This window comes from Capra hircus, chromosome 13 (genome assembly GCF_001704415.2).
Source record: "Capra hircus breed San Clemente chromosome 13, ASM170441v1, whole genome shotgun sequence".
Classification (NCBI taxonomy): domain Eukaryota; kingdom Metazoa; phylum Chordata; class Mammalia; order Artiodactyla; family Bovidae; genus Capra; species Capra hircus.
The window spans coordinates 60,315,873-60,387,961 of NC_030820.1; the positions used below are offsets into that span (position 1 = coordinate 60,315,873).

The 72,089-nt window shown below is 43.4% G+C and overlaps 2 protein-coding genes and 1 long non-coding RNA gene across 3 annotated transcripts in view; 2 read left to right on the top strand and 1 right to left on the bottom strand.

The window, feature by feature from the left end:
- Window positions 20,172-24,697, bottom strand: LOC106502768. The gene is made up of 2 exons (XR_001296416.2): window positions 24,537-24,697; window positions 20,172-20,408 (listed from the first exon to the last, which is right to left on the bottom strand). It is a non-coding gene; the product is annotated as an uncharacterized LOC106502768 (long non-coding RNA).
- Window positions 30,905-43,440, top strand: DEFB123 (defensin beta 123). Its single transcript, XM_005688345.3, has 2 exons — window positions 30,905-31,048; window positions 43,001-43,440. The coding sequence occupies exons 1-2, from the start codon at window positions 30,991-30,993 to the stop codon at window positions 43,144-43,146; spliced, it is 204 nt and encodes a 67-aa protein (XP_005688402.1). The 5' UTR covers window positions 30,905-30,990; the 3' UTR covers window positions 43,147-43,440.
- The window catches only part of REM1 (RRAD and GEM like GTPase 1), a 9,099-nt gene continuing 3,371 nt past the window's right edge, over window positions 66,362-72,089 (top strand). Inside the window, exons 1-3 of the mRNA XM_018057673.1 lie at window positions 66,362-66,481; window positions 67,544-67,917; window positions 69,001-69,083. Coding sequence (XP_017913162.1) covers window positions 67,578-67,917; window positions 69,001-69,083 — 423 coding nt within the window. The 5' untranslated portion in view covers window positions 66,362-66,481; window positions 67,544-67,577. The remainder of the gene's footprint in view (window positions 66,482-67,543; window positions 67,918-69,000; window positions 69,084-72,089) is intronic.

Below are 72,089 nucleotides of genomic sequence, written 5' to 3' on the forward strand. Positions count from 1 at the left end.
GAAAGGACTGCAGAAAAGAAACCTGAGGTGCCATTTGAGTTTCAAGACCGAAGGGCACAACTTCCTCCATTCTTGAGAAAGGAAATGTTTCCAGTTAGAAGAGTAGGACACTCGGCTAAGAGTCTTGAAGGACTGGAGACTGAGAAGCGGGGAAACTCACAGGGGCACCATTCTTACAGAAATTTAAAGGACTTCCTTTGTACATCCAAAGAACCCTTAGTGACACAGAGTTTCTCTTAGTATTGCACTCTTGTTTTGAGATCTACTTCTCCTTCAGTAAAGAACTCCATCATAGCCCTGCATGTTTATTCTTCTGATTGTTGATTAGCAGAATAAGGTAGCCTAATGAAGAGATGACCTGAATCCATTATGTGCATTATCTAACAGGTTTTCATCAATAGAGGAGACTCTCATAACAAATCCTTTCCCATCTGGCACAAGCTACTATAAAACAAAATGCCCTGGTTACTTCACAAGCTAACAAGGGATCCCCCCACACCTGAGCTATATTCATCTCCATCTCTGGGGTATCCAGCATTCTTCAGCTTAGACATCTCCACTTCCTCATTTCTACTGATAGCCAATTATTTTGCCATGACTTTCATTCAAAGCTCTCCAAGAAAAATAATCTGACTGGCTAAAAAGAATCTGATTCATTAGCTAATAGACATAAACTATTGTAAAAGGACAGAAAACAATAGAACCACCTCTCTTACTGATATCTACAAATCTGAGCTTTTCTCTATTGTCAAGCATGAAGTCATAGGCACCTGATGAGTGGGGTGAATGCCTGTCAGTAAGAAAAGGAACAAAGAAAACTGTGGAAGCAGAGCAAAAAAAAAGAGAGAGAAATGAATGAAGATTAGAGGTAATCTTTGTGAGAATATGTGCTTTCCAGACACATCTAGAAAGAAAGAATCCAGAGAATTCCCTGGTGGTCCAGTGGTTAGGACCAATTCACTGTCAAGGGCCTGAATTCAATCCCTGGTTGAGTAATTAAAATCTCACAGGCTATACGACAAAGCCAAAAAATGAAAAAAAGGAGTCTATAAGTCTATTAATGGTCCATTGAGAATATTAGCTGAGAGTGTGAAAAAATAGGAGGCATTCAGCAGGAAGGGGTTCACCCTGATGAGTGGACTTTGCTGTGAAATGTTCAGGAGCTTAAAGTCCCCATCCTGAAGGTGTGGTCAGAAACCCAGCCCTGAGGCCAACTACATGTGCTTGACCTCTTTAAATAGGTTCCTGCGCTGCTGTGGTCCTTTACTCAACACCAGTTACCTCTTTCTGAGCCTGAAGTGGGTACCATTGCCATCTCTGGCCTGGTGCAAGATAGGGTGGTGTCTGAGATTCAGAAAACTCTGCATCTCTTCTCTGCCTGACCATTGACTTTTACTGTATAGTCCAGGCCAGAATACTGGAGTAGCCCGTTTTTTCTAGGGGCTTCCCAACCCAGGGATCGAACCCAGTGGTCCAGTGTAAACCAAAGCCTCTCTCATTGGAGAGTGCCTAGCCTAGAAAGTGAACTTTAAAAAGAATACATTTGAATCAGTTCTAATGAGATGGATGAAACTGGAGCCTATTATACAGAGTGAAGTAAGCCAGAAAGAAAAACACCAATACAGTATACTAACACATATATATGGAATTTAGAAAGATGGTAATGATAACCCACTATGCGAGACAGCAAAAGAGACTCAGATGTATAGAACGGACTTTTAGACTCTGTGGGAGAGGGAGAGGGTGGGATGATTTGGGAGAATGGCATTGAAACATGTATACTATCAGGTAAGATACGAATCGCCAGTCTATGTTTGATACAGGATACAGGATGCATGGGGCTGGTGCACGGGGATGATCCAGAGAGATGATATGGGGTGGGAGGTGGGAGGGGGGTTCAGGATTGGGAACTCATGTACACCCGTGGCTGATTCATGTCAATGTATGGCAAAACCAATACAGTATTGTAAAGCAAAATAAAGTAAAAATAAAAATTTAAAATAAATAAATAAAAACAGAGATAAAGGGCACAATAAATGTAGTGCACTTGACAAAAAAAAGAAAGAAAATGAACTTTCTTATGTTTCCAGGGGACTTATCACATCTTTCCTGGGACCCTTCCACAACTTTCTCAGATTTCAGCCACCAGCCTCTGGTTTTTCCCTGTTTCTATCACTGCATCAAAAGAAAGTAAAATCCTACATTTCATTTCTTTATAGTTTTTAGGGGTGGGAGATATTGGAGGAAAGTGGGGGAAAAAGATGAAACTAGCTAGCTCAAATAAGGCTTGGAAATTTGCTGTCTTTTATTACAGTCCTACTCTGACTCCTCCTGGTGCTAAACGCAGTTAGCAATGGCAATAGATATACAGGTGTGTTTTTTTTTTTTCCAAATTACTTGAAATGATATTTGACAATCTTAACACCAATGTCTGTGTGGGGTAATGAAAATAATATGAGCTTTGGAGACAGACAAATCTAGGTTCAAATTCTCACTTTTCCACTTATTAGCCATGTGACTTTGAATAAGCCAATTAATGTATCTGAACCTCATCACTGACCTCAGGAGCTTTGCTGTGAAGAGTAAATGAGGAAATGCCAATAAAGCCCATAGAAAGTACCTGGCATATAGGAAGCCCCCAGTGCTATTTTCTATGAATTTTCAACTTTCTTGATTTCTTGGAGCGTTTGACTTGACTTCTTTCCTCCCTGTAAGCTCCCTTCGTTCTCCTTCCTTGTCAACATAGTCAATATTCAGTAAAAGGGACAAGAATTTTCAGTGATTCAGAGACCACTATATTCACCATGCTTTTTAAAATCAAGACTGGAACTGTTGAAACTTTGGGTCTCAAATCTAAGACCCAGAGCACTTAGTCAGAATCCAACCTCAAGGACACATCTCTCCTCTAGTCTGGAGTGTATACAATGTAACTCTGAGCTGTAGTGAAAAATGATAAGGAAGGTTCCCAGCATTTTATCAGAGAGTGTTTCCAAGCTTATCCCTGTTCCTAGCTCTCCTTGTTTCTCCCAGGATGTCTCCCCTGGTTTCTTATTTTTATCATTGCCTAAACTTTTCTAAAAGTTGTTCTTTCCCTAAATACTTCATTTCATTGTCTTCTTTCCCAGGAACCAACTACTGATCTCTCCATATCAGGTCATGTTTTTATCCCTCGTAGAATGTCCTTCTTTAACATCACCCAGTCCAAACTACCTAGGCTATTTAGAGTTTCTTATAGACTGCAGGCTAAAGTGCTAGGGAGTGATGGAAGACCTGTCTAAGAGGGTTCCTGTCCTTAAAAAGCTTACACCTTCTTTAGGAAAAGGAAAGTAGGCAATTTTCAATGACCTCCATATCCTTTCAAAAACATTCAAGAATAATTTGCCAAATAAATTGAATCTCGCTTAAGTATATACAATATATAGGGTCCTCTGTTGAATACCAGAAATACAGAACGCTATAGAATACTGTTCTTTATTATCCAATCTATTAAGATAAACTAGGTTATGATGCAGCAATCAAAAATTAAATCTTATAAGAACAAAGGTTTAATTTTCACTCATGCTGAATATCCATTGCAGCTTTGCTAGGGTCACTTCTCCATATCTTCTCATTCTGGAACCCTGACTGATTGAATAGCCACTCAGTTGTTGCTGATCACCATGGAGAGGGAAAGAGAGTTCTGGAGGGCCTTGAACAGGCCATTGTACACCTTGACCTTGGAAGTGATGTTCATAGCTCACTGCCTATGACAGTGACATGGCCCCATACAACCACAAGAGGGCCAAGAAGTGAATCCTGCCATGAACATAAAATGCTGAAAGCCAGAAATGTTTGATGAACAGCTTTAATGACCTTCAAATATATCCTCACTGTAGTCAGGCAGAACTGCTACATGACTAGAAACAATACAAAGTAACCTGTGCTGAGTCAAATCAAAAAACACATTATAGTAGGATAGAACATGGAGACAATCAACAAAGGGGAGTATTTTAGGGAAGTCTTCCTGAAACTCCTTCAAGTCTTGAAGGAAGATAGATTTCACAGAAATGGTGAAGAAGAAGAGAGGCATGAGAGGATACTCCAGATAGGGGAGTTATATGATCAGAGGAAAGGTGGCTTGTAAGCCATTTGGAAACAATTAAAATACTTCATGGCTATCGCCAGGAGTTCAGGCACCAAATAAATCAGAGAATTGCATAGTGATAAGATTTTAAAATCCTTGACTGTAAATCTAAAATACTTAGACTGGGTTCTCAAGGCAAAATCAGGGAATTGAGATGCTAAGAAGGTAGGGCTCTGGTCCCTTCCTTCTCAATTCTTGCTTTAAGCTGAGCAGATTCATTCCAATCTGTTTGATACCTTGAGTTCCAAGTTTTTGTTTTTGAAGTTTTCTGCTAGTTGCTAAGAGAAAAATCTTAACAGTCATCATCAAAATGCACAGGGAAATATCTCTGATGAATAAAGATGCAAAAATATGAACAAAATATTGGCAAACTGAATTCAACAATATATAAAAAGAATCATGCACCATGATAAACTGGAATTTATTCCAGGGATGCAGGGATGGTTCGAAAGCCAAAAATCAATCAATGTGACATACCACATTAACAAAACAAAGAGTAAAATCACATGATCATCTCAATAAATGCAGAAAAACCATTTAACACAATTCAACATCCATTCATGATAAAAACTCTCATCAAATTTGGTATAGATGGGGACTTCCCTGGTGGTTCATTGGTTAAGAATCCACCTGCCAATGCAGGGGACATAGGTTCAGTCCTTGCCCCAGGAACTAGGATCCCACATGCCACAGAGCAACTAAGCCTAAGGGCTACAACTACTGAGCGCTCGAGCTACAGCTACTGAAGCCTTCACAACTTAGAGCTTCTGCTCTGCAACGAGAAGCCACTGCAGCGAGAAGCCCATGCACTACAATTAGGTGTTTTAAGTGTATTTTCTTTTTCATAGCCCACAAATACATTTCTAAACAATTTGCCAAAATGATTTTATCAATTCATATTTCTATCAACCCTGCAAGGAGAGTTGGTATACCTTCTCACCAACACTTGACATTATTTCTGATTATACATTTTTAATAAATTGTTTTTCTTTAAATCAGCCAAAATTTGTTTATTTGTTAAATAAAGTGGTTAATTATTGGTTAAATAATTGTTGGTTGAAACTCAGAACCACGTTTGATGCCAAAGGGGAGGCATAAAGATACATGGTCAAGGAAACGTGAGCAGGAAGCATGACAGGAAAGGGAACACCAAAAATAAAAGTTAGTTTGGGTAAATAAAGTCTCAGAAAATGTGGGTACAGAGTCTCAGGGTGACAATATGGGAGCAAAGACACAAGAGAAATGATTGGAGAAGACATGAAAATGTAAAGGGAAAGTAAAAAATGGAACATTTTCATATAAAGATTACAAAATGATAAAATTTTTAAACACTCAGAGTAACAAATTAAAAGTACCTAAAATTTTTACGTGAAATTCACTTGTTATGTATAAGTGTAAACCACATATGGGACGTTTTGTTGTTGTTGTTTGGTTGCTGTTTTCTTACTCTTTGCGATCCCGTGGACGGCAGCACACCAGGCTTTCCAGTCCTTCACTGTCTTGCGGAGTTTGCTCAGACTCATGTCCATTGAGTCGGTGATGCCATCCAGCCATCTCATCCTCTGTTGCCCTCTTCTCCTCCTGATCTTTCCCAGCATCAGGGTCTTTTCCAAAGAGTTGGCTCTTCATACCAGGCTGCCAAAATATTGGAGCTTCAGCTTCAGGATCAGTCCTTCCAGTGAATATTCAGAGTTGATTTCCTTTAGGATTGATTGGTTTAATCTCTCAAGAGTCTTCTCAAGCACCGCAATTCAAAATCATCAGTTGTTCAATGCTCAGTATTCACTATGGTCCAACTCACACATCTATACATGACTACTGGAAAACTCATAGCTTTGCCTATATGGACCTTGGTCGGCAAAGAGATGTCTGTGCTTTTAATATGCTGTCTAGGTTTGTCTTAGCTTTTCTTCCAAGAAGAAGGTGTCTTTTTTTTGCCTCTTTATTTTTTAAATTGAAGGATAATTGCTTAACAGAATTTTGTGGTTTTCTGTCAAACATCAACAAGAATCAGCCATAGGTACACCCATGTCCCCTCCCTCCCGAACCTCCCTCTCAGCTCCCTTCTCATCCCCCCTTCTAGATTGTCACAGAGCCCCTGTTTGAGTTCCCTGAGTTATACAGCAAATTCCCATTGGCTATCTATTTTACAAATGGTATTGTAAGTTTCCATGTTACTCTCCATACATCTCATCCTCTCCCTCCTCCCCTCCCTCCATGTCCATTAGTCTGTTCTCTATGTCTGGTTCTCCATTGCTGCCCTGAAAATAAATACATCAGCACCATCTTTCAGATTCCATATACATGTGTCAGTGTGCAATATTTATATTTCTCTTTCTGACTTACTTCACTTTGTATAATAGGCTCTAGGTTTGTCTACCTCATTGGAACTGACTCAAATGCATTCCTTTTTATGGATGAGTAATATTCCATTGTATATATTTACCACAGCTTCTTTATCCATTCCTGTGTCAGTGGACATCTAGGTTGCTTCCATGCTCTAGTTATTGTAAATAGTGCTGTAGTGAACATTGGGAAACGTGTGTCTTTTTCAATTTTGGTTTCCTTGGGGTATATGCCTAGTAATGGGATCACTGGCTCATACGGTGATTTTATTCCTATTTTTTTAAGGACTCTGCATACCATCTTCCATAGGGGCTGTATCAATTTACATGGCTACAGTCACTGTCCACAGTGATTTTGGAGCCCAAGAAAATAAAATCTGTCACTGCTTCCACTTTCTCCCCATCAATTTGCCATGAAGTGATAGAATCGGATGCCATGATCTTCGTTTTTTGAATGCTGGGTTTTAAGTCAGCTTTTTCACTCTCCTCTTTCACCTTCATCAAGAGGCTCTTTAGTTCCCCTTCACTTCCTGCCTGGGCTTCACAATCAGGTAGGCCACGGTTGTGGCCACTGTTGGGCAAGGTTGCTGGCCAGCTTTCTGGCCAGGAGGGGCCTATAGATGTATCCCACTGTTGGATGGGTCTGAAGACAATGCTCTATGACTGATGGGGTTGCAGGCTATGCTCCATGATTGGGTGGTGTCACTGGCTGGATTCTCTGCCTGGGTAGGGCCACAAGCTGTGTTTAACACTTAGATAAGGCCATAGGCTGGGCTGAACTACAGGGCAGAACTGTAGGCTAGACTCAGTCTTGGGTTGAATTCTAAGGCTGCCCAGGATCACTGTTCAGGCTCTCTGGCTATGAAGGCCCAGAGGCAAAAGGTAACAGTTGGACAGAGCTGATGGCTTGGCTCCCTGCCCAAGTGTGGCTGTAGAATGAGCTCCGTGGGTTCCCAGGACTCTGGTCAAGCTTCCTGATCAGAGGGAAGTTGAAGCTAGTTGAAGCTATACTCAGCACTTGGACAGGGCTGTGAACTGGCTTTCCTGCCTGGGTGGTAATAGAATGGGCTCCACGACTGGTATGGCTAACTGGCTGGGAACCAAAACCAGACAGAAAGGCCAACTGAGCTTGGCTCTGCAGATGAGCAGAGCTGCTGGTCAGGATTCCTGCCCAGGCTCTACTGCAAGCAAGAACATAACCACCAAGATCTGAGCCCTGGTTGCTATAAGCCCTGGCTCCCTTTTCCGTCTCTGTCTGATCCCTCTAGGCAAGCTCTGTAGCCTCCCTCAGTGATGCCCATGACCATCCCTCTGCTATCTCAGCAGAAAACTAGAGCCTTACTGTCTGAGGAGGTTAATACAAACAGTGTCTGGTTCAAGGGGCAAGGGATACTATGCCAGTTGAAAGCAAGGGTATCATATTGAACCCAGGAGAGTCAAGAAAACTTTTACATATTTAAAGTTAAGACCCAGGACTTTCCTGGTGGCACAGTGGATAGAAATCCATCTACTAATGCAGGGGACATGGGTTCAATCCTTGGTCTGGGAAGATTCCACGGGCCACAGGCAACTAAACCCTGTGCACCACAGCTACTGAGCCTGGGCTCTAGGGCCCACCAGTCACGACTAATGAGGCCCTGTGCCACAGCTATTGAAGCTTGCATCCTAGAACCCACAGGCCACAAATACTGAGCCCGTGTGCTACAACCACTGAAGCCCGTGAGCCTAGAGCGTGTGCTCTGCAACAAGGGAAACCCCCACAACGAGAAGCCTGTACCCATGTGCAGCAACGAAGACCCAGTGCAACCAAAAGTAAATAATAAAGTAAAAACTCAGTTTCTCTCCCATCTCTGCCTTGAGAAAAGTGACAAACTTATACCTTCTAAGCAGGACTGTGAAGGATCCTTCCCAGGGAAATTGGCCCAATATCAGAGGAAAAACCTGAAGACATAGACACCATGTATCTTAATCTGTTCAGCCTACTATAATGAACTACCACAGACTGGGTGGTTCAAACAATAAACATTTATTTCCCATAGATCTGGAGTCTGGGAAGTCCAAAATTAGTGCACCAGCAGATTCAGCTTCTGGTTCAGAGATGGCCTTCTCATTGTGTCTTCACTTGGTAGAAGGTGCAAGAGAGCTCTCCGGGATTTTTTTTTCAGAAGGGGCACTAACCTCATTCATAAGGGATCTACTTTTACGACCAAATCACCTCTCGAAAGGCTCTGCCCCTTAATACCATCATATTGGGGCTTGGGACTTTAATATATGAATTTAGAGGGGAACGCATTCAGTCTGGGGCTTCCCAGGTGGCTCATTGGTAAAGAATCTGTCAGCCATTGCAGGAGACGACAGTTCGATTCCTGGGTGGGAAGATCCCCTGGGAGGAGAAATGGCAATCCACTCCAGTATTCTTGCCTGGAAAAGCCCCTGGGCAGAGAGGCCTGGCGAGCTACTGTCGCAAAGAGTCAGACACCACTGAAGCAACTTAGCATGCACGCACGCGTGCGAGCTAACATGTAATCTCAACACCTCCTCATGTTAGCTATGTAACTGGAGTTGGGTGAATCACTTCAAAACAGCCTGAGCTTCCCCAACCAAAAAAGTGATGACAGTATCTACCTCTTAGGTTACTTGAAAGGAATGGGTGAGGTAGTAAGTGCCTACCTAGCACATAGCAGTTCCAGGTTCCTCTCCAACGTTTACCTCCTTACCCACTTTTTCTCCTGGAATTTGGTCAGGTATACTAAGAGACACACACAGAAGTCAGCCAAAAGCGTTTTAATAAAACTCAGGAATCTGCTGAAGTCAGGCTCAGGGCAACGTTGTCTTCATTTTTGTGCCCATGGGCTTCAATATTTAGTTAACTTTGGTAAGCCATGCGGTTGGTATTTGGGCTTCACACAGCACAGTTTACCACTCAGGCACAAAACATAGACTTTTTCATTCTTGTAACAGCTGTCACGGCAGTTACCATGAAGATTCCAGCAGTCTTCAGGGCTGTCTGATACAGAGAGAAAAAAAGAAGGAAGCCAGGATCAGTCCTGTGGGGAAATAGATCCTAGTTTGAACTGAACTTGAGAGAACAGCCATGCTGGAAAAAGGGGACCATTGGAAATGGAAAAGTCACCTCTAGACTTACATAGTGGTGGTATAGTCGCAGGGGCTTCCCTGTTGGCTCAATTGGTAAAGAATTCCGATGCAATGAAGAAGACCCTGGTTCGATCCCTGAGTCAGGAAGATCCCCTGGAGAAAGAAATGGCAACCCACTCCAATATTCTTGCCTGGGAAATCCCATGGGAAGAGGATCCTTGCAGAGCACAGTCCATGGAGTTGCAATGTTGGACACCACTTGGAGACTAAACCACCACCACCGTAGTCTCACATTCTCTTTGAACACCCCATTCCAATTCCAGCCTGCCCCTAATGGTCCTTCTCTTAGAGTCAGTGGGTTATAATGATTAGGAGCATAGACTCTTGGAACTCATACAGCTGGATTTGAAATCTGTCTACAACACAAGCCAAACCAGAAGACCTCAAGTAGGTCATTTCACTTCTCAGATCATCCATTTCCTCTATTTTTTCCCCCCTGAGGAAATTCTTTTTTTTTAATTTTTTTTATTTTTATTTTTACCTTATTTTACTTTATAATACTGTATTGGTTTTGCCATACATTGACATGAATCCACCACGGGTGTACATGAGTTCCCAAACATGAACCTGCCTCCCACCTCCCACCCCAGATCATCTCTCTGGATCATCCCCGTGCACCAGCCCCAAGCATCCTGTACCCTGCATCAAACATAGACTGGAGAATCATTTCTTTCATGATATGATACATGTTTCAATGCCATTCTCCCAAATCATCCCACCCTCTCCCTCTCCCTCAGAGTCCAAAAGTCCGCTCTACACATCTGTGTCTCTTTTGCTGTCTCACATACAGGGTCATCATTACATTTCCTCTATTTTAGAAAGAAAGTAGGGCACCTGTCACAAAGAATTGTTGCTGAGAGTAAGTGAAATTGTGCATAAAAATACAAGCATTAAATAAATTCAGGTATAACATTACAGGACCTCAGAAAGAGTTACAAATTTTAAAAATTATTTCATAAGTTAAGATTAAACTAGAAGGCCCCCAAAATATAAGATGACATAAAGGAAAGAAAATTAAACTGTACTTGGACTTTCTGGCAGTGATGCTTTACCCCTGAAAAAAATGGTGTCACATTTTTAAGATATTCAAGGAAAAAAACCAAGTTATATCCAGCAAAACTGACTTCTAAATACAAAGGACAAAAACAAGTATCAACATATTGAAACTCAGGAGATATTGCTCCCATGTGCCCTTCCTAAGAAATCTAACAGGGAAAGAGCTAAACAACCAAATGAGAGAGGCCATGCACAGGACTAGTAATAAACATTAAATATAGTTACTCATTGAATTATAATTAGAGTTTAAGAAGAGAGAGCAGAGTACGTAATGGATACATGTTCTGACAATATAGAAATAGCACAGTACAAAAATGGGAGAATAATAGTGAAAGCCTGGGCAAAAACTTTGACTACTTTGAGTAATCATGTTATACTGGTAGTGTTGGTTTTATTATACTGAAACTATTGTATATGTGATGATAGAGAAATCACATGATTAATTTTGGGATATTCTAATTCTATAATCTTCTGTGACCTTAGGGAAAAAAATTTTGGTTTCAAAAGATATGAATGGATAAAGAAGATGTGATATATACAAATAATGGAATAGTACTCAGCTATTAAAAAAGAGTAACATTTTGCCATTTGCAACAGTATGGAATGACTTGGAGGACATTATGCTAAGCAAAATAATAAACCCAAAATGTAAAACCAACTAGTGAATGTATAAAAAAGAAACTGACTCACAAATAGAGAACAACCTACCCATGGGAAGAGGGACCTGGGGAGGGCAACATAGAGGTAAGTGATTAAAAGGCACAAACTACTATGTATATAAAAATACAAGCTACAAAATTATATTGTATATCACAGGGAATATAATCAACATTTTACAATAATTTTAAAAGGCATGTAAGCTTTAAAAGTTGTGAATCAGTATGTTACACCCTTGAAATTTTTATAATATTGTAGATCAACTATACTCCAAGTTTTAAAATTTCTTATGTGGTATAGATTGTTCTGAAATGATGCTTTGTATTTGAATTGGAAATACCAGTATAAACCCACAAGTATTTTGTTTCTAAATAGGTGGATGGATGGATGGATGGATGGATGGATAGAAAATTTTCCACTTCTAATCATTGAAAAAAAGGCTAGAAATATTGACCAACCAAAAGAAATAAGTATTCCTAGTACCCATATTGTAGTCTAAAAATATCATTGCCAACTAAAATAAAAGAAACCAATACCTTGGCTACATGGTTTTTTCCAGTTCCTGGGTAAAAAACTGTAAGATGAGCCTAAAAATATTCTGTCACACCCAGAGCTAAATGGAAGAGATTCCCATTGGTCAAAAATAGGAAATTTTGTGCTTTAATTGGAATAATTGCAATAGATTGGACTTGGGACTTAGAACCATGAATTCAAAATAATACTTATGAAAAACCAATTGATCAACCTCAGAGGTACAGAATATGAATTCATTAACTTGCAAACTGATAAGGAAAGATAGAGTCAAGCCATTTGCCCTTCCTCTCCTCTCTGAACTCTTTAAACCACAAGGTAACCAAATAGTAGATGAAGGGAAGCATCTCTTTTACAAGTAGTTCAGCTATTAAATGAATGTTCTTCCCAGCATATCTGCATGGCTCACGCCCTCACTTCCTTCATGTTTTTATTCTAATTAATTTCAGTGGGGCATTCCTTTACATCCTTTCTTCTTAAATTGCACGTCCACTTCCCCTGATGCTTGCTATCCATTTCCTTGCTTACTCTGTTCATTGCCACCACTGGTTGGTTTTTGACTGATTGATGGGTTCACTGCCCTATGTCCAGCATCTACTACAATGCTTGACACCTGGGATGAATGCTACAATATTTACTGAATAACTGAATTCTTTAACCAAATTATAACATAGCTGTGTTATGCTCTGCTTAGACGCTCAGTTGTATCCAACCCTTTGCAACCCTATGGACTGTAGCCTGCAAGGACCTTCTGTCCCTGGGATTTTCCAGACGAGCATACGGGAGTGGGTTGCCATTTCTTTCTCCCCACCCAGGAATCAAGCCAGCATCTCCTGCATTGGCAGGTGGGTCCTTTACCACTGAGCCATCAGGGAAGCTCAAAGTGACTTAGTTGGAACTCAGAGAAGCCAAGTGGCTTGCTGGGGTTCACAGAACTAACAAATGATGAAGCCAGTTCTAACTAACCCAGGATTTGGAGATTCTCCTCTCATCGTCAGGTGAGACTGTTTACTGTATATGTCTACCATGAGCAGACATGGGTGTGGGTCCAGACTGCTCTCAAGCAATCCCCCCACATCCTGACACTGTGGAAGTTTAAAGAGATATCTGGAGGGCAGTGGGGGTAGAAACTTAAGTCATTTTAAAGGGAGGGTTTGGACAAGTTTGAAGCGACCTTGTCTCTGCTTAAAACCTTTCCATGGCTCCAGCGTCGGGGCTGGCACAGACAGGCAACAGTAATCATGAGATTTAACCTCACTTAAGGCAGGTGTGATTAGTGCAAATCCAAGTGGTTTCAGGGACACTATGAGAAAAGATCACTATTGGCTTCCTTCTTTCCTGCTTCCCATGTCTTTCCCCACCGCTCCTCACACATCTGACCCCCTGCCCTTGACCCTTGGAGCTGACCAAAGAGAAGGGATTTGGGGGCAAAGAGAAGGGGAAATTCTGGAGGTTACAGTTGCTGCCTAAGACCTGGCACCTCTCACTGGCAAAGATGAGCATTTGGGTGCCAGATCCCCTCTTATATGGGTTTAGAAAATTAGAAAGCTCCATTTCCTGCACATCAAACATTTAGTGTGATTAATATTGATCCCTCAACCTCATTATTTCAAATGGATAAATAAGTACATTGAAACTCAGAGAAGCCAAGTAGTATGCTACTAAATGGTGGGGTGGGGTCTCACCCAGGAATTGGGGGCTTTTTCCTCTTCCCCCAGATCAATGGTGTTTCACATTTCTGCCTGCCAGCCCATCCTCCCAAGTCCTGGAGTGTCCCAACCAAGATCCACTCTCCACCCCTCCATCTCTCCACAGAAAAGGCCTAGGTTACCTGGAATGACCTGGGATGAGAGGAGCAGTATAGCCAGAGTTAGCAAAACAGTCTTCATGACTTCAGGGAGCCCAGGGAGTAGTCTCAGTTCTGGCAAAGAGACACCAAATGAAGAAGAGCTCTGGACTCTCTGCTCCTTCTAATCAACTGAAACACGTGTCACAGACATGCTCTCAGCTGCCCACGGGTACATTTGGCCCTGGAACATCCTGCCTCCCTCAGGATTCTCCTTGCTATCCAATGCCCATGCATCCACCTTCGGACCACACACCCCTGAGCTGATATGCCTCCCTTATCTACTTCTACCTTTCAAGGGACAGCAGAGGGAAGTCATACAAGCCAGAGGGATTTTTAAACATAGATCTGAGCCCTTGTTAGAACTCAATCTAAAATTCTCCAAGACTGTATGTTACACATTGAAAAAAAAAGTGTAGTCTTTATTAAGTTCTATAAAGTACCTCATTATCTGTCCTAGAGATCCACTATTATCATGTTTTAGTGTAAGCTGAGCAAACTCGTTTCTTCAAATGTAATTTTTCAGTTTGGTAGTGGAGGAGTAGAGAAGGGAAAGCACTTGTTCAGACTTTAGGAAGACTACGTTTATATAATTACTTTCTGAGAGTAGACCCCGCTACTTGAAATGCTCAATTTGGAAAGGATTTTTGGCATTGCGGGTGAGAGAAAGAAGAGTTGAAAATACTCAGCAACATGTACTGGCTCTGCCACTTGCTTGCTATGTGACTTTAGGAGAGTCACCTTTCCTCTTGGACTTTAATCTCACCAATGCGCAGATTGGAATAGATGGGCCACAGAGATCAACTCAGTCCTGATAGGCTGTGGTTCTGCTGCTGCTGCTCAGTTGCTTCAGTCATGTCTGATCTCTTGCGATCCTATGGACTCTAGCCCACCAGGCTCCTCTATCCATGGGATACTCCTAGCAAGAATACTGGAGTGGGTTGCCATGCACTCCACTTGGGGATCTTCCCAACCCAAGGATCGAACCAGTGTCTCAGACATTACAGCCAGATTCTTTACCCCTGAGTCAAAGGGAGGCCCATGCTATGGTTCTCTGGGTGCTAAAAAGGCACAGAAAATGAAATGCTGCAGAACACCACCAACACAGGCCATGCTGATTGAGTTTACACCTAAGGATCCCTAGGGCTACCTCATCAGATTCCAACTCTCTTTATACATTGGGATCAGAGGCCTCTTCCCTTGGTACATACATCTTCTATGTTATTTGGCACTTACAAACCACAGTCCCACTTTGTGCCTGCTCCTTATAGAGTCAATGCACAAATACTTGCTCTGGTTACTGTAAAGGCTCAAGTTCTCTCTAGGATCCTTGAATGGGTCTCACCACATCAGGTTGTTTTAGGAGTAAGATCCATGGGATACTAATAAAGGAACATAGGAGACCCTGTTCTTACATGTTAAGACGCTATTTCCACTGAAGTCACATTGTCAGGTACTTGGGTTAGGATTTGAGCCCATGGAATTCTCCAGGCCAGAATACTAGAGTGGGTAGCCTTTCCCTTCTTCAGGGGATCTTCCCAACCCAGGAACTGAACCAGGGTCTCCTGCATTGCAGGCAGATTCGTTACCAACTGAGCTATCAGGGAAGCCCATATTTGGAAGAGGGGATACAATTCAACCCACAACAGATGATTATGATTTATATTCTGAAAACCATGAGACATTGATGAAAGAAACTGAAGATGACTCAAACAAATGGAAAGATATATCATGCTCACAAATTGGAAAAATTAATATTGTTGAAATGACCATATGACCCAAGAAAATATACAAGTTTAATGCAATTGCTGTCAAAACATCAATGTCATGTTTCACAGAATAACCACAAATAATTCTAAAATTTCTATGGAAGGACAAAAGATCCCAAATAGCCAAAGCAATCTTGAGAGTGAAGAACAAAACTAGAGGTATCATGCCCTCTGATTTCAAACTATACTACAAAGTTACAGTAATCAAAAGAGGGTGATATTGGGACAAAAAAGGCACATAGATCAATGGAACAGAACAGAGAACAAAGAAATAAACTCATGTTTATATGGCCAATTAATCTTTGACAAATGAAGCAAGAATATATAATAGGGAAATGATAGTTTCTTCAATAAATAATGTTGGGAAAACTGGACAGTTATATGCAAAATAAGCCAACCATGTTCTCCCACCACACACAATTAGAAATTAAAATATGATAGCATAAAATGAAAAGGTAATATTAATTAAAAAGCTAGAAAATAAACATGTTTAAAATTTCTCAGAAACTGATGGGGAAATTTTCAAAGGATTTGCACACCTATGTTCCTAAGTAAGATTAACTTTCTTAATCCAGACGACCAACCCAAGGAAAGATGGTGCTCTACAGTTGGGTGGCACTGCAGGCTATGCTCCATGACAGGGTGGTGTCACTGGCTAGATTCTCTGCCTGGGTAGGGCCACAGGCTTTGTTTAGCAATTAGATAAGGCCATAGGCTAGGCTGAGCTACAGGGCAGGACTGTAGGCTAGACTCGGCTCTGGGTTGAATTCTAAGGCTGCCCAGGATCATTGTTCAGCCTCTCTGGGTAGGTAGGCCCAGAGGCAAAACTGAACAGTTGAGCAAGATGCTGGCCTGGTTGCCTGCCCAAGTAGGGCTGTAGAATGGGCTCTGTGGGTTCCCAGAACTCTGATCAGTCTTCCTGACCAGAGGCATTGGAGGCTATACTCAACACTGGGGCAGGGCTGTAAATTGGCTTCCCTGCCTGGGTGGTAATAGAATGGGCTCCACGACTAGTATGGCTAATTGGCTGGGAACCAAAATAAGACAGAAAGGCCAACCAAGCTCAACTGAACTCCCTGGCCAGAGGAGGTCACTTGCTTGGCTCTGCAGATGAGCAGAGCTGCTGGTCAGGATTCCTGCCCAGACTCTATTCAGGCAAGACAGTTGTCCACCAAGATCTGAGCCCTGGTTGCTGTAAGCCCTGGCTCCCTTCTCCGTCTCTGTCTGATCCCCTCTGTAGAGTTCCTCAGTGATGCGCATGACCATCCCTCTACTATCTCAGCAGAAAACTAGAGCCTTACTGTCTGAGGAGGTTAATACAAACAGTGTCTGGTTCAAGGGGCAAGGGATACTATGCCAGTTGAAAGCAAGGGTATCATATTGAACCCAGGAGAGTCAAGAAAACTTTTACATATTTAAAGTTAAGACCTAGGACTTTCCTGGTGGCACAGTGGATAAAAATCCATCTACTAATGCAGGGGACATGGGTTCAATCCTTGGTCTGGGAAGATTCCACGGGCCACAGGCAACTAAAGCCTGTGCACCGCAGCTACTGAGCCTGGGCTCTAGGGCCCACCAGTCACGACTAATGAGGCCCTGTGCCACAGCTATTGAAGCTTGCATCCTAGAACCCACAGGCCACAAATACTGAGCCCGTGTGCTACAACCACTGAAGCCCGTGAGCCTAGAGCGTGTGCTCTGCAACAAGGGAAATCCCCACAACGAGAAGCCTGTACCCATGTGCAGCAACGAAGACCCAGTGTAACCAAAAGTAAACAAATAATAAATAAAGTAAAAACTGAGTTTTTACCCATCTCCATTTTGACAATAGTGACAAACTTGTACCTTCTGAGTAGGACTGTGGAGGAGCTTTCCCAGGGAAATTGGCCCAATATCAAAGGAAAAACCTGAAGACATACACACTATGTGTCTTAATCTGTTCAGCCAACTATAACGAACTACCACAGACTGGGTGGTTTAAACAATAAACATTTATTTCCCTTAGATATGGAATCTGGGAAGTCCCAAATCCATGCACCAGCAGATTCAGCTTCTGGTTCAGAGATGGACTTCTCATTGTGTCTTCACTTGGTAGAAGGGACAACAGAGCTCTCTGGGGTCATTTTCAGAAGGGCAATAAACTCATTCATAGGGATCTACTCTCATGAATTAATCACCTCCCCAAATGCTCTGTCCATCAGTACAATCATACTGAGGTTCAGGACTTCGGTATATGAATTTATAGGGGGGACACATTCAGTCTGGGACTCTCCTGGTGGCGCAGTGGTAAAGAATCCACCTGCCAATGCAGGAAATGACTCTGGAGAAGAAAATGACAACCCGCTCCAGTGTTCTTCCCTGAGAAATCCCATGGACAGAGAAGCCTAGTGGGCTATACTCCATGGGGTCACAAAGAGACACAACTGAGCAACTGAACACATTAAGTCTATCTGGATTGAAGAGCATTCTTCCAGAGGAAATATAACTAGCACAAGACAGAAGCCATGAAACAAGAAGAGGATGTTATTTTTAAAAGAATAAAATAGAAAGAATGAGAAAAAACTTTAGAGACTCAGAGTACAAAGAAATGCCTAGGAATGAGAATAAAATGGCAGAGATAAAAGCAATAGAGACCAATATAAAACAGAGAATCATTCAGGTGACTGTACATTTAAAAAATAAGAATTCCAGAAATAGGAAGCAGGAAACCAAAGGGCAAGAAATCATGAAAGAAATGAGTCAAGAAAAAAAAAAAGTCCTAGAATTGAAGTTCATGAGTTTCCAGACTGACAGGGCCCATTAAGCATCCAGCAGAAAGATAGAGGAGCAATGCTTTCAAAATTCTCAGAGGAAATCACTTCCAATATGAAATGAGCAGCCAGACTACTAAACTAGCATGAGATTAGTACATGAGGCCAGACTTTTTCAGGAAGCGACCAAGCAGTGCCCTGCCAAAATAAAGGAATATATCAAGAAAGACCTCGAAACCCAAAAGCAGGACATTTATCTAAGGATAAAATCAAAGAAAACCCCAGGATGATGTAACTGGAGTTCCAGGATGGCAGCTGGTCACCAGGTATAGAAGCAACCGATTCAGAGTAGAGCAGATCTGACTGCCCAGGGAGAGAGGCCAACAAGAAGAGAAAGTGAAAGCGAAAGTTGCTCAGTCTGTGTCTGACTCTTTGCAAACCCACGGACTATACAGTCCATAGAATTCTCCAGGTCAGAATACTGGAGTGGGTAGCCTATCCCTTCTCCAGTGGATCTTCCCGACCCAGGAATTGAACCAGGGTCTTCTGTGTTGCAGGCGGATTTTTTTTAGCAGCTGAGCTACCAATGATTCTGAATGTATTCAAAAGGTACGAAAGACAGTTAAATTCTCATCTTCTGTAGCGGGAATTCAATGGATAGCACCTGAAACTGAAAAATAGAAATAAGTAGCAATGTAAGTAAGCATATCTCTTACATTAATAGTTAGGGAATAGAATCCAAACAAACAAGTGGTTTTGTGAAAGAGGTAAGAAATGGAGAAAGGGAAATGGGTGACTCCTATATTTTATTATAGTTTTTTATTCAAAGTTGACACTTAAAATCACGTGGATGAACATTTTAGGGGTTGTTTTTAGTTTAAATAAATTCAATTTTTAAATCGTGTGGGTGTATGACTTTGACGAAAATTTAAACTAGATATATAAGAAAAGAGAGACGCAGTGGGGTAAGAATTGGATCTGGGGATTAACAGTTTCCTGCTTAAGAGTTTCTATAACAAACCCAGAAAATAAGACTCCATATAAGGCTGTCTAGGAGACATGGGTTTGATTCCTTTGGTTAGGAAGATCCCCTAGAGGAGAAAATGGCAACCCACTCCAGTAGTCTTACCTGAAAAATCCCATGGACAAGGAAGCCTGGCAGGCTACAGTCCATAGGGACGCAAAGAGTCAGACACAACTGAGCAAATGAGCATGCATGTAATGCTGTCTACCCCAGTTTTTCTCTCTCTTTCTCTCTCTTTTTTTGCCATGCTGGGTCTTTGTTGCTGCCCAAGGGCTTTCTCTAGTTGCAGCCAGTGAGAGCTACTCTTTGTGTGGTGCGTGGGCTTCCCATTGCAGTGGCTTCTCTTGTTGCAGAGCAGGGGCTCTAGAGTGCAGGCTCAGTAGTTGTAGCCCAGGAGCTCAGAATTGTGGCTTGCACACCCGAGAGAGTGTAGGCTTCCGTAGTTGTGACACGCGGGCTTAGCTACTCCATGGCATGTGATCTCTTCCCAGAACAGGTATCTAGCCTGTGTCCCCTGTATTGGCAGGCTGATTTCTTTCCACTGTGCCACCAAGGAAGTCCTACCCCCTAGTTTTTCACTTGAGAGATTCAAAGAAATACAATATGCCTTTGTATGTATATTCATGAATGTCCAGGAAGCATGGAGCAAATTGCAAGCTAACATGTAATCTCAACACCTGCTCCTGTTAGCTATATAACTGGAATTGGATGAATGACTTAAATAGCCTGAGCTTCCCTAACCATAAAATAAAAGTGATGACAGTATCTTCCTCTTAAGTTACTTGAAAGGAATAGGTGAGGTGGTAGGTACATACCCGGCACATAGTAGGTCCAGGTTCCTCTCCAATGTTTGCTTCCTTACCCACTTCTTCTGCTGGAGTTTGGTTAGGTATACTAAGAGACACACACAGAAGTCAGCCAAAAGTGTTTTAATGAAACCCAGGAATCAGCTGAGGACAGGCTCAGGGCAACGTTATCTCCATTTTTGTGCCCTCGGCTTCAAGCATTAATTAACCGTGGCGATGTATTTGGCTGAAACTTGGGCTTCACACAGCACAGTTTACCACTCAGGCAGAAAACATAGACTTTTTCATTCCTGGAACATGTGTCACGGCAGTGGCCATGAAGATTCCAGCATTTTTCAGTGCTGCCTGAGGAAAAAAGAAGGAAGCCAGGATCAGTCCTGTGGGGAAATAAATCCTGGCTTGAAAGGACAGCCAGCCAGGCAGTAAAAGGAGGACCATTGAAAATGGGGGCATCACCTCTAGATTTACAGTTGTGCTATAGTCTCACACTCTTTCTGGACACCCCATTCCAATCCCAGCCCACCCCTAATGGTCCTTCTCTTTGGGTTAATGATTAAGAGCATGGACTCTTGGAACTCATACAGCTGGATTTGAAATTTGTCTACAACACAAGCCAACTGGAAGATCTCAAGCAGGTTATTTCATTTCTCAGATCAACCATTTCCTCTTTTCTAAAATGGAGATATAGCACCTGTCTCAAGCTATTGTTGAAATTAAGCGAAATACTGCATAAAAATACAAGCATTAAATAAATCTAGATATAACATTGCAGAACCTCAGAAAGAGTCACATGTTTTAAAAATTAGTAAAGACTAAACCAGAAGGAACATATGATCAAAAAATGCAAGAGATAATGGCTTAAAATAAATACAGGATGATGAGGAGGATTTCTTAATCAAAAAGAAAGAGATAAAATGGAATAAATGAGTGTTACAAATATTCATGATAAACTTCATGAATTTCAACATACAAATAATAGGAACTACCAAAGAAGAAAACAAAATCAAGGGAACGGAAAAAATACTACAAACTAGGTTCAATAAATGTTCCTAAACAGAAAAAGATTTGAAAGCATGTACTGCAAAAGTGTACAGCATACCTGAAAACAATGACCCAAGAAAAGATACATTCTCCTAAAATTACTGGAGAAAAGGAAACAAAGCTTTGGGCATTTAGGCCCCTAAAATATAAGATGACATAAGGGGAAAAAAAATTAAACTGTACTTGGACTCTTTGAGAGCAATGCTTTATCTAAGAAAAAAATGGTGTCATATTTTCAAGATATTCAAGAAAAGTGTTATAATCAAAAAACTAACTTCTAAATACAAAGGACAAAAACAAACTGGTACCAACATACTAAAACATGTAGTGGATATATGTTCTGACAGTATAGAGACATTACAGTTCAAAAATGGGGGAATACTGGTGATAGTCTCTGCACAAATTTTGTCTAGTTTGAGTAATCATGTTATTCTGGTACTGCTGATTTTGTCATACAGTATACATAAACTATTGTATCTGTGACGAGGGAGACATCAAATGAGTAATTATGGAATACTCTAACTCTATCATCCTCTGTGATCTTGAAAACCAAGATTCTCAACACAAGGAAAAAATACTAGTTTCAACAGAAATGAATGGAAAAAGAAATGTGGTATACACAAAAAGTGGAATTGTACTCAGCCATTAAAAGAGTGAAATTTTGCCATTTGTAAAAACATGGAATGACTTGGATGGTATTATGCCAAGTAAAACAATAAACCTAAAAAATAAAACAAACCAGTGAATATAACAACAACAACAAAAAAAAAACCCAGACTTACATATAAAGAATAAACTACCACTGGGAAAGGGGACCAGGGAGGGCAAGATAGAGGTAGGTGATTAAGAGGCACAAACTACTATATATAAAAAAATAAGCTACAAGTTTACAGTGTATACCACAAGGAATATGGTCAATATTTTACAACTTTAAAAGGAATATAACCTTTAAAGACTGTGAATCACTATGCCGTACACCTGAAACTTATATAATACTGTACATCAACTATACTTCAATTTTTAAAAATCTGATGTGGTATAGAAATTGTTCTGAATTTGTGCTCTGTATTTGAATTGGAAGTACCAGTATAAACCCACAAGTACTTTATTTTCTAAGTATGTGGACAGATGGATGGATAGAAATTTTTTCAGTTTTAATGAATGAAAACAAGGTAAGAAATGTTGACCAATACAAATTAGTATTCTTAAGACTCATATTGTCATCTAAAAATATCATTTCCCACTAAAATAAAAGAAACCAATACCTTGGCAATGTGACTTTTTCCAGTTCTAGTTAAGAAATTGTAAGATGAGCCTAAAACTATTCTACCATACCCAGAGCTAAATGGAAGAAATTCCCATGGGTCAAGAATAGAAAACTTTGTGCTTCAGTAGAAATACTTGCAATAGATTGGAACTGTGGCTTAGAACCATGAGTCCAAAATAATATTTAGGAGAAACAAATTGTTTGTCCTCAGAGGTTAACAGAAAATGAATTCATTAACTTTCAAACTGAAAAGCAAAGACAGAATCAAGCATTTGTCCTTCCTCTCCCCTTTGAACTCTCAAAATCACAAGGTAACCAAATAGCAGATGAAGAGAAGCACGTCTTTTATAAGCAGTTCAGCTAATAAATGAATGTTCTTCCCAGCATATCTGCATGGCTCACCCCCTCATTAACTTCAGGTCTTTGTTCTAATTTGTTTCAGTGGGGTATTCCCTTACATCCCTTCTTAAATTCTACGTCTCCCTCCTCTGATGCTTGCTGTCCATTTCCTTGCTTACTCTGTTTATTGCCTCCCCACAGAGAATGTAAGCTCCAAGAGGACGGGGATTTGGGGTGTGTGGTGGGCCGGTGGGTGGGTTCACTGCTCTTTCTGCAGCACTTACCACATTGCCTGACACATGGAATGAACTCTACAATATTTATTGAATAAGTGAATTCTTTAAGTAATGGCATAGCTACTGGCCCCTAAATCCAGCTGCCATCAAGGGAAGTAGAAAGGGAGAGAGGAAAAGGAGAAACACTGAAAGACTAAACATTTACCCAAAGCAGAATGAATTAATCCAAGAAACTGTTTCAAACCAGGAAAGAACGATAAAATTGTATGCTGAGTTTACCCACAGCCCCTGGGGCCTTTCTAACCTCCAACTTTCTCACCAACAGAATGAAAGTTCCTGGGAAAACTCTCATGAGTTATAAAAAATAGAAAAGATACAATTGTTGCACACTAAAATTTCAGTGTATTCAATGTTGAGCCCTAAACCTAGTAATTTTTGTTGCTGTTTCAGTCACTAAGTTGTGTCCGACTCTTTTGGGACCCCATGGACTGTGTAGCCCGCCAGGCTCTTCTGTCCCTGGGATTTTCCAGACGAGCATACGGGAGTGGGTTGCCGTTTCTTTCTCCCCACCCAGGGATCGAGCCGGCATCTCCTGCATTGGCAGGTGGGTCCTTTACCACTGAGCCACCAGGGAAGCTCAAAGTGACTAAGTTGGAACTCAGAGAAGCCAAGTGGCTTGCTGGGCTTCACAGAACTAACAAATGATGAAGCCGGTTCTAACTAACCCAGGATTTGGAGATTCTCCTCTCATCGTCAGGTGAGACTGTTTACTGTATGTGTCTACCATGAACAGACCTCGGTGTGAGTCCAGACTGCTCTCAGGCAATCCCTCCACATCCTGACACTGTGGAAGGTTAAAGAGATATCTGGAGGGCAGTGGGGGTAGAAACTTAAGTCATTTTAAAGGGAGGGTTTGGGCAAGTTTGAAGCGACCTTGTCTCTGCTTAAAACCTTTCCATGGCTCCAGCATCGGGGCTCGCACAGACGGGCAACAGTAATCATGAGATTTAACCTCACTTAAGGCAGGTGTGATTAGTGCAAATCCAAGTGGTTTCAGGGACACTGTGAGAAAAGATCACTATTGGCTTCCTTCTTTCCTGCTTCCCATGTCCTCCCCCACCGCTCCTCACACATCTGACCCCCTGCCCTTGACCCCTGGAGCTGACCAAAGAGAAGAGATTTGGGGGCATTGAGGGAAAATTCTGGAGGTTACAGTTGCTGCCTAAGACCTGGCACCTCTCACTGGCCAAGATGAGCATTTAAGTGCCAGATCCCTTCTTATGTGGGTTTGAAAAATTAAAAAGCTCCATTGGCTGCACAACAAAATTTCAGTGTGTTTAAGGTTGATCCCTCAACCTCATTATTTCAAACTGATAAATAATAAGTACACTGAAATTCAGAGGAGCCAAGTAGCATGCTATTAAATGGTGGGGTGGGGTCTCACCCAGGAATTGGGGGCTTTTTCCTCTTCCCCCAGATCAATGGTGTTTCACATTTCTGCCTGCCAGCCCATCCTCCCAAGTCCTGGAGTGTCCCAACCAAGATCCACTCTCCACCCCTCCATCTCTCCACAGAAAAGGCCTAGGTTACCTGGAATGACCTGGGATGAGAGGAGCAGTATAGCCAAAGTTAGCAAAACAGTCTTCATGACTTCAGGGAGCCCAGGAGGTAGTCTCAGTCCTGGCGAAGAGAAACCAGATGAAGAAGAGCTCTGGACTGTCTGCTCCTTCTAATCAACTGGAACACGTGTCAAAGACACATGCTCTCAGCTGCCCGCGGGTACAGTTGGCCCTGGAACATCCTGCCTCCCTCGGGATTCTCCTTGCTATCCAATGCCCATGCATCCACCTTCGGACCACACACCTCTGAGCTGATATGCCTCCCTTTATCTACTATCACTTTTTAAGGGACAGCAGAGGGAAGTCATACAAGCCAGAGGGATTTTTAAAAATAGATCTCAGCCTTTGTTGTAACTCAATCTAAAATTCTCCAAGTCTCCATGTTACACACTGAAAAAAATGTGTAGTCTTTATTAAGTTCTATAAAGTACCCCATTATCTGTCCTACCCTATCTGTCCTAGAGATCCACTATTATCTTGTTTTAGTGTAAGTTGAGCAAACTCGTTTCTTCAAATGTAATTTTCCAGTTTGGTGGTGGAAGTGTAGAGAAGGGAAAATATTCATTCAGACTTTCACTGGATGAATTTCAGTCTCCTCCTTCACCCCCATCAAGAGGTTCCTCTTTACTCCCTGCCATTAGAGTGGTATCATCTGTATATCTGAGGTTGATATTTCTCCTGATAATCTTTTTTTTGTTTTTAGTTTTAAAACCAATCTTTATTTTGAATTGGTAATGTATATAGAGGGTAGAGAGTTTGAAAAGTATAAAAAGATACCAAAATGTAAGTCTCCCTTCCACTCCCTTCCCCAGATACCCATTTCTTTCTGGAAACAGCCATTGTTACAAGTTTGCTATGCATGGATCTAAAAATGAAGTAATAACAATAGCCATCATCTGTTGAATATTCAACTCTGCATCAAGGTTCCTCACAAAAATCATATGAGAGAACTATTATTATTTTCACTTTACAAATAAGAAAACTGAGTCTCCTGACAATCTTGATTCCTGCTTATGATTCATCCAGCCTGGTGTTTCACATGATGTACTCTACACAGAAATTAAATCAGCAGGGTGACAGGATACAGCTGTTGTACTCCCTTCCCGATTCTGAACCAATGTATGCTTCATGTCCAGTTGTAACTGTTGCTTCTTGACCAGTACACATGTTTCTCAGGAGACAGATAAGGTGGTCTGGTACTCCCATCTCTTCAAGAATTTTCCACAGTGTGTTGTGATCTACACAATTGAGGGGTAGTTTGACATTCTTTGGCATTGTCCTTTGGGACTAGCATGAAAACTGACCTTTTCCAGACCTATGGCCACTGCTGAGATTTTCAAATTTGCTGACATGCTAGGAACAGCACTTTAAGAACATCATCTTTTAGGATTTTAAATAGCTCAGCTGGAATCCTGTCAATTCCATTAACTTTGTTCACAGTAATGCTACCCAAAGCCCACTTGACTTCACACTCCAGAACGTCTGGCTCTAGGTGAGTGACCACACCACCATGGTTATCTGAGTCATGAAGTCCTTTCTTGTATAGTCCTTCTGTGTATTCTTGCAACTTCTTAATCTCTTCTGTTTCTGTTAGGTCCTTACTGTTTCTGTCCTTTATTGTGCTCATCCTTGCATGAAATGTTCCCTTGATAGCTCCAATTTTCTTGAAGAGATCTTTAGTCTTTCCCATTCTATCACTATCCTCTATTTCTTTGCATTGTTCATTTAAGAAGGCCTTCTTATCTCTCCTTGCTAGTCTCTGGGATTTGGCATTCAGTTGGGTATATCGTTCCCTTTCTCCCTTACCTTTAGCTTCTCTTCTTTCCTCAGCTATTTGTAAAGCTTCCTCAGACAATCACCTTGCCTTCTTGCATTTCTTTTTCTTTGGGATAGTTTTGGTCACTACTTCCTGTACAATGTTACAAATCTCCATCCATAGTTCTTCAGGCACTCTGTCTACCAGATCTAATCCCTTGAATGGACTTGTCACCTCTACTGTATAAACCTAAGGGATTTGATTTAGGTCATCCCTGAATGGCCTAGTGGTTTTCCCTACTTTCTTCAATTTAAGCCTGAATTTTGCAATAAGGAGTTCATGATCTGAGCCACAGTCAGCTCCAGGTCTTATTTTTACTGACTGTATAGAGCTTCTCCATCTTTGGCTGCAAAGAACAGAATCAATCTGATTTTGGTATTGACCATCTGGTGATGTCCATGTGTAGAGTTGTCTCTTGGATGGTTGGTAGAGGGTGTTTGCTATGACCATCATGTTTTCTTGACAAAACTCTATTAGTCTTGGCCCTGTTTCCCTTTTCCAAGGCCAAACTTGCCTGCTACTCCCGGTATCTCTTGACTTCCTACTTTTGAACTCCAATTCCCTATGATGAAAAGGACATCTTTTTTGGTGTTAGTTCTAGAAGGTGTTGTAGGTCTTCATAGAACTGGTCAACTCCAGCTTCTTCAGCATTAGTGGCTGGGGCATAGACTTGGATTGCTGTGATGTTGAATGGTTTGCCTTGGAAATGAACCAAGATCATTCTGTCATTTTTGAAGTTGCAACCAAGTACTTGCATTTTAGACTTTTGTTGACTATGAAATTTATTCCATTTCTCCATAATAGATATAATGGTCATCTGAGTTAAATTTGCCCATTCCTGTCTGTTTTAGTTCACTGATTACTAAACTATCAATGTTCAGTATTGCCACCTCCTGAAACTTTGACATTCCCAGGTGAGCCCAATCTTCAAGTGACAGATATGAGCAGAAAACCATGGAGTCGTTCCAGAAGAAGCCCCAGGCATTATTCTTACACACTTTTTTCTGTACATTCTGGGATTAATTAAATTATTTTTAATGTCATGATCATTAACAATTAACCAGAAGTTACTCTGTTTTAAGTATTCTTTTAAGAACTTTATATATTTTACTCATTTAATCTTTTTAACAATTCAGTGAGCTATGTAACATTAAGTCTTTTTGTCCACGAAAACCTCAAGTCAGTAGAGGCTAAGTTATTCATACAGTTTCAGAAAGCTAACAGTTTGAAGGTCAGGCACTCAACCTAAATCTATCTGACTTAAAAATTCATGATCCTGGAATAGTGTACAGCAGGGGCTTGATAAATTCAATATAAAGTGAGATGAGTGACACAAAGGAGCCAATTGCAAGAAAATTGATAAGAATATTTCAGATGAAGGGCATAGCAAGTGCAAGCAGATATAGTGTGTTCAATGGAAAGAATAAAGGCTAGTATGGCTGAAGAATAGGGCATGAGTGGGAACTGATATGAGATAAAGCCAGAGAGCTACATAGCAACTGGATCAGGTAAGTCAGGGAGAAGAGTTTGAATTTTATCCAAAATTGCAAAGTTAACAGAAAATCACAGAGTCAAGACTGTATGTTTTCACCTCTGCTTCCTCCACCCTCCACACCAAAATTCTCTATTTATCCAGGCACTTTAGACAGTAGGGTCTCTTCTCTCAGGGAGGACAGCATCCAACAGATACATTTCTGCCCCATTCCCTAGCCACCAGAATAGAAAGCTACATTTTGCAATTATTATTTTTTTTTTTTTGCAAATTTTGAGTAGAAAAAAAACTGCGTATATTTAATGCATACAGTGTGATGAGTTTGAACATAAGCATTAGGTGCTGTTTTTGTAGCCCAAACTAAGATGAAATTACATTTTGCAATTCCTTTCCCTGTGTGGAATCAAGTTAGGCTTTGCCACAAATTCTTCTCTCTCTTTTCTTTTTTTTTTTTTTTTGCATGATATGGGGAGTTGGAAATGAAGCAGCATCCCTGTGTTCTGAAGGCTGTCACTGGTTAGAGGCGGTAAGGAGTGTCTGCGAGTTGCAATCTGTCTTCATTGTTCCCTGCTACATGTCAGCTCTCATTCCCAACTGCAAGCCCTTCTGACCAAACTGACCGAGGTTCAGGCCCAAAACTACACAATTCTCTATGAATTCAACAAAGGTACATAGAGCCAAAGCTATGGTTTTCCCAGTAGTCGTGTATAGATGTGACAGTTGGACCATAAAGAAAGCTGAGCATCCAAGAACTTGTGCTTTTAAATTGTGGTGCTGAAGAAAACTCTTGAAAGTCCCTTGGATTGCAAGGAGATCAAGACAGTTAATCGTAAAGGAAATCAACTGTAAATATTCACTGGAAGGGCTGTTGCTGAAGCTCCCATACTTTGGCCACCTGATGCCAAGAGCCAACTCCTTGGAAAAGACCCTGATACTGGGAAAGATTGAAGGCAAAAGGAGAAGGGGGCAGCAGAGGATGAGATGGTTAGATAGCATCACCAACTCAATGGACATGAGTTTGAACAAACTCAGGGAGATAGTGGAGGACAGAGGAGCCTGGCGTGCTACAGTCCATGCGGTCACAAAGAGTTGGACAAGACTAAGCAACTGAACAACAAATGAATTCAAATAAGCAGTAGTTATGAAGAGCAAGTAACCTTTCATAGGCTTCTGCACCAGCTCCTTCAGCGGCCCCAGAGAGCTCTTTACTTTCCCAGCCCTTCCCACAATTGAATAGTTTCATCCTTATAGTAAATTCCTTAGCCCATAATGCTGATAGCAGTACTGCTGCTTCCCTAATTGAGTCTTAACTAACATATGTTTGAAAAAATGAGCTTCCTTAACAGAAATGAAGGGATTCCCAAGTGATTCAGTGATAAAGAATCCGCATGCCAATGCAAGAGACACAGGAGATGCAGCTTCTATCTCTGGGTCAGGAAGATCCCCTGGAGGAGGAAATGGTAACCCACTCCAGTATTCTCGCCTGGAGAATCCCATAAACAGAGGAGCCTGGTGGGCTACAGTCCTTGGGGTCACAAAGAGTCAGAAATGTCTGAGTACACACATGCAACAGAAATGAACAATGGATTTCTAGGCCTTAGGCACTGAGCCCTTCCTAGCTACTGTCTCTTCTTCATCTTAAAGGTTTTAGAAAGAGTTGTTTACACTTACTGATCTCATTCCTTCACTTACCTTTCAGTCTTCAACCTCCTCAATATGTTTTCTGTCCCTACAAAAATGGTTTTCAATGTTAATTTGTCTCATAAGCCATTGTTGTTGTTTAGTCGCTAAGTCATGTCTTACTCTTTGTGACCCCATGGACTGTAGCCCACCAGGCTCTTCTGTCCATGGGATCATGCTTTTATACCCTTGACATCTGTGTCAAATAGGGTCCAGTCAAGAAATGGAAGTCACATAGCATACTTAATGTATAGAATCAGTTACATTGCTGTTGGAAGGCAGAAACAGCAAAAAGAGAACCTTGAGGAAACAGGTATTAGTAACCACAGATTTTTCCAGTAGTCATGTACAGATGCGAGAGTTGGGCCATAAAGAAGGCTAAGTGCGGAAGAACTGATACTTTCAAACTGTGGTGCTGGAGAAGACTCTTGAGAGATCAAACCAGTCAATCCTAAAGGAAATCAACTCCAAATATTCACTGGAAGGACTGATCCTGAGGCTGAAGTTCCAATACTCTGACCACCTGATGCAAAGAGCCAACTCACTGGAAAAGACCTTAATCCTGGGGAAGACTGAAAGCAACAGAAGAACCGGGCAGCAGAGGATGATATGGTTAAACGGCATCACTGACTGAATGGACATGAATTCCAGCAAACTCCGGGAGATAGTGGAGGACAGGGAAGCCTGGCGTGCTGCAGTCCATGGGGTCGCAAGACGTTGGACACAACTGAGCGACTGAAAATGCAGCTACTACCCTTAGGTAGCCGGAACTGAGGGAAGACAATGGATTTTCAAATCCTAAGAGTTCAGAGGAGGGACCTCCCCACCACAATAGCTGGTTCTTGGACCCCTGAGGACGGGGCACAACCTGGCCCCCAGAGGGCCTGACCACATGCGTAGCCCTGAGATGGCAGGGGGCTACGGCTGCTGATACTTGTGAGAGGGCACAGCCAGACTCCTGCTGGGAGCTGCAGCTCTTCCTTCCATTCTCCTGCCGATTTTAGCCCCCGTTACAGTATATTTCTCATGTTCAACACCAACAAAAGCCTCTGTACAGATTTCCCTTTGCCTGAAAAGCCACGTGGGCTCATCCACCTGGCGTTTTGGTCTTTGTTTCTCAAAACATGGATCACCGCTGTCTTCTCTACAAAATCTTCCCTGACGTTCTGGGTTCCGCGTGCGTGGCGCCCCCTGGTGGTCCCTTGACTGGCTTTCGAACCCTATCGCGTGACCTAAATGAGAAAAGCCAGCAGGCCAGCTCAGGGCGTGCGGGGGCAGTGCCCACGGGCGGCGGAGGGCACGTGCGGGTGACATCCGTTCCGGTTGGAGCAAAGGAGCGGGAGCCAGAGAGGCCAGAGCACTCCACCATTAGCTTTGCCATCGCATCACATTGCCAAGCTGCTTTGCCATTGCCGCTTCCCTTGGCCACTTGTAGCCATGAAGCTCCTCTCGCTGATTCTGGCCGGACTGCTGCTCTTGTCCCAACTCACTCCAGGTAACCTGCACCTCTTCAGGGGAAGGGCGCAGGGTGCAGAGAGAGACACAGAATCCCACGGGCGGGGAGGATGGGATGCCGGGCCTCCTGCAGTCGCCTTGTGGAGGAGGAGCCCTCCCTGGCGGCCAGGCAGCAGATCTAGGTACCAACTATAGCACGGAGAGCTTCTTGCTTAGTCACCCCATCCTGCTGTCCCAGGGAGCATGCTCAGGTGGGTTAGCTTGTGAAGAAGAATGCATAGGATGAGTAGGAGAAGCAGGAGGAGGATACACAATAGTGGCCATGTCACAAAATAGGCCCCAGAATGATCTAGGTTTAATACAAACCGCAACCACCTTAAGGAGAAAGCAAAGCTCATCTTTAACTTGTTACTATCTCTGTGCCAGTCCCTGTGTTGGGAAGCTAGGACCACAGAGATAAATGACATGGCCTGGGAAGGATTCAGACTTCCCAGATGGCGCAGTGGTAAAGAACTCGCCTGCCAATGCAGAAGAGGTAGGAGACTCGGGTTCGATCCCTGAGTGGGAGAGATCCCTGCAGCCCATGGGGTCGCAAAGAGTCAGTCACGACTGAAGCAACTGAGCACCCGCCCTGGGAGGCACTCACTGGGAGAGATGTGAAATAGCATTTACCCAGAGCGCCGTGAGCTGTGATCTGGGGTCCTGAGGTGCACAAGGGAGGTGCCAGCCCAGGCTGAGGGCCAGGAGAGATCTCCCGAAGGGATACTCTGAGTCTTGAAAAATGGTTAGAAATTAGAAGGGAAGGGAGAAGAGGTGGAAATGAAGGTTGTCCCGGACGGAATTCAGCTAATAGCAAAGGTCCGGATATGGGAGACAGCACCATGCCTTCAGGAAACTAGCCCATGATGGAAGGGTGGGTTAAGGGTGTGACAAGGGGTAAGACTGAAAGTGTTAATCGCTCAATAGTGTCCGACTCTTTGCGACCCCATGGACTGTAGCCCATCAGAGTCCTCTGTCCATGGGATTCGCCAGGCAAGAATACTGTAGTGGGTAGCCTCTCCCTTACCCAGGGGATCTTCCCAACTCAGGGATTGAATCCAGCCTTCCTACATTGCAGGTAGATTTTTTACCGTCTGAGTCACCAGGGAAGCCCAGGATCGGGAAACCCAGGGTTAAGGGTGTGGCAAGGGTTAAGACTGCGGCAAGGGTTAAGACTGCAAAAGCAGTCAAGGTCCAGGTCTTGAGCCTTGACTGCCAGCTGAGGAGCCATGGGAAAGCTTAAGCAAAAAAGGGCTATTCCACCAACTCTAGCATCTCTGTCTGGCCCCTCTTGCTCAACTGACAGAAACTTCTACTCAGCCAAGGCTTTCACCTCACCTGTCCACAGGGCTGAAATATATAAATTTCCTCACCTCAGCCCTTGTACCTGCCTGTGGCAAATGCCTGAAATCCTACTCAGCTGGGGATAGAGAGGAAAGCCCCAGAACACTGGGTTAAACACTGCTCAATCATTGTCTAACTCTGTGACCTCCAGGAAGCAGCTCAGCGGCTCAGAGCTTCAATGTCCTCATTTCTCAATCTGCTACAACAAAGGCATGTGTATAGTAACATCAGTTTAAGGGAACAACATTGAACACACTGAAATTTTGGTATGCAAAAAAAAAAAAGTGTAGCTTCTTCATTTTATGTAACTCATTTCAATTTTCCCAGGAAATTCCATCCTGCTGATGCAATGGTTGGGGAGAGGGGTGGTGAAAGGCTAAGGGACTGTGCCTAAACCCCGCAGTTTAACAAATGTTCATCAGTTCTGGTTTAAAACAGTTTAAAGTTAATTCAGTCTCTTTTGAATAAATATTTGAGTAAGTCTTTGAGAATTTCTCCTTCTGTTCCCTTTCTGTTTCTGAGGATAGCACCTGGATTTAGAAGTCAACTAGATGTCATGATTTAATTTATTGGCTCGTTCAATAAACGAGAAAGTGGCTCAGTCGTGTCTGACCGTTTGCAACCCCATGGACTGTATAGTCCATGGAATTCTCCAGGCCAGAATACTGGAGTGAGTAGCCTTTCCCTTCTCCAGGGCATCTTCCCAACCCAGGGACTGAACCCAGGTCTCCCACATTGTGGGTGGATTCTTTACCAGCTCAGCCACAAGGGAAGCCTAAGAATACTGGGGTGGGTAGCCTACCCCTTCTCCAGGGGATCTTCCTGACCCAGGAATCGAACCAGGGTCTCCTGCATTGCAGATGGATTCTTTACCAACTGAGCTATCAATAAACATGTTGAACAAATTTCATATTCCAGGCACTGTGATAGGTGCAGGAGGTAGTGCAGTGAACACATGAGAACAAAACAAGGTAAGCAAAGTCTTTAGCCTCTTGGAGTTTGCATTCTGTTGAGAGAAGCAGAAATATTTTTAAATAAGTGAAACATATGAAATGTCAGGTGGTGAGTGTGATGAGCAGAGTAGGTGGGAAGGGGGATAGCAGATACCACAGGGATGTAAATTTGCTGTTTTAAAGGGGTGCTTATGGAATGGCTCACCCTGACCTGAGGGAGGATAAGAGGTGATCCCTATGGATTTATGGAGAATATTCAAGCTGGTGGGAATATGAAGTGCAAAGGCCCTGGGGCAGGCTCATGAGGAGCTAGAGCCCAGTGCTGGACCTTCACTGACTTCTGCGGCAAGGTCCCTTGTGTGTGATCCATGACTGAGGAAACTTCTTGGTCCTATTGAGAGCCCCACTGACTCAGCCCTTCATTTGAGTCAAATCTTCCATCTAACCCCTAGATTTAGGCTGTTCACACACAGCCCCTCCCACTCCCTTTGTGCACAGGGGTCTACGGCTGGCAGGTCTCTCTTAGCTCATCACCTGTTCTCCTGTTTCCACTGGAGACAAGAGGGAACCGAGGACTTTCCTGATTACTTTATGCCACAGGAGAGGAGAAGGAGATGCTCAGCCACTTCCCTCAGGCATTTCTAATCTAATTCCCCTCCAAATGGCACCATAATGTGTCGGTACTGTTAGCAATTTCCCTGGGCTACCCTCTGAGGGCAGAAAGTAAACCCCCTCTTCTCTAGCAGTTTCTCCAGGCCAATCTGGGTGTTTATAGCAAGAGCTTCTCCTGCCTCCTGCCTTTCTCACATGACTTATCTCTACTTCTTAAGTGTTCAGGTTGACCAGCAGGCCCTAGTCTGGGGGCCCCGGGTTGGGGTCGGGGTTGTTGGGGGCGGTGGGGGGGGGTGTTGGAGGAGAGGAAGGCCTTTGTCTCTAGCTCGCTGGTAGGGCCTTCATTGTCCTGGCTGGCAGAGACAAGATGTGGGCTCTGGTAGAGCTCTAAGGCCTCCTCCTGCTGCTGCAAAACTGGATTTAAGTGCCCCAGTTTCCTCTAGGGAGAATATTTCCTCTTCCTTTCTATTAGATGTGGTGGTGGTAAAGGAGATTGAATGGACGTTTCTTTGGCCTGACCCTCAGCCTTTGCCTCCTATGACTGGCGATGAGGTGGTTTTATCTGAATCCACCAGTCTCAGCTAATAATATATAAAGGAATTCTTTGAAATTTGGAACCCCCTGACCCTTCTAAATCCATTAGGTTCTTAAATGTGTTGTCTTGCTATGAACTACAACAACTCATCTCATTTAAGCTGAGCAATGAACTTTGTCATTCTATTCTTCACCATTCCCCCAAAGGCCAGAAACTCTGCCCAGTTCTGCTTTTCAGCAACCAAAGGGTCTCATGATTAAAGGGGAATGAAGTATGTATCACTTTAATATTTAAAAAAATTTTAAGTTAGGTTAATTGTGGAATCCAGGACATATGTATAAAGCCCAAGAACCCAGCAGAGATTAGATTTAGGTGGGGATGTCACATTCTTTTCCATTATACCTCCTCATAGCACCCAGAGTTACTCCTTTATAATTTTCAGCCTAAGTCTAGTCAATCAAATATCTGGGTAGCTATTTCTTTATAGTTGTTTCTCATCTCCCCTCCCGTACTTGAATGGAAGTTCTCTGAGGGCAGCTGTCTGTCTCTAACTTGTTTGTAACTGTATCTCCAGTGTACAGGCTTCTCAATCTACATGTGTATTTCCCTTGGATAGACATCTAGAAAGGAAATTGCCGGTCAAGACTGCACCATCTGAAAATGTGACAAGTAGCCTCCAGAGAGGCTGAAACAGAGTATATGAGACCATCTTTCCCCTCACTCTCAACAACAGTTCATCTTGATATTCTTGAATTAAAATTTCAGATTTTATTGTGAAATTGTGGAGGGGAGTGCCTTATCTTTTTTGTAAAATAAAACACAGAATTACACATGGGCCCAGTAGTTCTGGGGCTTCCCTGGTGGCTCAGCCAGTAAAGAATCTGCCTGCAATGCAGGAAACCTGGGTTCAGTCCCTGGGCTGGGAAGGTCCCCTGGAGGAAGAAATGGCAACCCACTCCAGTATTCTTGCCTAGGAAATCCCATGAACCGAGGAGCCTGAAGGGCTACAGTCCACAGGGGCACAAAGAGTTGGACACAACTGAGCAACTAACACTTTCACTTTTTCACTTTCCAGTAGTTGTGGCACATGGGCTTAGCTGCTCCGTGACGTGTGAGATCCTCCCTGACCAGGGATCGAACCAGCATCCCCTGCATTGCAAGACTGACTCTCAACCACCTGACCACTAAAGAAGCCCTTGCATTATAGTTTTGTCTGGGCATATGCCCAATTGAAAAATGGGCAGAGGACCTTAACAGACATTTCTCCAAAGAAGACATACAGGTGGCCAGTAAGCACATGAAAAGATTCTCAACATCACTAATTATTAGAGAAATGCAAATCAAAACTACAGTGAGGGGACTTCCCTGGTGGTCCGGCGGTAAAGACTCTATTCTTTCATTGCACGGGGCACAGGTTCAATTCTTGATTTGGGAACAAAGATCTCACAGGTGTGGTCAAAAGAGAGCTACAAAAAAAAAACACACACACACACAAAAAAAACACAAAACAAACAAACAAAAAAACACACACGCACACACATAAAAAGAGAGCTACAGTGAGGTACCACCTCACACAAATCAGAATGGCCATCATTAAAAAGCCTATAAATAGTAAATGCTGGAGAAGGTATTGAGAAAAGGGAACCTTCCTACACTGTTGAGCTTCCCAGGTGGCTCAGTGGTAAAGAATCTCCCTGCAATGCTGGAGACATGGGAGATGTGGGTTTGATCCCTGGGTGGGCAAGATCCCTGGAGAAGGGCATGGCAACCCACTCCAGTATTCTTGTTTGGAGAATCCTATGGACAGAGGAGCCTGACGGGCTATAGTCCATGGGGTCGCAAAGAGTCGGACTTGATTGAAGCGACTTAGAACATACGCACACCTACACTATTGGTGGGATTGTAAGTTGGTGCAGTCACTATAGAGCACAATATGGAGGTTCCTTGGAAAACTAAAAATAGAATTATTATATGATCCAGAAATACAGTTGGTTTTTATTAATCTTATATCCTACAGCCTTGCTAAACTCAAGGTTTCATAGCTTTGGGGAGGATTTTATACGTAGATGATCATGTCATCTTTAAACAGTAGTAGTTTTATGTCTCCCTTGAAAATCTGTTTTTAATTCATTAGTAAGTATGATAGTATCTGCAGAATTTTCCCAGATGTTGGTAATCAGGTATTATGAATGCTGTCAAATGCTTTTTCTGCATCTATTGAAGTGATTATATGATTGGGTGAGGTGGGAGGGTTACTCTGCTGATGTGGTGAATTATTAATACATTGATTGATTTTTCAAATGTTGAACTGACCTTTACATTTTTGGACTGATTTACATTTATTATGATGTATTATCCTTTTTATACATTTCTGGATTCAGTTTATATTTTGTTAAGGATTTTCACATCTGGTTTATGAGGGATATTAAGTCTGTAAGGGTTTTTACATCTAACTTCATAAGGGATATAAGTCTGTAGTTTTATTTTCTTGGAATGTCTTTGACTTGGGTATCAAGGTAATGCTGGAAGACTTTGAAAAGAATTGGTAAATTCTTTCTAAATGCTTGGTATTAATAGAATTCACCAATGAAGCCATCTCAACCTAGAGTTTTCTTTGTGGAAAATACATACAAATTCAATTTCTTTCAAAAAATTAAGGGGTTTAGAGTTATGTATTTCCTCATGTATGAGCTTCAGTAGTTTGTGTTTTTCAAATAATTTGTCTCTTTTGTGTAAGTTGTTCCGTTTATAGTCATGAAGTTTTCTCTGTTATGACCTTATTAACATGGTAACATCTATAGAATCTATAGTGAAGTCCTCTCTTCCTTTCTTTTTCTTTTTTTTTTTTGGCCACCCTGCACTGCTTGTGGCATCTTAGTTCCCAACCAGGGATCACACCCCCACCCTCTGCGGAGAAAGCATGGCGCCCCAACCACTGGATGGCCAGGGAATTCCCCTCTCTTTCATTTCTGATGATAAACAATTTATTTCTTCTCTTTTGCTTTCTTCCTGGTCAGCCTGCCTGGCTAGAAATTTAGAAATTTTTTTATGTTTTCAAGAAACCAGCTTTCAGTTTTAATTTGTCTATCATTTTTCTGAGGTTTCCAAGGTGATGCTAGTGGTATCCAGTGGAGTCCAGGACTCCACCTACCAATGCAAGAGACACAAGAGACGTGGGTTTAGTCCCTGGGTCGGGAAATCTCCTGGAGTAGGAAATGGCACCCCAAATTTCCTATTTACTTTTGCTCCATTCTTAATGATTTTTTTCCTTCTACTTAATTTGCTCTTGTTTTTCTCACTTAATTTGCTCTTGTTTCTCTCACTTAAGATATAAGCACTGATGGTTGATTTAAGACCATTCTGTCTAAAGTACACATTTTAAACTGCAAATTTCCCTGTAATTACTACTTTATTTCAGTTTCACAAATATTTCTATGTGTTGTGCTTTTAATTAGTCAATTCAAGCTTCTCTAATTTCTCTTTTGGTTTCTCTTTCACCCATTAGTTATTTACCAGTACATTGTTCAATTTCCTAGCATTTGTGAATTTTCCACATGCATATCCACTATTAATTTTTAGTTAATTCTACTGTGGACAGACATACACCTATATAAGACTTCAATTCTTTTTTAAAAAAACTTTTTATTTTATATTGGAGTGTAGCCGATTTAACAATGTTGTGATAGTTTCAGATGGACAGCAAAGGGACTCAGCCATACATATACATGTATCCATTCTCCCCCCAAACTCCCCTCCCACCCAGGCTGCTACATAACATTGAGCAGAATTCCCTGTGCTGTATAGTAGGACTTTGTTGGTTATCCATTTAAAATATAGCAGAGTGTACATGTCGATCCCAAACTCCCTATCTTTTCCCCCATTCTTCTCCCGCCGCCAAACCATAAGTTCATTCTCTAAAAGACTTCAATCCTTTTATTTTTATTGAGATCTTGTATGGTATATCTTGGTAAATATTCTGTGAGCTCTTGGAAAAAAATCTCTGTTTTTCTGTTGTTGGGTAGAGTGGTCTATAAATATCTATTAAGTTGGTTGATAAACTCATCAGTTCAAATATTCTGTATCTTGTATTAAATTTTTCTAACAACTATTGAGAAAGGAATGTTGAAAGCTGAAATTATCATTGTGAATTTGTCTATTTCTCCTTTCAGTTCTTTCAGCTTTTTGTTTCGTGTATTTTCAAGCTCTGTTATTTGGTGCATTTGATTGAGGATTAATGTCTTTTTGATAAGTTGAGATTGTCATCATGAAATGACCTTTCTATACTTGACAATTTAGTTAGTTCTGAAGTCTACCTTTTAAATCTTTACGTAGCTAGTATATTAATAATATTCCAGCTTATCTTTGATTAGTGATTTCATGATTTTTTTTCCTTTTACTATTAACATAACTATGTCTCTCCATTTACAATGAATTTCTTATAGACAGTATGTAATAAATCTTGCTTTTTCATCCAATCGGACAATTTCTGCCATTTAATTGAGACATTCAGACTATTTCTGCTTAATATAATTATCAATATGGTTGCATTTAACCTACCATCTTTCTATTTGTTTTCTATCTGCCTGTCCTTTCTTGTTTACTTTATCTTCTTTCCTTGCCCTCAAGGTTACTTGAGTCTTTTTATGATTCAAATTTTTATCTACCATTGCCTTATTAACTATACCTTTTTCTTTAAATTATTGCTCTAAGGCTGGCCTTCCCATGTGGCTCAGTGGTAAAGAATTTGCCTGCCACGCTGGAGAAACGGATTCGATCCCTGGGTCAGGAAGGTCTCCTGGAGGAGGAAATGGCAACCCACTCCAGTGTTCTTGCTCTAGGTTTAGTTTTTCACGTTTGGCAAGTGTTTACTGAGCCTTGCTCTGCGTAGGCACAGTCCTGAAAGAAAGTGAAAGTGTTAATCACTCAGTCATGTCCGACTCCTTGCGACCCCGCAGACTGTAGCCCACCAAGCTCCTCTGCCCATGGGATTCTTCGGTCAAGAATACTGGAATAAGTCGCCATTTCCTCCTCTAGGGCATCTTTCTGACCTAGGGATCAAACCCGCATCTCCTGCGTCTCTTGCATTGGCAGGCAGGTATATATATGATCAAACTACTCAGCCATAAAAAAAGAATGAAATAATGTCATTTGCAACAACATGAGTGGACCTAGAGATTATCATTCTAAATGAATGTCATATAGAGAAAGGCTAATATCATGTACTATCACTTAATGTGGAATCTAAGCTATGATCCAAATGAGCTTATTTATAAAGTCGAAATAAACTCACAGATATAGAAAACAAACTTATGGTTACCAAAGGGGAAAGGTGGGTAAGGGAGAGAGAAATTAGGAGGTTGGATTAGCATATACACACTATTATATATATAAAATACATAACCAACAGGACCTGCTGTATAGCAAAGGGAAATATATGCAATATTTTGTAATAACCTACAAGGGAGAGATAGATATAAGCATCTGAATGCAGAGTTCCAAAGAATAGCAAGAAGAGATAAGAAAGCCTTCTTCAGCGATCAATGCAAAGAAATAGAGGAAAAGAACAGAATGGGAAAGACTAGAGATGTCTTCAAGAAAATTAGAGATACCAAGGGAACATTTCATGCAAAGATGGGCTAGATAAAGGACAGAAATGGTATGGACCTAACAGAAGCAGAAGATATTAAGAAAAGGTGGCAAGAATACACAGAAGAACTGTACAAAAAACATCTTCAGGACCCGGATAATCACGATGGTGTGATCACTCATCTAGAGCCAGACATCCTGGAATGTGAAGTCAAGTGGGCCTTAGAAAGTATCACTATGAACAAAGCTAGTGGAGGTGATGGAATTCCAGTGGAGCTATTTCAAATCCTGAAAGATGATGCTATGAAAGTGCTGCACTCAATATGCCAGCAAATTTGGAAAACTCAGCAGTGGCCACAGGACTGGAAAAGGTCAGTTTTCATTCCAATCCCAAAGAAAGACAATGCCAAAGAATGCTCAAACTACCGCACAATTGCACTCATCTCACATGCTAGTAAAGTAATGCTCAAAATTCTCCAAGCCAGGCTTCAGCAATACATGAACCGTGAACTTCCTGATGTTCAAGCTGGTTTTAGAAAAGGCAGAGGAACCAGAGATCAAATTGCCAACATCCTCTGGATCATGGAAAAAGCAAGAGAATTCCAGAAAAACGTCTATTTTTGCTTTACTGACTATGCCAAAGCCTTTGACTGTGTGGATCACAACAAACTGCGGAAAATTCTGAAAGAGATGGGAATACCAGACCATCTGACCTGCCCCTTGAGAAATCTGTATGCAGGTCAGGAAGCAACAGTTAGAACTGGACATGGAACAATAGACTGGTTTCAAATAGGAAAAGGAGTCCATCGAGGCTGTATATTGTCACCCTGTTTATTTAACTTATATGCAGAGTACATCGTGAGATATGCTGGACTGGAAGAAACACAAGCTGGAATCAAGATTGCTGGGAGAAATATCAATAACCTCAGAAATGCAGATGACACCACCCTTATGGCAGAAAGTAAAGAGGATCTAAAAAGCCTCTTGATGAAAGTGAAAGTGGAGAGTGAAAAAGTTGGCTTAAAGCTCAACATTCGGAAAACTAAGATCATGGCATCTGGTCCCATCACTTCATGGCAAATAGATGGGGAAACAGTGGAAACCGTGTCAGACTTTATTTTGGGGGGCTCCAAAATCACTGCAGATGGTGACTGCAGCCATGAAATTAAAAGACGCTTACTCCTTGGAAGAAAAGTTATGACCAACCTAGATAGCATATGCAAAAGCAGAGACATTACTTTGCCAACTAAGGTCCGTCTAGTCCAGGCTATGGTTTTTCCTGTGGTCATGTATGGATGTGAGAGTTGGACTGTAAAGAAGGCTGAACGCCGAAGAATTGATACTTTTGAACTGTGGTGTTGGAGAAGACTCTTGAGAGTCCCTTGGACTGCAAGGAGATCCAACCAGTCCATTCTGAAGGAGATCAGCCCTGGGATTTCTTTGGAAGGAATGATGCTAAAGCTGAAACTCCAGTACTTTGGCCACCTCATGCTAAGAGTTACTCATTGGAAAAGACTCTGATGCTGGGAGGGATTGGGGGCAGGAGGAGAAGGGGACGACAGAGGATGAGATGGCTGGATGGCATCACTGACTCGATGGACGTGAATCTGAGTGAACTCTGGGAGTTGGTGATGGACAGGGAGGCCTGGTGTGCTGCGATTCATGGGGTCGCAAGGAGTCAGACACAACTGAGCAACTAACTGAACTGAACAAGGGAGAGAATCTGAAAAGAAATATGTATATGAAAAGTGAAAGTGAAGTCGCTCAGTCGTGTTCGACTCTTTGTAATCTCATGGACTGTAGCCTACCAGGCTCCTCCTTCCATGGGATTTTCCAGCACAAGTACCAGAATGAGTTGCCATTTCCTTCTCCAGGGGATCTTTCCCACCCAGGGATTGAACCCAGGTCTCCCGCTTTACAGGCAGACACTTTACCCTCTAACCCACCAGGGAAGCCCCAATATATGTGTGTGTATATATATATATATATATATCACTGTTCTGTACACCTGAAACTAACATAATATTGTAAATCAACTATACTTCAGTTTTTTTTTTCAACTATGATGTTTATTACACTACTAAAGATTTACTGGGCTTCCCTGGTGGCTCAGGGATAAGGAATCTGCCTGCCAATGCAGAACACGTGGGTTCAATCCCTGGGTCAGGAAGATCCCCTGAAGGAGGAAATGGCAACCCACTCCAGTATTCTTGCCTAGGAACTCCCATAGGCAGAGGAGCCTGGCGGGCTACAGTCCATAGGGTTGACAAAAAGTCAGACATGACTTAACAGCTAACCACCAACAACAAAGATTTACTAGGCACACAGGGAAATAAGAAAACATGACTGAGAACCAGTATAAACAACAGAGCACAGAAGCAGATCCATGAAACATCTGGATTCAACTGTACTTCATTTTTTTAAATTAAAAATAAAACATGGATCAACCTTGAAAATAAGTGAATAAGTGAAAGAAGTCAAACATAAAATGCTACATGTTATGTGATTCCATTGACATAAAATATCTATATTAGGCAGATCTATAGAGAAGATGGCAAATTGGTCATTGCCCAAGGATGAAGAGAGGGGAAGTGGGAATAGTTAACGGGTGCAGGGTTTCTGTTTGGGATGATGAAAAAGTTCTGGAACTAGGTGGTGATGATGGTTGCACAACATTGTGACTTTACATAATGTCGCTGAACTGTACATCTTAAAATACTTAAACTGATAAGCTTTATGTTATTTGTATTTTACCACAATTTTTAGAAAGAGAGAGAAGGAAAAAAGAGAAAGAAGGACCAGGGTGAAAGTCAAAGGACACTGAGGACCCTCTATCCCATTGGTTTTAATCCTTTTACAGACCTTTCAAATCCAGAATCTACCTCTTCTTAGGGCTGACACTGTCTCTGTTCTTTCTTTTCAGGTGGCAGCCTAAAATGCTGGAATTATCATGGCAAGTGCCGCCAGAAATGCTTCAAGAAGGAAAAAGTCTATGTTTACTGTACAAATAATAAACTGTGCTGTGTGAAGTCCAGGTACCTGCCAAAAAACTTACCTTGGCAAATCTAAGTTCCTTGAAGCCTAAAGTTATCAAAAGGCAGATGAAGCTACCCTGAGTCTGACCCCAGTAGATTCTTGAGCTCTATCAATAAACATCTCTCTGGCTGATCCCTGTGTTTGCCTGTTAGTCTACCCAGTGGTTCTCAGAAGGTCCTCTTTCAGGAGGTCCGTTTAAGTCAAAACCATTTCATTATATTTCACAAGCACTCTGGAATTTTCTGAAATCTACACAACATACAATGATACCATTATTCTGGCAATTAGTGAAAAGTTATCATCTAATAAATCATTGCTTTGAAATTCCAAATTTTTCCTTTAACCTATATGGAAATACAACAAGAACTAAAAGCATTTTTGTTGTCTGCAGGATCTGGGAGTCCCAAGACTGGGGTCCTGGGGCCAGTAGTGCCCACCCACTGTTGAGTGGAGCAAGATGCCAGAGTCACCAGATGCAGGGCTCTCGGGGTCCCAGAGCTAGTGCTAGTGCACTGGTGTGCAGGGTTGGGTCCAGGCCCTCTGGTGCACAGAGCCAGGTTCCAAGGCAGCTGTGAGCTCAGAGAATCTTGGGGCAGTTATGCCTGCTGGGGGTGGGGCTGTGTCCCTCCCAGCTAGTTGCTTGACTCAAGGCGTCCCAGTTGTTCAGTTGTTCAGTTTTCCAGTCGTGTCCAACTCTTTGCAACCCCATGGACTGCAGCACGCCAGGCCTCCCTGTCCCTCACTATCTCCCAAAGTCTGCCCAAGTTCATATTCATTGCACTGGTGATGCCGTCCAGCCATCTTATCCTCTGATGCTCTCTTCTCCTTCTGGACACTGAGGTGTCCCAGGACTAGTGCCGAAAGGCTAGTGGGTGGAATCAGGACCCCTGGAACTGTAAAGCTAGAGGGAGGATTCCAAACTGTCACTTACCAGCACCAGTGTCCACAGACACCAGTGTCTGTGTCCCAGGGTAAGCTCCAGTTGCCTCCTGCCTCCCCAGGAAGCTCTCCGAGATCAGCAGGTGGGTCTGATGAGCAGACGGGTCCCACAGTGTGCGCCCTTTAAAACTGGAGTCTCTATTTCCCACAGTGCTCTGGCTGTCCCCAAAGTAAGCCCCACTGACCTTCAAAGCCAAACATTCTGGGTTCTCATCTTCCTGGTGTAAAACTGCTGGACTGGGGAACCGGATGTGAGATTCAGACCCTTCGCCCCTTGGGGAGAACCTCTGCAATCGTAATTACCCTCCTATGTGTGGATCACCCACCCCAGGGGGCATAGGTCTTGACTTCTACCATGACGCCACTCCCTCCTATCCTTCTTTATATCTTTAGTTGTAGAAGCAACGGACAACTTCTAAGTAACTATTATAAATTTGTCAAGGAAATTTGAGGAAAAGATTGACTGAAAGAATAATTTAATCAATACACAGGGGGAAAAAAAGTACCAATTTTCTATCAATGCATTACAAACCACTCTAAAACTTAGTGGATTAAAATAACAACTATTCATTATTTCTCAGAGTTACATGTGTTAATTAACTGGTTCTTCTGATATTCTCACCTGGGGTCACTGATATAATCACATGTCTCTCCATATGGCCGCCCCATCTCAAGGAAATTAACTTTGGCTTCTAACACAATGGCTAGGTCTAAGAAGGTAAGCCCCAATATGCATCATTTATCAAACTGGTGATGGTATGTTTTTATAAGACCCATTGGGCAAAGGAAGTCATGTGACCTGAGGTCAATATAGGAAAAACTACACAAGGACATGAATACTGGGGGAATGATTCCACTGATGATCATCAAAGTATCAATCTATCACAAATGGGATCTCTAAGAATAAACTGGGCATTCTAAACGAAAAGATACAAAATCTAAAATTAAGGATTTATTGGTTGCACTTAACAGCAGACTGAACAGAGTAGAAGAAAGAACCAGTAACTCAGAAACAGATGAACAGGAAATGCAATCAAAGCACAGAGAGAAAAAAAATGCAGAACAAATAGGGCAGAACACGAGAAACTTATGGGAGAATATCAAATGGTCTAACATATATGTAACTGGAGTCTCAGAAGGAGAAGAAAGAGAGAATCGGGAAGAAATGTTTTATAAAGACAATGGCTGAAAATTTTCCAAAATTGTGGAAAGATATTAATCCACAGACTCACAAAATTTAGTGAACTCCAAGCAAGATAGACACAAAGAAAATCAAAAGAACATAACATAATCAAACCATGAACAACCAAAAGAAAAAGTATTTCCTGATAACTGTGAACATTTCAAACAAAACATGTTCAAGAATTTTTATGGAGAAGATCAGAAGCCCTTATTGAAGGACAATATAAAAAGCCTAAATTAATAAAGATATAATATTTTGTGACTTAGATAACTCAGTATCTTCAAGATGTCAATTCTGGGACTCCCCTAGCAGTCCAGTGCTTAAGACTTCACCTTCCTATATATATATATACATATATAAACTGGATTTGATCTCTGGGTTGGGAAGATCCCCTGGAGAAGGGAAAGTCTACCCACTTCAGTATTCTGGCCTAGAGAATTCCATGGACTGTGTAGTCCATGAGGTTGCCAAGAATAGGACACAACTGAGTGACTTTCACTTTCACTTTTTCCTATGCAGAGGGTGCAGGTTTGATCCTTTGTTGGGAAACTAAGATCCTGCATTCCTCACAGCCAACAAACGGAAACATAAAACAGAAGCACTATTATAACAATTTCAATAAGGACTTTTAAAACAATTTTTTAAAGATGTCAATTCCACACTGTTTCGTAGATTCACTGAAATTCCAATCAAAAACCTAACAGAGTTTTTTCCAGTATCTGTTGAAAATTGTGTAGAGATAAACACATATTTTGTTGGGGACATAGACATAGACGACAAAACTATCCGTAAAGCACAAATATAAGATGATGGTTAATTCTAAGAATATAGGAATTGCAAGAAGTAATGTTGATATTCTAATTTTTTATCTGGGTGGTGGTTATAGAGATGTTTCTTGTCTTATTGTTTTTTACTTTTTATATTTTTTAAAATATTACTTTGCTTTCTCAATATATAATAATAATCAGGTTTTTCCAAAGAGAGATAATAGCTATGAACACAAAAAAATGAAAAAGCTAAGTCAGCTAAAAGTCCCAGAAAATAAAATATTTGAAAATTACATGTCCTACAAAATGCTTTTTTTCAGATTATGTAAAGAACTCTCAAAGCTCAATATAAGGAAACAAAATTGGATAACAAAATGAGCTAAATATTTGAACTGACACCACTGAAAAGTTACACATGTAAGAAACAAGCACATGAAAATGGATAGATAGTAGAGAAATGCACATTAAAATCACAATAAAATACGACTACACATATATCAGAGTGTCCATAATTAAAATAATTGATCATAATGATTGCTGATGAGGAACAAGCATTGGCAGCGGAAGCGCTTATACACTGCCAGTGGGAATGGAAAATAGTACAACCACTTTGGAGTTACACTATTTGTACAGTTGGGCAGTTTCTTTAAAAGTCTAATGAACTACAAGATCCAACCACTCCATACCTAGGTATTTACCCAGAAGAAATATAAACATAGGTCTGCATGAAGACTTTACACATAAATGTGAACAGCAGCCTAATTTGTGGTAGCCAAAAATGGAAACAATCCAAATGTCCATCAACAAGTGAATGGATAAACAAATTGTGGTTATCTGTATAGCAGAATGCTCAGCAATAAAAGCAATTAACTTTTGAATTTCAGAAAATCATGGATGACTTTCCAAATAATAATGCCAAATAAAACAGACAAAAATAAATATATTGTATGACTCCATTAGTAAAAGGCTCTGCTGCTGCTGCTGCTAAATCGCTTCAGTCATGTCCAACTCTGTGCGACCCCATAGACGGCAACCCACCAGGCTTCCCCATCCCTGGGATTCTCCAGGCAAGAACACTGGAGTGGGCTGCCATTTCCTTCTCCAATGCATGAAAGTGAAAACTGAAAGTGAAGTCGCTCAGTCGTGTCCGAATCTTAGCGACCCTATGGACTGCAGCCCACCAGGCTCCTCTGTCCATGGGAGTTTCTAGGCAAGAGTACTAGAGTGGGGTGCCATTGCCTTCTCCAAGTAAAAGGTTCTAGAAACTATTAATCTATAGTAAGAGTACATCAGTACTAGACAGAAGGTAAGAGGAGGAGAAACAGAGAGGAGTATTAAGAGATTATGAAGAGACACAAGGAAATTTGGGGGGATGGTGGCAGTGGTAAGTTCATTATCTTGATTTTTGGTGATAATTTCATATGAATGCCATGTATGACATGACATTCCACACTTTAAATTAGTACAGTTTATTATATATCAATTATACCTCAATAAATTTATGACCAACCTAGATAGCATATTGAAAAGCAGAGACATTACTTTGCCAACAAAGGTCCATCTAGTCAAGGCTATGGTTTTTCCAGTGGTCATGTATGGATGGATGTGAGAGTTGGACTGTGAAGAAAGCTGAGCGCCAAAGAATTGATGCTTTTGAACTGTGGTGTTGGAGAAGACTCTTGAGAGTCCCTTGGAGTGCAAGGAGATCCAACCAGTCCATTCTGAAGGAGATCAGCCCTGGGATTTCTTTGGAAGGAATGATGCTGAAGCTGAAACTCTAGTACTTTGGCCACCTCATGTGAAGAGTTGACTCATTTGAAAAGACTCTGATGCTGGGAGGGATTGGGGGCAGGAGGAGAAGCAGACAACAGAGGATGAGATGGCCGGATGGCATCACAGACTCGATGGACGTGATTCTGAGTGAACTCTGGGAGTTGGTGATGGACAGGAAGGCCTGGCATGCTGCAATTTATGGGGTCACAAAGAGTCGGACACGACTGAGCGACTGAACTGAACTGAACTGAAAGTAAATAAGCAATGCCTTATTTACTAAATAAGGCTAAAGGAAAATAGACGTTATTTAAAAGAGAATGAGTGAATAGTATGTGATGGAACAAAAGAGGTGGACAAGGGCTAGATCGTGAAGGACTTCCCAAGTTTAAACATTGTTTTGCAAATGTAGATACTAATGGCAGAGAATCCATTTCAGGTAGCAGATCAATCCCCAAACCTTTAGTGTTCTTTCAGTCCAGTCTGCCCTGACTGCTTTTGTCCATGTGGTTATTGGGTGCCTCCTTTCCACACAGCCTGGACTCCATTATTTCTCTGATCTCATCTTCAATTACTCTTCTGCTGCTTCACTCCACTCAAGCCATCCTGGCCTCCTTGCTAGTCCTCAGACACACCAGGCATCATCCCAATGTAACTGAAAGTGCGGTCCAGCTGCTCACCACTCAAATGCCAATATGAAGGCAAGGCTGGCGGAAAAGAAAGTTTGTTTTATTTTGGATGTTGGCAATGGGGGCGGCAGGCGGGGGGAGGGGAGTTCAGTAAAACAAGGTAGCTCACAGGCTCTGGCTTAGAATACTATCCATAGCCCTTGAGAAAGAGGTCCTTGATTTTGCTTAAATGACTAGTCTTGCTGGACTCTTTATTTCTGCATTTTCTCACTTCTCTAATTAAACTTATTCTTTGGCTGAAGCTTTTTCCACAGACAAAAACGCTGAAGATATGGGAGGCAGAGACTATGTGTAGGCTCCTGCTCTGTTTCATCAACTCAAGGCCTTTGCAGCTGCTATTCCTTCTGACTGAAACTCTCATCCCCAATCCTCCACTTGTCTCTAACATCCTTTGGGTCTTTGTTCATATATCACCTACTCACTGCAGCGCACACCAAATACCTTATTTTAAAATTTTCTTCAAAAACGGCTCTCCTGTGCTTCTTTTGGGCTTGAATTTCTCCATAGTATGTTTCTGCATCTATATTTTTTTCTTTATTGTGTTTATTGCCCTCCATGAGAATGTGATAAAGGTACACTGAATATGTGTTGTGCTCTGCTCAGTTGCTCAGTCGTGTCTGACTCTTTGTGACCCTCAGGACTGTAGCCCACCAGGCCCCTCTGTCCATGGGGTTCTCCCAGCAAGAATATTGGAGCGGGTTGCCATCATCTCCTCCAGGGGGTCTTCCCAACCCAGGGACTGAACCTGTATCCCCTGCGTCTCCTGCACCGTAGTCAGATTCTTTACCCACTGAGCCACCTGGGAGCCCACACTGGATATACATTGGGCTTATTTGTCAAAGAACTGAGCATGAAAACAAATGTTTTATTTTACCTAAAGGAAGAGTACAGACAGGAAAACAAAAAACAGACTAAGTATTTTTTTCTTAAAGGGATTTAATACTGAAAATTGGTCACATATTTGTTGGAAAACTTGAAGCCAAAAATGAAGTTAAAGTCATCTATGGGTTAGTAACTACAGGAAGGGGCTACAGCTCCTAAGGCTGGGAGACCCTTCCTTCCCCACCCAGCTGTCTGACCCCCTGCATCAACAGGATCTCTTACTTCTGGCCTCCAGTTGGGTTTCAGAGGTGGGGTAACCTCAGCAAGATTTCTGGAGGAGGGAGTAAAGTTCAGGTATTTACTCTACCACCTCTCTCTCTGCAGAGTCGCCATCTGAATCAGTTAACATTAATCCTTGCTGTGTGACTGTTTTACTCCTATGCTGTACTGAAGTGATAAGGAATGGGCTTTTGAAAAGAGATTTTTTTTGTTTAGGTAGATAGATAGGTGATAGATGATAGATAGATTCCACAGTCATTTTCTGAGCTCCATCTGCCTTTTGCACAGGGCATATGGAAAAAATAGAATGTGAATGTGATGAGAATCAATATCCTTGCATCTTCAAGTGTTTGATGGTGGCTGTAGTCTCTGCACGGAGAAGGCAATGGCACCGCACTCCAGTATCCTTGCCTGGAAAATACCATGGATGGAGGAGCCTGGTAGGCTGCAGTCCATGGGGTCGCTAAGAGTCGGATACCACTTTCACTTTTCACTTTCATGCATTGGAGAAGGAAATGGCAACCCACTCCAATGTTCTCACCTGGAGAATCCCAGGGACAGGGGAGCCTGGTGGGCTGCCGTTTATGGGGTTGCACAGAGTCGGACACAACTGAAGTGACTTAGCAGCAGCAATAGTCTCTACAGTTCCCCAGAGAAACATTATTGTTATTGGTTCTCTCCTATAGTGTGTAGGGAAAGTTTCAGTGGCTCCCACTTGTCCCTTTCTACCATAATAGAGCCCTCACTCCATAGAACAGGGAACCAATGTGAAATTCTGCCAGCTACAAAATATGTCTATTCTAATTATATATCCAGAAATGGAGCAGAATCTCCTAAGGGTTCAGGGGATCCAGTGGTTCAATTGTGAGATATCCTAGATCCAAAAATGTATGTATCATCTGACCTCTGTGTGTGTGTGCTTAGTGGCTCAGTTGTGTCTGACTCTTTTCGACCCCATGAACCATAGCCCACCAGGCTCTTCTGTCCATAGGGATTCTTCAGGCAAGAATACTGGACTGGGTTGCCATGTCCTCCTCCAGGAGATCTTCCCAACCTAGGTCTCCCAAACTACAGGCAGATTCTTTACTGGAAAAAAAAAAAAAGTTTTTTTAACCAAAAAAAAAAAAAATTTCCATGCCCTCCTCCAGGGGATCTTTCCAACCCAGGGATGGAACTGGGGTTTCCTGCATTGCAGGCTAATCCTTTACCAGCTGAGCTACCAGGAAGCCCATATTGTAACCTATCTACTCACAAAATTTCAAGAAAAATCAACTATAATATAAAAGAAGAGAAGAGAAACTATTTATACGTACTTTAATGTGTGTGTGCGTGCTCAGTCGATTGTCATGGCCGACTCTTTGTGACCCCGTGGACTGTATAGCCCACCAGGCTCCTCTGTCCACGGGATTTCCAAGACCAGAATACCGGCTTGGGTTGCCATTTCCTCCGTCTGAGGATCTTCCCTACCCAGGGATCAAACCCGAGTCTCCTGCACTTGTAGGCGTATTCTTTACCACTGAGCCACCTGGGAAACCCATTTCAGTGTGTAAATACACTTAAAAATAAAATGAAGTAGTCAGAATCTTGTACATATCATGAGTGCTGTTCAGTTCAGTTCAGTCGCTCAGCCGTGTCCGACTCTTTGCGATCCCATGAATCGCAGCATGCCAGGTCTCCTGTCCATCACCAACTCCCGGAGGAGGCCTCAAGGAATGAATGTGTTACCTGTGCAAATTCAAATACAAACTAAAATGCTTGCAATCTGTGTCCTGAATTTGTGAAATGTAAACAGCTTGGATAAACTGCTAAACAAACAAAATATAATAATTCCTTGATTTACATCGGAGAAGGCAATGGCACCTCACTCCAGTACTTTTGCCTAGAAAATCCCATGGATGGAGGAGCCTGGTGGGCTGCAGTCCATGGGGTCGCACAGAGTTGGACACGACTGAAGCGACTTAGCAGCATGGTAGTTTCATTCCAGGAAAACTCAATGGGCAAAAAATACTTGCAAAACAGTCAGATTCTGGACTTAGAGAACTACAGACTAGTTCTCACCTAAGTAAATGTCTAGCAGGACATTTGAATTTTGTTTGGGAAATGGGTCAATGCTTCACTTTCCAGGACAGTCACTCATGTTGATGCCGTGTGGCTTCCCAGGTGCTCAATATACAAATTCCAGCAGGGACCGCATTCATTTTGATCAAAAAATGTCCCCAGCAAATCCCCAAAGTAACCCCTAGAGGGCAGTCTCTCCCCTTTGAGAATCTGATCTAGCCATTAACAGTCTCCCTGGATTCTCAATTTTTTTGAGACAAATGGAGCTGCATTACAAGCAAAATAATTTACCCAAATTGAACTACATGTGCTGAGAGAGAGATAGTGGGGGTTTTGGTTTTGTATTCAACTTATTCTCTTACTTTTTAAATCAACTTGATTGTTATTGTTCAGTCGCTCAGTTGTGTCAGACTCTTTGCAACTCCGTGGACTGCATTTCGCCAGGCTTCCCTGTCCTTCATCATCTCTGGGAGTTTGCTCAAAGTCATGTCCATTGAGTCGGTGATGCCACCCAACCATCTTATCCTCTCTCCCTCCTTCTCCTGCCTTCAATCTTTCCCAGCATCAGGGTCTTTTCCAGTGAGTTGGCTCCACATCAAGTGGCCAAAGTATTGGAGCTTCAGCATCAACTTAGTTTTGACTTTTTTTTTTTCCTTTATCTACCTGATTGATGCTTTTGAACTGTGGTGCTGGAGAAGACTCTTGAGAGTCCTTGGACTGCAAGGAGATCCAACCAGTCCATCCTAAAGAAGATCAGTCCTGAATGTTCATTGGAAGGACTGATGTTGAAGCAAAAACTCTAATACTTTGGCCACCTGATGCAAAGAGCTGACTCATTTGAAAAGACCCTGATGCTGGGAAAGATTGAGGGCAGGAGGAGAAGGGGACGACAGAGGATGAGATGGTTGGATGGCGTCACCAACTCAATGGACATGGGTTTGGGGAGACTCCGGTGGTTGGTGATGTGAAGAGTTGGGCACGACTGAGCGACTGAACTGAACTGATCTGACTCTTCAAGTAGAATTTTTTTTTAATTGAAGTATAATTGATCACAATATTAATTATAATTATCAAGTATAATCAATTATCAAGTATAATTGATAATCAATATTGTAGTTTCAGGTGTACCATATAGCAATTCAGGATTTTTGCATATTAAATTCCATCATAGGTTGGTACAAGATAATGGGTATAATTCCCTGTGTTATACAGTGAATCCTTGTTGCTTATCTGTGTTATATTAATATATGACTGTTTGTATCTGTCCATTCAATATCCCTAATTTATCCCTTCCCCTCCATTCTCCCCTTAAGTAATCAGAAGTTTGTTTTTTATGTCTGTGAGTCTGTTTCTGTTTAGTATATACATTCATTTTTATTACTTTTTAGATTTCACATGCAAGTGATATCATATAATATTTGTTTTTCTCTGTTGGACTTATTTCACTAAGCGTAATATTCTTTGGGTCCACCCATGTTGCTGCAAATGGCAGTATTTTGTTCTTTTTTATGATAGACACTGTGTCTTCCTAATCCAATTATCTGTTGATAGGCATTTGGAAGGTTTGCCTTTTCAAATATTCACGTAAATGGAATCATTTAGTATGTACACCTTTGTATCTGGCTTCTTTTGTTTAACATAATGTTTTTTTGAGATTAATTCATGCTGTGATTTTGAGATTAATTCATGTTTCAGTATATTGTTATTGTCGTTTATTGTTATTGTATTATATGGATGTAACTCAATTTATCCATTCACATGTTGTTTCCAGTTATGAGATACTATGAATAAAACTGCCACAAACACTAGGGAAGTCTTCATATGTACATATTTCTATTCTTGTAAGTAATTTTGCAACTGTTTTTCCAAAATGGTTTTCTATGTTACATTCCCATCAACAATGTATTAGCATTCCAGTTGCTCCATATCTTTACCAACACTCAGTATGGTCAGTCTTTTTTATATTAATCATGCTAGTGGTAGGTAATGGCATCCTATTGTGAATTAAATTTGCGTTTCCTTGACGCCTAATAATTTTGAGCATCTTTCATGGGCTTATTGGCCATCTAGACATCTTCTTTTGTAAAATGTCTATTTAAATATTGCCCACTCCATTATTACATCGCCTTTTCTTACTGACTTGTAAGCCTTCTTTGTGTATTCTGGAAATGAGTCCTTTGTCAGATACTACTAAGTCACTTCAGTCGTGTCCGACTCTGTGCGACTCCAGAGATGGCAGCCCACCAGGCTCCCCCATCCCTGGGATTCTCCAGGCAAGAATACTGGAGTGGGTTGCCATTTCCTTCTCCAATGCGTGAAAGTTAAGTCACTCTGTCGTGTCCAACCCTCAGCGACTCCATGGACTGCAGCCTTCCAGGCTCCCCCGTCCATGGGATTTTCCAGGCAAGAGTACTGGAATAGGGTGCCATTGCCTTCTCCATTTGTCAGATAAATGTCTTGCAAATATGAACAATAGTAGTTTAAATAAGCCAGGAGAATCCCTCCTTGAGCCAGTGGCTGTATGAACAGGAGAAGGGATTTCTCTCAATCCCTACACACAGAAAGTATCTGTCATTGAAGACATCACACTGCATTGTGTAATTCCACTGCATAGAGATATTTATATTTCATTAAAATGGACCCTAAAGATAAACAATCACTTTCTTTGGTGTTACACCAAGATGCGCTCCACTGATGGAGGAAAACTCACTATCTCTGTCAGTCTCCTGAAAAGCAATGTCCTGATTCAAGAGTAAGTTGAGGGACGGGGTGGGGAGGGAAAAGAAGGCATGGGGGGGTGGGTTTCAAGATAGAGAGGACAATGTATGCCTATGGCTGATTCATATTGATGTATGGCAAAAACCATCACAGTATTGCAATGTAAATATCCTCCAACTAAAATAAATAAACAAAATTTTTCAAAAAGAATTATTTGGGCCAAATGTGATTGTCATTTGGCTCCCAGACTTAACTGTAGCCCTGGCCTAGTACAAAAAGTCCACTCAACAGTCTGCCATCAAAAACCCAGGTGGGGAAGGGGGTGAGGTGTCCCCCAATCCCACCCTGAGCCTGCTACAGTATCCATCATTTTAACTTTGTTCTTTTCCTTTCTTGTAAGCCCAAAGGGATCCATCTGATCAGCAGGATGAGAAACTCCTTTAACCTCCATTCCAACTGAACTCTACTCTAAACTCTGATGCATGTGAAAATACATACATATGAATGTTACATATTTTGTATATGTGCACTATATATATCATGTAAATTTTTAAATATATATATAATTTTTAGTGATTATATAAAATGTATATATCCATTCTGACAAAGTATATAACAAAAGTGAACAAGAATTATGAAAAAGTGAATATTTTGAAGCTCATCTGTTTTATTTTTCCACGTGTTCTAAGCATATTATTCAAGTTATGAAAGTTGGAAATTTTTAAAGAAATTTCCAGAGGCATTTTAGTGCTAAAAATCTTGTTTTGGAAGACAAAGCACAAATGAAAATGTTCATGATACTTAGACAAGTCTTAAAAAAACCAAGACACACAAAAAATGTATAATTTGATTCCATTTTATCTGTAAATCACATTTTTATGGATTTTTAAACTTTGGATATATATGTATAGTGAAAATATTGACCTTTGCCTTCTTATTTGTGCTTCTCTGTTTTCTAACTTTTCTCCAGTGGACATGTATCACTTTTACAATTAGAAAAAAATGTTATTTAAAAAGTACAAAAAGGGGACTTACCTGGTGTTTCCATGTCTAAGACGCTGAGATTCCAATGCAGGGGCCCAGGTTCATTCCCTGGTCAGGGAACTAGATCCCACGTGCTCCAACTAAGAGTTTGCGTGCCACAACCAAGATCCCGAGTGCCACAACTCTTAATAATGTCAAACGACTGTGAAAACTAAGTGAGATGCTATGCATAAAGCAGTTGATACTTGCTAAGGCTAACTGATACTATTATTATCATTAACTCAGCCATTCGGTGACTCTTTGGGAATGTCTATGCTCTGAATAGTATGTCTAAGCACCTATGTCAAAGCAAAACTCCCTCTCTAACATCCCCCACCTGCTTGGCTCACCTTGCACATCTCCATTGCCATGGAGCCCCCATCTTCTCAAAGCTTCCCCTTCACACTGGCCCGTCCTACCAATGGGTGGCTCCTGTTTTATTTCAAAACTAGCCTTGACTTGAGATCCAAAGCTTTAAGTCCAAGCTCTAGCTGTGAGCCTTGGGAACTGTGTGGCCTTAGACAAGTCACTTTCTCTCTCTGGGCTTGGAACCTCATTCATAAAATATCTTGAGGAATCTTCTACCCTAGAATCGCCCTGTTTCCTTGGCTTGTTAGATGCATCCTTGGGATTTAGGAGTTTGAATGTAGGCTTACATGAGGATCTGTTAGGATACCGGGTGGGAAATAGCCCTGCACGTGTGTAAACTTCAGAAGCATCTCACCTGTTTTGTCCTGTTTCAGTCTTGGAAGGACAATGGCTGCCTCTGACATGACTGAGAGACCCACAGCATCACTTCAGTAGAATTCCCACCAAAAATGCCAACGCTGAAGCCAATCAAAAGGAAACATCAGACAAACTCAAACTGAGGGACATTTCACAAAGCAACCAGCCTGGATGCCTCAAAACCATCAATGTCATGAAAGAATGAAGAACTGTTCCAGACTAAAAGAGATCAAAGAAAGATGACAACTGAATGGAATGTGTGATCCAGGGGTTTTCTGTAGCTTAAGATTAGACGATAGAAATTTGTGAATGTTAATGTCCTGATTTTTATAATTGTACTGTGGTTATGTAAAAAAAATGCCTTTGGCTTCTAGGAAAAATCCAAAACTCTTTCGCTATAAAAGGCTGTTATATCTGATATATATATATATATATGTATATATATATATATATATGTATATGTATATATATACACACATATATAAACTATATTTGTGGGGCTTCCCTGGTGGTCCAGTGGTTAAGAATTCACCTTGCAATGCAGGGGATGCAGGTTTGATCTCTCTTTGGGAAACTAAGATCACACAAGCCACAGAGCAACTAAACCCACAAATAAACCCAAGAGTCCATGCACCTCAATGAAAGATCCCACATGATTCAACAAAAAGACCCAACATAGGACTTCCCTGGTTCCTCAGTTGTGGGGAATCCACCTACCAGTGCAGGAGACATAAAGACATGGGTTCGATCCCTGGGTCAGGAAGATTCCCTGGAGGAGGGCATGGCAACCCACTCTCATATTCTTGCCTGAAGAATCCCATAGACAGAGGAGCCTGGAGGGCTACAGTCCATGAGGTCTCAAGGAGTCGGGACTTAGCATGCCCACCTATATTTATACATATATACATGTATATATAGAGGAGGAAATGAAAGAGTTTACAGAGGTAAAATATTCATATTTGGGAAATCTGGGTGAAAGATCTATGGGAATTCTTTGCATTATTCTTGCAGATTTTCGGTAGGTCTGAAATTCCACAGAGAAGGCCAGTGGTGTGTCTCTTGCTCCATAGAAGTGATAGTGGTTGCAGCAGCTTTCATTGGCTGAGCACTTATGAAGGGCCAGACAGTCCACCCTGACCCCACAGCTACCCCACAAAAAGCTGTCATTATGCCCATCTTGCATAGAAGGTCCCTGGTATCAGACAGGGGAAGTGACTCGCCCCACTGGCACAGCCTGTGGCCTATACATGGCAGAGTATGAACTTGAGTCTGTCTGACTCCTCACTTAGAAATCATCACCATTTTCCCTGCAAGAAAAGTCACAAATTCCCTTGCACTATGTCTGGGAGTGCGCAAAGAAAACACAGCTTCTGTATTCTTCGTAAAACAACTCGGGGAGGGGAAGAGGGAGGGCGAGGGAGTCTGAGTGCGGATCTAAATTTAGTTCAATCCAGTTTAATTCAACAATTTAAATAGTCTCCTGAGGTTTCTTGAGTTCTTAGGGACTTAGTCTCTTTGGTAAAATTGCTCAGGGTTTTGGATTCCTCCTCTGTCTCCCTGCTCCTCCCAAACACAGTGGCAGGGGTAAGAGCGAGGAGGTTCACTGGTCTGGTGCTGGCCGGCATCCGCTGGAGTCTGGAGAGTTTGGGCCTGTTGTCGAAAACATCCACTGCTTCCCACTTAAGTCAAGTTGCTGGTGAACTGTTCTGGCCTCTCTCAGACTCACTGAGGCCTGGGGCAGAACAGGAGACTGACCTGCCATTCCATGTCAGATCTCTGTGGTCCTGTGGCCATTTCTGGGGTTCTTATCTTTCTGGGCTTCCCTGGTGGTGCAGAGGTTAAAGTGTCTGCCTGTAATGTTGGAGACCTGGGTTCGATCCCTGGGTCAGGAAGATCCCCCGGAAAAGGAAATGGCAACCCACTCCAGTATTCTTGCCTGGAGAATCCCATGGATGGAGGAGCTTGGTGGGCTACACTCCACGGGTCGCAAAGAATCGGACATGACTGAGCAACTTCCCTTCACTTCACTATCCTCTTTCTAGGCTCTAGACACCATGCCCACCTCGCCTCTACCACACTGGGTTCGAAAACAGGCCCACTGGCAATAGATTCAATGTTTAGAGCAGGGGTCCCCAATTCCCGGGGCCAGAGATGAGTGCTGGTACCAGTCCGTGGCCTGTTGGGAACCGGGTCACACGCAGGAGGTAAGCAACGGGCTAGCAAGTTTCATCTGTCTTTACAGCCACTCCTGCATCACTCACAATACTGCCAGAGCTCCACCTCCTGTCAGATCTTCAGCGGCATAATAAATGCAATTCACTTGAATCATCCCGACACCAGCCCCTACGTCACGCATGGAAAAGATAGTCTTCTGTGAATCTGGTCCCTGGTGCCAGTGAGGTTGGGGACCTCTGGTCTGGACCACCCAGAAACTAAGGAAGGTGCAGAGCGAGGACTGATGTTCCGGTGGTATGCTTTGTTATTAAATAATGCATTGCTTCCCTCCTGGTTGGTAAAAGCTACCATCCCAAGCCCTCGGATGTCTCCCCCTTCACTTGCAGCTTCCTGTGTCTGGTCTAGGGATTTCCAGATCCCTCTCATACCAGAAACTAAAGAGTTAACACCTGGCACAGCAGGAAGCCGCCAAGACTGTGCTCAGGCTCCAGGCTTCAAATGTCTTCTGAGGTTAAGTACTTTAGGGGTTTGGGGGCAGGAGGAGGCGGGTTTTGGGGATTTTTTGTTATTATTATTGTTTTTGGTTGTTCTGAGTCTTTCATGCACATGGCACTCAGGCTTCTCTGGTTGCAGCTCACTGGGCTTTGCTGCCCTGCAGCATGTGGGGTCTTAGTTCCCTGACCAGGGATTGAACCTGTGTCCCCTGCATTGGACTTTGCTTTCAGAAAATCCTCATGGTCCTTTCAAGAGCAGACTCTTGAAATATTAACATAAAACATAAACGAACATAGAAAAATCCTTTCACTCTCAGCAGGCTCTGTCCTTCAAGTCAAATGTACTATCCCATTCTGAACACCAGAAGCTTGTTGTTAACTCTATTATTTACTAATTATTCCCATTAATTAACTCTTGTTGTCATCACTATTAACTCTACCTTTCTTTTTTGCAGCCCTTCTATAAACTCCTAACCTCCTAAAAGTATCATTATCCCCATTTTACAGATGAGGAGTCTGGAAAGGCTTATGGAAGCTGAGTAATTTTTCCGGAGTTAGAGTGAAAGTGTTACAGGCTGGACCAGAACCATTTACAGTGGCTATTAGTGCCCGCTCTCCTTGGGCAATTCACTTCCTTCCATCAACCATCCTTCCATCCCTCCCACACTCTGGACCTCCCCCTCCCCTCACTCCAGCCCTGAGGGTGGCGAGGCAATAACAAGAGGAGACAGCTGGCAGCTTGCATTTTACTGGAGGGCAAGGGTGTCAGTCCCAGAAACAGCTAGACCTTTTCAGTCTTGACAGGCTTGAGTCCATAAGGCAGACAGCACAAGGAGGCATCCGAGCACAGGTGCATGTAGGTTTCATACTTCGTGCAGTAAGCCCGGCAGGCCCCCTGGCCGTTCCAGCACCGTTTGAATTCACTTCTCCCTGTGCAGAGGAAGTCCCAGGGTCACAGAGCCACCCAGGGGGTGCAGGTTAGATCACTGGTCACAGATTTTACTACAGAACAGGGTCACCGATTAGACCACCGACCACAAAGTAGAACACGTGCCAACCGTTAGCTCTCAGACTGTGCTCATAGAGCAGCCTTCAGGTCATAAGCTGAGCTGTGACCACAGGTCAAGGGTCAGACTAAAGATAACCTGCTAGACCATGAGGCATAGACAAGACAACCTGTTACTATTTAAACCACAGATCTCAGTCCAGTTTAACCCATTCGTCACAATTTAGACCACTGGTTACAAGTCAAAGATGAATTTCTCGTCCACGTTAACCCACACCCCAAATACACTCTAAGCACTTTTCATAACAGCAGTATTCGATTACAGTTTGTCTTGTTATATTCCCAGTATATGAGTAAGGAAATTGAGCACAGAAAGGTTAACAACTTTGTCCAAGGTCACACAGCCGTCTGGCTCCAGAGTCCACATTTGTAACCATTATTCAAACTGTATTTTATACATAGGGACCTGTTGAATGTAAGGATTTAGTGAAGAAATTTCCCAAAAAATGGGCCATGAAAAAGTTAAGACTTTGGGTCAATACCCCTTCCAAGGGTCTTTGGTCACAACATGGGGGGTGAGGGGCAGCTCCTTCATTTATTCATTCAACAAACATGGGGTATCGGGAGTACACAGGGACAACACGGCCATGCCCTCAAGGAACTTTCAGTCAGTTGGGAAAAGGGCATTAAAACTCAAGCAAATAAATACAATAAGTAGAGTTGCAGTCAGTGTCCTGAAATAAGTGATCAGGGTGCTGTGATGCAATTAGGACAGGTGTGGGAAGTGAGGAGAGAGGAGGACCACTTAGATGGGCCTGTTACAGCGCTATTTCCAGATATACGACCCAGAAACTCAGAAGAACTAAGGTTGAGTGGGAGGTGGAGGGGGAAAGCTTGCCTGCCTCTCCCTGGATTAAAAGACATCCCAAGGAATCCTCCCATGATCCCCTGGGCCTACCCGTAAGTGTTATTCAGCCCATCACGTCCTGCCAAGGTAGAGAATTTTACTATGATACAGAGCTGGTATCAAAATCTCTATGAGGCAAAGAACCCACGCTCCGAAGGGGGCATGCAGTGCAATGGTTAACAGTTTGGTATGAACCCAGCTCAGATTCCCTGGGTCCCAATCCCAGCTGAGTGACCTTGATGAGTGCCATTTCCCAGATGAGTGACCTTGGCCTCAGACTCCTCATCTGTACACCTCTCTTTCAGAGGGCTCAGTGCCAGGCACACAGTACATGTTCAATAAATGGAAAGGTTTATCAGTATGACAGCTTAGAGAGTTGGAGCACCCAAGGCTCACTCTGGCCAACCCCTCTGGTTCCAGATAAAGAAGGGGAGGGATTTGCCCAACTTCTCCTCCAGTAAGTGATGGGTCTGGAACCAGAACTCAAGACCTTGACTCTCGGGTCAGGGCAGTTCCTACAACAACTGCTCTTCATATATCACTGCATTTCGATCTTCCAACAATCCTGAGATACAGACGTTATCATTCTCTGCTCTATGATCTGCTGTCCCCTCCTCATATCTTGGACTTCACCCCGCTCCACTTTTCTCCTTGTGCCCCGCACCCTGGCCTCCCGGGCCTCCTCACCGCTCCTCCAGCACACCTATCGCCTCCTGCCTCCCTGGTTCTTGCTGCTTCTTCTGCCTGCAATGATCTCCTTTGTATTCTCACTGTAGTCAGATCTCTGCTCACGCTTCCCTCACATAAAAGATCTGAAATTCACTTCAAAATAGTTCACTGAGGAAGAGGCAGCAGGTGAATAATAAAACAGCACTGGTTCAAGCTGATAACTGTTGAAGTTGGGTGATAGATACATGTGAGTTTTTATACTATTTTTTTTGTTTATGCTTGAAAATTTCTAAAATAAAAAAGGTTCTTTTAAAAACACTACATTATTTTCTATTTTTGTATAAGTTTAAATTTTTCCATAATAAACAGATTTTTAACTTGCCTTGTTCATTGTACTACTCTCTCTGCTTTCGTGTAAACTTGAAATGTTCCAAAATAAAAAGCGTTTTTTTTATTAAAAAAAAAAAAAAGGATCAGAGCCCTTTCTCACCACCCCATCAGCTCTTCCATCACTCTCCCCATGCACCTGACACACTAGCCCCTTGTCTGGCTTTTATTCTTCATAGTACTTATCTTTACCTAACATATTGTATGTTTATTTGGTTATTTTCTGTCTCTACTGACTAAAATATCAGCTCCATGAACGCAAGAACCTTGTTTGCTTTCACTGCTTGATTCCCAGAAATTGTAATAGTGCCTGGCACACAGTAAATATTTTTATAATGAATATTTGTTGAGTGAATCCCATTTTTAAACTGAGGAAACTGAAGTGCAGGCTGATTTAGCAACTCACTCTAAACTGCCCAGCAAAGTCAGTGGTGAGGCCAGAACTTAAACACTGATCTAGGCCTCCTCTATCCCCCAGCAGCTGAGAATCTGTCCTTCGTTTCTCTACACACACACACACACACACAGAGGTGATGTTACCTGTCGGCACATGACCCAGGACCAGGAGAGCCATAAGAAGCAGAAGCAGCTGTGTCATGGCCACAGGGCTCTGGAGGGGGCAGGGAACCACTGGGGAGAGCACAAGAGAAGAGGAACCAAGCACGTGGGGTCTTGCTGCCCCGGGATCAGCCTTTATTGGGCTGCAGATCAAGGCAGGGGTGTGGGTAGCAGGAGACCTAAGTGGGAGTCTGAGGCCTTGTGGGCCCAGGGATGTGGCTGGATCTTAGCCAGCTCTGTGGGGAACTGGTCAACCATACCATCTGCAGGTTGCTGAGTTCTGAAGCTGGGGACAGAATGTCTTGAAGCAATGTCCTGGGGTCAGAACCTGGACAGCTTCCCCACCTGAGAGGTGGGGCAATACCCAGAGCTTGTTAGAACTGCAAAGTCTCAAGATCAACCCAAATGCAGTGAATCAAAAGTTCTGGGGGTGAATCCCAGCAAGCTACGGTTTAACAAGTCTTCCAGGTGAATTCATGCACCACTAAAGCTTGAGGACCACTGAGATAATACATGTACAAAGCTCATAACAGTGTCTGGTACCTAGGCACCTGAGTTACATCTTGAAAGATGAGTAGAGGGAAGGGTATTCCAGTCTGAAGGAACAGAATGTGGCTAAAAGAGTATTACCTAGAGCAAAGGGTTTGTTCGGAAAGACTAGAAAAGGCGCTGCAGAGGACTGGAGCCACAGCACAACGGGCCTTGAATGCCAAGTTCAGGCTTTCGTTTGGTAGACGACTCTAAGTTTTGTAGCAACAGTGTAACCTGTTCGGACTGTAGTTTTGAATAAAGAAGTGAAAGTTGCTCAGTCATATCTGACTCTTTGTGATCCCATAGACTATACAGTCCGTGGAATTCTCCAGGTCAGAATACTGGGGTGGGTAGACGTTCCCTTCTCCAGGAGTTCTTCCCAACCCAGGAATTGAACCCAGGTCTCCCTCATTGCAAGCAGATTCTTTACCAGCTGAGCCACAAGGGAAGCCCAAGAATACTGGCGTGGGTAGCCTATCCCCTACTCCAGTGAATCTTCCTGACTCAGGGATAGAACTAGGGTCTCCTGCATTGCAGGCGGATTCTTTTCCAACTGAGCTATCAGGGAAGCCCTTGAATAAAGAAACTGAAACCCAAAGAAGGGAAGTGACTTGCCTAAGGCGTACAGCAATAGAGTTGCAGAGATGGGACTGAAAGTTGTCTCACTCCCACTGGTCTAGTCTCACTGGTGGTCTAGTGGCTAACACTCCGAACTCCCATTGCAAGGGGCCCAGGTTCAATCCCTGGTCAGTTGTGGACACAGTAGGGGAAGCAGAGGATGGGACGAACTGAGAAAGTAGCATTGACATATATACACTGCTCTGTGTAAATAGATAGCTAGTGGGAAGTTGCTATATAACACAGGGAACCCAGCCTGGTGCTCTGTGATGACCTAGGTTGGGGTGGGAGGGAGGTTCAGGAGGGAGGGCATATATATAATTATGACTGATTCATGTTGTTGTATGTCAGAAAGCAATACAACATTGTATGGCAATTATCCTCCAATTAAAAATAAATAAATGAGTTTTACTCCAATTAAAAAAAAAATCCCCGGCCAGGGAGTGTAAGTTGCTCAGTTGTGTCCGATTTTGCGACCCCATGGACTGACTATACAGTCCATGGAATTCTCCAAGCCAGAACACTGTCATTCCTTGTGCCATTCGGGATCTTTAGCATTTGGACCCAACTAAAGATCCCGAATGGCACAAGGAATGAAGATAGAAGATTCTGCAGGCCGCAACTAAGACCTGGCACAGCCAAATAAATAAATAAATGTTTTAAAAGTCGTGTCACTCCCAAACAACGCAGCACCACCCACAGTCCGTCTTAGAGGTAGCAGATGGAAGTTTCGAGGGCCAAACCACGGAAGGAAACCAGACATGGGGGGCAGGGGGGCTCAGCATCTGTCCAAAGCCCTGCAGGGACTGAGCACGTCTGCCAGGCTGTTACAGTGGCTGCCTTGAGCTGGACACCTGGACCCCTTCAGCCATGACAATGAGGCCTACCTACAGGCACAGCCTGGTCCATATGGGGTCCACAAGCATACCTACCCCAGTCCATCATGACCTAAAAGGAAGCACCCTGCTCAAAGACCCGTGGATGGCCAAACCACAAGTTTCCTACAGCCAACTTCTCTTCTATATGAAGTTCACAATGTCACTTTTCTCCTCCTACAGGCCTAGGAAACTGCAGGGGATGGGGAGGAGCACAGACCACAATAGAAAGGGACAGTACACAGAGATCTGAGTGCCAGGCTCAGGCAAGCCACACTATGTTAATCCTTGTAGTGTGGTATCAGGATTAAATGAGCTAATAATCTAGACAATGTGATCAAACTATGCTAGGCACAGCACAAGAGTTCAGTAAGGACTTCCCTGGTGGACCAGTGGTTAGCAATCCGTCTGCCAATGCAGGCAACACAGGTTAGATCGCTGGTCTAGGAAGATTCCACATGCCGCAGAGCAACTAAGTCTGAGTTGCATCTCAACTACTGAGCCGGAGCTCTAGAGTCCTCAAGCTGTGACTCCTGAAGCCTGGGAATCTAGAGCCCATGCTCTACAAGAGAAGCCACTGCAGCTAGAGTTGCCCCACTGTCCACACTAGAGAAAGCCCATGTACAGCAACAAGGACCCAGCAAAACCAAAAATAAATAAATACTTTTTTAAAAAGGTTCAGTAAATATTCACCAAGTAGCGGACAGCCATTCTTCCGGGCACAGGACAGCCCTAGCTGCATAAGGGGCGCTCACTTTAGAATTTGTTGAATGAATGAATGATCAAAACAAGACATTCAAAACACTGCAGGGCAGAATTCCTGGGCTCCCTTCGCCCCCCAAGCCCCCTTCCAAAATTAATTCTCTGTCCAAAGCAGTTACTCAAAATGGGGTCTATGAACTCTGCATCAGGCTCAGTTAGCCATCTGTTTAAAATACAGATGTTCAAACCTCTCTCCAGGACTGCTGAATCTGTCTTTCTTGCATGGTGGGACCAGGAATCGGAATATTTAACAAGTTTCCCAAGGGGTTTTTGTGAAAGCTAAACGACCATATAGCCAAAGCTATGGGTTTTCCAGTAGCCATGTATGGATGTGAGAGTTGGACCATAATGAAGGCTGAGCTGAAGAATTGATGCATTTGAATTGTGGTGTTGGAGAAGCCATTTTTTTGGCTGTGCTTTGTCTTAGTTGCTGCAAGCGCTTTTCTCTAGTTGCAGTGGGCAGGGGCTACTCTCCAGTTGCGGTGCACAGGCTTCTCACTGTGGTGGCTTCTCTTGTTCCAGAGTATGAGCTCTAGGGCAGGAGAGCATCAGGAGTCAGTGGCTTGCGAGCTCTAGCATGCTGACTCAGTAGTTATGGTGCATGGGCTTAGCTGCTCCACACCATGTGGGATCTTCCCAGATCAGGGATCAAACCCGAGTCTCCTGCCTTGGCAGGCAGATGCTTTACTACTGAGTCATCAGGGAAGCCCTGGAGAAGACTCATGAGAGTCCCTTGGACTGCAAGGAGATCAAACAGTCGATCCTAAAGGAAATCAACCCTGATTACTCACTGGAAGGACTGATGCTGAAGCTGAAGCTCCAATACTTTGGTCACCTGATATGAAGAGTGGACTCATAGGAAAAAGACTCTGATGCTGGAAAAGACTGAACGCAAAAGGAGAAGGGGGCGGCAGAGTATGAGCTGGTTAGGTAGCATCATCAGACTGGACATGAATTTGAGCAAACTCTGGGAGATAGTGAGGGACAGGGGGGCATGGCGTGCTACAGTCCATGAGGTCGCAAAGAGTCCCGCATGACTTAACAACTGAACAACAACAAAGAGTTGGTCGCCCCGTTGCTGGAGTGGATAGATGTGGATGCAAAGCGGATCCAGGATCAGGAATCTGGGACCTGTGTCCTTCCACTCTCTTATTCCCCTCTCCCTGGCAAAGAACTTAAAGCGATGGGTCAGCAGAGTTCTGCAAAAACTCATTCAGCAGCCAAAGCCTTGGGGCGGAGACCCCGGGGCTGCCCTAATGGGGCGGGGCTGGACGGGGCGGGGTCGCGGCTCCTCCCCGGCCCGGGCGGCTGGGCGGGACCCGGCCGAGGGGCTGCGCGGCGAGGCAGTGGTACAGCCTGGAGCACCGGGCAGCTGCGGCCGCCGAGGCCCCTGGATCCCTCCCCACTCCAAGGTAAAGGCCCACGCAGCCCGCCAACTTAGTCGAGTTGGAGCGGAGTTTTCTTAGACGTCTGTTTTGGTGGGGGGGAGGGTAGTGGGGGAGGGCGGAAGGGTTCTGTCGCGCAAGCTGGGAGGAGGGGGCCCTCGAACCCGCCCCCTGGGGTGAAGGTCCCCGGGTCTGGGGTCGGGAGAGCTGGATAGCCTGGGAACCCTCCAGGGATCTAGGGACTCGCACCCAGGACCCTCGGGACTGGGGAAGCTCGGACTCTGGGAATGCTATGCCCTCCTGGGCTCTGTGGGTCTCCTCTCCACCCACCCCTCTCCCCTCCGGGACCCCTTCTTGTCACCAGACCTGGGGTCTCGCTGCCTCTGAGCCCCGCCCTCCTACAGCAGCTGGAGGCCGTCGTGCCAGTCGCTCCTGAATTTTTCACGGAGGGGGCGGGCCGGACACGCTGTTCCCATGGCACCGGGGCTCTCGGGTTTCAGCCGGAGGGAAACCCCCACACCCCGACCCCCAGCCTTTGGCAGTACGGATTTGTCCTCCCGGGCCTCTTCCTCAGCTCTCCTGGGATGCAGCAGAAGTGAATTCCCCACCCCACCCCCGCCCCCAGCCAAGGGGCTCTCAACCCTCCTTGTACTCTCCAACCCCAATCCAACCGTGGGGAAGCGGAGGAGGGGGCAATTCAGGTGTCTTTCATGCACATGAGTCTCCTGTTCTGAATGCAGGGGGGCAGCTCTGTGCGCATGCTTGTGGGGACATCCTGTCTCCCTGCTGCCCTTCTGCCTTCTGCCCTTCTGTGTGTCTGGGGGGAGTGGGTCTTCCTCAAAGCATAGAAAGTGACCTCTGGGTGTGTATGCATGTGTGTGTTCACACACGCTCACCCCTCCTGGCCTGACCCAAGTTCACTCTGGGCCTGAAGCCAGAAAGCCCCCATCTGGAGGATCTGAGGTGCCACCTCCTCCCATCTGAACAAGAGAGGGCTCTGGAGGAAGCCTCAGCAGCAGTTCATCAGGACTCTACAGAAGGGGCTCAGAGCACCTCACCTGGCTCACCACCCACTCCCACTTCTTGCAGAAGGAAGGAAGGAAGGAAACCCCCCTTCCCAAGGATGACCCTAAATACTCAGCAAGAAGCAAAGACCCCCCTGCGTCGCCGAGCCAGCACTCCACTGCCCCTGTCCGCCCGGGGCCACCAGCCTGGCCTTCTGGGCACAGCACCTTCTACACAGTCCCAGCATCCCCGACTGGGCCAGTCAGTCTCCCTCAACGCCCCTACCCGGCAACCTTCACCTGCCCCCAACGGCTGGTCCTCTGAATCCAGCGACTCTGAAAGCTCTTGGGAGGCCCTCTATCGCGTGGTCCTGCTTGGAGATCCTGGTGTCGGGAAGACCAGTCTGGCCAGTCTGTTTGCAGGGAAGCAAGAGAGGGACCTCCACGAACAGCTGGGAGGTAGGGACCCTGTGGGCTGGGCTGGGCTGTGGTCGAAGGAGTCAAATCCCTGTCATCTGGGACATACGGCTGCCAAGAACTTTTGTACGGCTCCTGCCATGCTCAACCCTAAGGGGCGTCATTCACCCAGGCTTTGAAGTGAATGAGGCCGCCTAGAGCTGTGCAGGGCATAACCTGCACAAAGATATATAGGAGGGGGAATTCCTTGAATAGCGGCTGAGAAGTTTGCTAATTTCTCACGGACGAGAAGTGTATGCTTCATTTTCCTGTCATAAAGGAAACAATTCTGAGTTCCACAAGTCCCAGTTATAAAGAAACAGTGGAGTTTCTCCCAATTCTCAGACCCTACCAGCCCCACAGTCCATGTCTACCATGACCTGCAGCCAAACTGAAATCCTGCCCAAAATGGAAACTCCCAGATTCTAAGTTTGGGGCCCTGGGTTCCTCTATTCCCAAGAGGCACAGTGAACTGAGAGGGCTGGGGGTCCCAGGATGATGGGGATCAGGGACAGGACAGAGGAAATGAAGATGGGTCCCTTCAGGGCTGGTGGAAAGGACCCAGGATAAGTGTGTGTGTGGAGTGGGCAGGGGGAGGGGAGGCTTAACAGCAGAGATGAGGTGGAGATATTCTGATCAGGCTCTTTCTCCAGCCTTGGTCGCGCAGAGTGATAACCTATATGAAAGGTCTATACGTGTACATCAGTATGTACAACAGATGGGGAGACGGAGGTCTAGAGAGGGTGACGTGACCTTCTTGAAGCACACGCTAAGCCAGGGACAGAGCAGGACTGGGAGAATTCCCAGCCCTACTTTAACCCCACGGCTCCACATCCGTTCAGTCAAACCAACCAACAAAAGCTTTCTCAGCACCAACTGTGTGCCGGGCACTGTGCTGGGAGCTGGGGAGCCAGGACTCCTCCTGGCGCTTGTTGACCCGTCAGGAGGAACAGAGGTCAAACAAGTATAGTGAACACTTCAAGGAGAAGTGGAGGGCGTGATGTGACCCAAAAGAGGGGTTAGGAAGGGCTACACCCTTCCCCAGGCCTGCGTCTCCTCCCTGAAACCGGCTTTCTTCTTTTGCAGAAGATGTGTACGAGAGGACACTCACAGTGGATGGAGAGGACACCACGCTGCTGGTCATGGACACCTGGGAGGCGGAGAAGCTGGTATGGCACAGCAGGCAGGATTTGGGGGGAGGGGTGCTGAGGAAGATCTGAAGATATGGCAACCCACTCCAGTATTCTTGCCTGGGAGAATCCCATGGACAGAGGAGCCTGGCAGGCTACAGTCCCTGGGGTTGCACAGAGTCCGACACGACTGAGCAACTAAGCACAGCAGCAGTGCTGAGGCTAGTACCAAACTCCTGTCTTCTCATAGGACACCACAGAGCAGGGACAGGACAGGGCCCATCCTCAGCTCCTCATGGAGCCGTGGGTGGTACCCAAACCCACAGCTCCTCAGCAGCCTTTCCAACCGAAGCCAGAAGAACCTAATGACCCTGACCCTCTTTTCCCAGTCTATTCATCCCCTCCTGATAGCATCCCAGGATGTGCTTCTACCCCTGCAAACCTTCTGCTCACCCTCATCCCACTTCTGAGCACCCTCATCCCACTTCACCCACTCACATTGCACAGAGGAGGGAACACCCCCCCACACCGCCATTCCTTTATCTTACATATAGGCTTTCTGCAATTGGCTTACCCTCTCTGAGCTTCAGTTTTCTCACCTGATAAATGGGTGGATCATTCCTGTCTTCCTTACCAGCTAGTTTTTTTTTTTAAAACATTCTTATGCAGTTTCACAGAGGTAAGCACAGTTTGGAGCATGAAAAAAATTGGTGAACACGAGTGAAGAATTGGCAATAAAGATGATTCTCATTAATCATAACTTGGTAGCTAGTGAAAAAAAGGACACCAAGGATGTCCCTCGCTAGCCCACTCCAAAGCAGGAAGAGAGCATCAGGCAAGGACATGTCCCCATGCTTTTTCTAACTTGTTGGAGTTCTTTTCTTCTTGCTATACAGGTGTGGTCACTGTAGAACCCTGAAGAAATACAACTAACCAAAGAGAAGGATCCAAAAATCCCCTGGATCCCATCTCTCTAAGGGGTAGGCCCCTCCCCTAACACTCAGGGTGGCCCTGTCCACAGAGTGGGGCTTTAGAGGGACAGTGTTGGGTCATTGACAAGAATGGCTGACAACTCCAGTGATAGGCCCAAATTTAGGGATGAAGGAGCTATGGGACCAATTCCTTTTCATCAGCATAAAAGGAAACCCAGGTGCAAATGAACACCGTAAGAATGATGATGATTCTCTTAAGAGCAACTGACACTGATGGAGCACCCTCTTCCTGAGTGTCAGCCCCAAGTGCTAAGCACTAGACATATATATTATGATATTCAGTCGAGACAAAAACTTGAGTGAGTGTACTTCTGATTCTTATTCTATTGATGAGGAAATCAAAAGCTCAGAGAGGTTAAGTAACATGCCCAAAGTTCTCGGATAGCAAGTAGGATTCAAACTCAGATCTATAAAACCCCAAAGTTTGCACTCTTTTTAAAAATATTTGTTTATTTATTTGTTCTGACTGTGCAATGGCTTTCTCTAGTTACAGCGAATGGGACTACTCTTCACTGCAGTGAGTGGGCCTCTTATTGTGGTGGCTTCTCTTGTTGTGGAGCACAGGCTCTAGATGCAAGGGCTTCAGTAGCTATAGCACACAGGCTCAGCTGCCCTTCGGCCTGTGGGATCTTCCCAGATTAGGGATCCAACCTGTGTCCCCTGCATTAGCAGGTGGATTCTTAACCACTGGACCACCAGGGAAATCCAAGTTTGCACTCTTATGCACTAGGACTGCCCCTTTCTGTCCCCACTGGGAGCATTACCTTCTGAACCTCCATCCAAGGTTTACTCCTTGACTTGTTCATTAAGAAATACTGGTTGGTCCACACCTCAACCACGGCAAGGGGAGGGCCAGGTGTGCAAGGCCCACCCCAGGGTCTGATCTTGGGTCCCTGCAGCCCCACTGCACATGACCACCCTTGGGGTCATTCAGGTGGCGGCAGCCTTCAGGGTCCCACATACTTCTGCCCCAGTGGAAAGCCTTGGGGATCCAGTGACTGATTCATACCCCAAGCTATTTATTAAATAAAGAATAGAGAGTGGGAAGGAAAGAGGGAAGAGTAAGAGAGGGAGGGAAGAAGGGAGAAAGAAAGAAACATTAGTGGATACATACCATGGACCAGGACACTGGAGACCTAGGAGTGAATAAAGCAGATGTGTCCTCTGGCCTCATGGAGCTCACAGACTGGGGTCTGGAAAGGGTCCACTTTTTGGATACAGTTGAGAATCCTATGGGGCAGAGTCTAGGGACTTAAGAGTGATCAGACTGAGAGTCCCATTTGGGAGACAGAGTAGGAAGAATATTGGACTAGGTGGCAGGAATTGCCCAACTGTTGTGTGGCCTAAGAAAGTGTTTTCTTCTCATCTGACCCTTGGTTTCCCTGCAGATTCCCTGGCCAGTGTCTGTGAAGGCATTTCCCAAAGAGGGTCCCTGCAGCAGCAGCCTTATTGAAATAAGCAACCATTCTTTTCATCCTTGGGCTAGATGATTTTTTTTATGTCAGAGAGGCAAAATCTGACAGGATTTGGAGGGCTGTTGGCTCAACCAGTAGTACTTTAGCCTTGCTGTCCATCAGGGTCACCTGAAGGATATTAAAAATCAGAGTCTCAAGTCTTACCCCAGACCTAATGAAATAGAACCTATAAAAGTGGAGTTCTGAATCTACATTTTTAATCAACCCTCAAGGGGTTCTTACCTACCAATCCGTGTACCAGCCAGCTTTTGTGATCCTAACACATAGCAAATCCTTCATAAATAAATATGTGCAATGAATGAATGAATGGTCAAGACCTGCCCTCTCATGAGAGAAAGGAACCTGTCCATAGTCAAAGCTAAGAACCAAGAATGAGAACCCACATCTGTCTGACTCAGTTCAGAGTTATCTGGGAAGGATCAGTATGACTATTGAGAACTTACCCCCTTTGACAATAATGGATACCAAGGCCTCCCTACTTATCTACCTTATTTGGTTATCAGAAAACTTTCCTGGCTTCTTCGCCCCTAACAAACAAGGCTTCCACCACACTCTGCATCTCCCACTCTTGCCCGCCG

Bases quoted from the DNA above. Each gene is read 5' to 3' on its own strand.
- DEFB123 (XM_005688345.3), top strand. From the start codon at position 30,991: ATGAAGCTCCTCTCGCTGATTCTGGCCGGACTGCTGCTCTTGTCCCAA. The intron at 31,049-43,000 runs GTAACCTGCACC...CTTTCTTTTCAG, and splicing joins CTTGTCCCAACTCACTCCAG to GTGGCAGCCTAAAATGCTGG.